At 43.5% G+C, this 62856-nt stretch overlaps 2 protein-coding genes across 4 annotated transcripts; both read right to left on the bottom strand.

Annotated features, from left to right (window-relative positions):
- Positions 1-4238: 4238 nt before the first annotated feature.
- On the bottom strand, positions 4239-14798 carry SLC66A3 (solute carrier family 66 member 3). 2 transcript variants are annotated; one of them, XM_054194207.1, is made up of 7 exons: positions 14291-14798; positions 11513-11595; positions 10980-11049; positions 10341-10398; positions 9172-9292; positions 7930-7980; positions 4239-5998 (listed from the first exon to the last, which is right to left on the bottom strand). In XM_054194207.1, exons 1-6 carry the CDS (start codon positions 14431-14433, stop codon positions 7931-7933), a joined length of 525 nt encoding a protein of 174 aa, XP_054050182.1. In that variant the 5' UTR covers positions 14434-14798; the 3' UTR covers positions 4239-5998; position 7930. The 2 variants fall into 2 exon arrangements, with proteins under 2 accessions (XP_054050182.1, XP_054050181.1); XM_054194206.1 differs by having other exon boundaries at positions 7939-7980; positions 14291-14791.
- Positions 14799-26069: 11271 nt separating this feature from the next.
- C3H2orf50 (chromosome 3 C2orf50 homolog) lies at positions 26070-38816 on the bottom strand. 2 transcript variants are annotated; one of them, XM_054196466.1, is made up of 4 exons: positions 38745-38816; positions 29151-29294; positions 27390-27429; positions 26070-26749 (listed from the first exon to the last, which is right to left on the bottom strand). In XM_054196466.1, exons 1-4 carry the CDS (start codon positions 38801-38803, stop codon positions 26558-26560), a joined length of 435 nt encoding a protein of 144 aa, XP_054052441.1. In that variant the 5' UTR covers positions 38804-38816; the 3' UTR covers positions 26070-26557. The 2 variants fall into 2 exon arrangements, with proteins under 2 accessions (XP_054052441.1, XP_054052440.1); XM_054196465.1 differs by lacking the exon at positions 38745-38816 and having other exon boundaries at positions 29151-29437.
- Positions 38817-62856: the final 24040 nt, after the last annotated feature.

The raw sequence follows: 62856 nt of genomic DNA, 5'->3' as shown, positions 1-62856 counted from the left end.
AATCTAGTTCTCCCCAGAAACTACTGCAGCGAGTGGAAAAGCTCACCATAAAACCATTGCTCCAAGAAGTGGAGACTCGGAGGAACTGTAATTTGTTAGCACAGGGATGCCAATTACCAGGCCTTGTTATGAATATCGGGGTTGTGAATCTTTGCCCCTTTGCAGGCAGGAGACATTGTTTTATGAGAAAGTCAAGTGACTCCCTGATACTTGCTATTGCAAGTGTGCAGCTAGATTTGACCACTGCTGCTTTTGCTCCAGCCATTTTACAGAAGCTCCGGGATTAAAGGGATCTTTCAAAATGAAAGTCACAGGCAAAGGTACCAAAATGACAAAGTTACAAGTGTATGTAGTCCTGCATACCTGAAAGAAGTCTGGAAGGAAAGGGCAGAGAGCGAGGCGGCTGCAAGTCCCTGCAGCCCTTTTCCGGGTTGCTTGGAGGAGCTGTGTAGAAACGTTTTCACAGCCAAGGCGGCTGCATGCGTTGCTTCACTTGTATCACCCCATTTTGAGGTCTAGGTCTTCGACATCTGTTCAGAGATGTGAGCCCCCTTGTAGGTATAGTCTTATGTCCCAGTGCAGCTCTTGGGTCATCCAGTTCTTCTTGTCACTTGTCATTACCCTTGCTAGCACTTGGGGATCTTTATTTGCCCAAGGATGCTGTTGCACCACTTGGTACACGTGGCCACCCAACAGGAAGTATGTCAGGCTTGCGGGATCATTGCCGAGCCTCCTCTTTTCCTTTGGATTCCCAACTGCTTAGACTTAAGGCACTAAATTGGCACTAATCAGGCACCGACCTTGGTGTACTGGGGGCCAACTGAGATTCAGTTGGATCTGTGTCACCGCTTGTCCGCTCTGGGGTGATGTTGAGTTTGATGAATACAATAAGGGAGCTCCCCTGTGTGCGTCCTGTACCAGTGAGAGCTACGGCGATGGGAGTTTTATTCCTGGGAAGGTGGGCATACGTGAAAGCTTAAAACAAATACCACCAATGAGAGAGGAAAATATCTTTGATGACTCCTCATGGAGGAGTCGTGCTGATGGTGCATTTCAGGAAAAAATAATTTAAAATCTTTCAAGTCACTGTCTCGGAAGTCAGCTCAGTGTAATCTGTGTATAGTCCATTGCTCAAAGGTGAAAGAATTTATTTACAGTAATTGGGTAACTTAAAGTATGCTTTACACAAACTCAATTTGTGCTTCATTAGATTCCCGACTGCCTGATTTACGTGGCTGAGGGGACAGTGAGGCATAGGAAACGTGTTCTTCCATTTACGCTTTTCGTACAGTTTGAGACCGGTCAGCGCCTTGGTACGGGCTGGCCAAAGCCCCCAAGTTCAAACGCAGAAGCCATGTACATCCCAGAGCAGGCATCCGCACAGATGACTTGTAATTACAGTAAGGTGGTAAGTAGAATTTGTTTTCATCATGGAGCCATGTTACTATTCAATTTGAATCATAATCGTTATCAGCTGGCTTCTCTTGTCACATTTTAGGCTGGCGCAGGTTCTCTCCTTTAGCTTCCAGAATCTTGACAGATAAACCAAGGCGTCTGCCCTCTTAAAGCTGCTTTCCTGTGAGTGGGTAATTCCACATAATTTACGGAAGTATTTGTTCAGGCTACTGACAATTTAAGACAGTTGTAATGAGGCGAAATAACAAAACGGGGCATGAAAAAAATTATGACAAATATTTAAGTTGTCCTTAAGGTATCCCCAATTAAATTTCATCAAGTGTATCACGTAGTGTAAAAAACCTCTTGTTTTAGCCCCAGTCCAAAGACGATTTTTTCCAAGGCAGTGACGGTGCTTGCCCCAAACCACTTCCAAGGGGGAATGGAACAATTGATACCTTTAGCTTGAAGGTGTCTTGATCTTGCCATCGGGCAGGAAACACCTGAGGTCCATCAGGACTCGGGTCTGTGAGACTGACACGGTCTTGCGGTTGGACCCATCACCAGCAATGAGCTGGCAGGTCCTTACCCTGATGTTTATTGTGGCTGCCAGACACCTATTTGACGCCAAGATCCATCCTCTCTGAGAGCTCTTAAGTATCTTGGAGAACTCTTGCTCAAAATCAAGCAAATTAAATTCAGTACACACCAAGAATTTAGTAACATCCTATTTTAAGGGTTTTTTTCAGCTTCCTCGCATTCCAAACTGGGACATCCTTCGACCTTTATTAGCGATGAAGGCAACGTTTCATGCTCTGCTTCGTACATAAATACCACTCTCAAGTATCAAAGAATCTGGAAGGGAATAGAATAAACCAGCCTGGAAAGAATTAGCAGGGAAATAATCGTTAATTCACCATCATAGCAAATACATGGCTGGGAAACTACCTCATTTGAGTTGATCTCCACATCTGTGTAGCTTTTCTTCTTGTGGGCTCTGAGATGTTATTTCTTTTTTTTTTTTCCCCCCCACCCCGCTGTATTGCGTATGTCCTTCAATGGATAATGATGGTTTGGTGGGGGAAGAGTAATTTTACCTCATTTAAAGGAGTGAACGAAGGCCTCCTACAAGTTGTAAGCTCTTTGGGACCTTTGGGCTAATTGTGAATGACTTTCTCCAAAGAGTCAAAGCGCTTTAAAACCTGGCTCTGAGCTCTAGCGGTTGAGGGAGCTTCCCCCCTGGCTCCTTGCTCCCCTGTTTCACTAGAGCGGACCAGCTGGGTTAGGGAGAAGCTTCGTGCCCAGCGGACGAGGACAGGCAGCTCTGAGCAGTCCAAGCGATAAAATCTTTTGCTGGGTTGGAGCACACGAAGGCACACGTCTGCGTAGTTGTGCTCTGCACAAAAACGAAGGGTTATGGAGACTCGTAGGGTGGGGGAGACGGTGGGTCTGCATTTGCGTACGACTTTCCTGTTCACTGGGGGCAGTTCAGAAACAGGCTTTTGGGGAAAGAAAAGTAAACTAGACGCATCTTCCACTTCCCACATCCTCACTTCCAGACCTGCCACCTGCTGTCTCTGGAATCGTGTCCCCATTGTGGGGGAGATAGCACGTCTCATGATAAATGTTGCCTCTTTCGTACTGTTAAACTGAGCTCTGGCCAGGTGCAGCTTGTAGCTTATCTGTTACCAAACGCACAGTTCATCGTCTCCCTAGCTGCAGAGGTTTGGGGTTATTCAGATCTTGTCTTTTTGCAGCCAAGAAAACTCATACTTTTTGAAAGCCCCGACAGGATCCGCGCTTTATCATCCAGGACAGGAGGGGCTGTTTTGCCCCATGAGCTTGCTGTGAGCTGGTGCAGTTAGACACTGTGTGTAATTCCGCACGTCTGGAGGATCGGTGAACAGAGGCGTGTTACTTCCAGCCCTGGGGAGAAAAGTTTTTCCCTGGTTTACGCACACGGCAACAAATCCAAGATGCAACAATTCCAAGATGCTCTCCCTGCCACCTTTGCTCCGCTGCCGTGTTCCGCCACAGACAGCTTGCTCATCTCCGTCCTAGTACGGCCGAATGACACGTTTAACAGGATTTGTCCTCCCCGACTGTCCTGTCTGAAGCCATCGCCTTTAATCCAGCTGCTGAGAAGATTATGGGTTACCTGCTGGAAAACAACAGGGTCTGCGCTTCCACAGGGCTTGCCCAGGACTTGACCACGCTTCTGCCTTACAAAAGTGAAATAAATTATTCAGGGGGGGAGGGCGAGAAAGTGTGTAAAATTATTTACTGCTAGTGATTTGTTCCCTATCTCCTGCAGCTTGAATGAGAACTCACGGTCCAGCTTTCCAAGTCCACAAAATTACTTTACCTTAAGCATAAGCTTCTGAATTGTCCAGTTTTGTTTCTTTTCCTCAGTCTTTTTTTTTTTTCCACAAGTTTCTAATATGATTTATTTTAAGTATATTAAGTAACCTGTAAAAAACTTCTTACATGCATTTTATGATGAAAAAAAAAAACTTGATCCGCAAACGGTGTCTTCATTTTACTATAGCATCGCTCAGGACTATGGAAGATGTCCATAACAGACAGGGTTTGGACTCTATACAAATCTTTATCGAGAGGAGGCTTTAATTAAAAAAACGAGATGAGAAGGGTGTTTTTTTCATTTAAGATGCTGGAGGTCTTTAGCATTTTACAGGTTAATATACAGCCTGACGCTTCAAAAATTGAGGTGAAAGCTGCCCATTAATGACCTGTAATGAGTATTTCATTTCCTCTCCATAGACGGAAACAGAATAAAAAAATGAAACGTAAGGAAAATTAGCATTAAGAATGACATTAATCAGTCATGAAGAACAGCATTTATTAAAATGACCTGAAAAATGCATCACCTGCCACCATTTAGACCACTTCAGGTACTTTACACAGCTCTAGTAACATCAGTAACAGGATGTTCACAGTTACTCTCAACCAACACAGCAACATTTACATATTTTATTGGAGCAGTAAAAATTCCTCATCTTTGGACTTGCTCTCAATAATGTGAGATACATGAAATCGTATGTCCCCAGACATACCTCTTCCCACCACCCCTCCCTGCTCTAAAATAAGTGTTTACAAAGCGGCTGTTTTCTGGTGGTCCCGCTCTGGTGGTTCCGCTCTGACCGCTGAGCGTGCGCTGGCCGCAACATCTGCTTTTGCAGAGCCCGCTCTTCCACAAGAATCCAATGATTTGGCATCTTGCAAGGAAAACCTGCCTCAAATCTAGTCCATGCGGTCTTCCCATAGTGTCCAAGGGTGTCAGGATGGAGGGTGCCTTGGTTTTGGCATGCCAATCAGCGGTAATACTGTCAGAACTCATTTGAAACAGCATTTCTTTTCATTTTGGAGAACGTGATGAGAAATGAAGGCAAGCTCTATGATGACTTCTGTAACTTTTGGTTGGAAAGGCTTCACTTCCAAAAGCAAAATCCCCTGTTAATAGTTCTCAATAATATCCTTTTCCCTTTTTTAATATACCCACTACAAATTGATTAGAATCTAAAGTAAAACTGAAGTCTTTACGTTCTTCAGCACGCTTAGCACAGACGGGCTAAACACTGACAAAGCACAGCACAGTGTCACCAGGACCCGAGACCCACCTGAGACGAGTCTGCTGTGACACAGGGTCACCCTCAGTGTGGATTCACTGGGGGCTCTGCGTATCAGTTCAGGAACTTCTGCTCCAACACAGTTTTTAACTCTGTCCGTCAAAGTTCCATTAATTTCTATACATTCTAGTCTCTGCTGTTCCCAAAGCAGTGTGTGCGGTGAATGAGAGCTCAGGTTGAAAAAGAAGAATTCATGGTTGAGGTTTTGCTCTTCTCCTGTTAAAAACCGGGTGTGCTGAAGGAAGTGACGGTGGGTACCCTGTATCAGCTGTATAAATTGTGCTACTTAAGTGTTGCATGTAAGCGCTACAATCCCAACTGGATTTGTGACTTAGTAAAACAGATCTAGAACCTTATTTTGGATTGGGCCTTGACTCAGATTTTCTTCATCCTAAAATACAGATAATTAATGGCGAACTAATTGAGTTGTTTGCAAGAAGATGACAAACATCTGTTGTAGTTTTTCAAACTTGCAGCAGATGCGGAAAGATGAGTTGATATGTTGGTGCAAAATTGCTCTTGTATGATTGAAGAAAACTGCTTATATGTAACCGGAAAGTACTGAAGTGATATGAGAATATATAAACATCTAAATACGAAATACCTTGTTCATTTAGTAAAAAAAAGCCAGAGAAAACGTGGTATCAGTGAAACTTGTCTTAAATGACCAATAAAAATATGCTGCTTAAATTAAGTATCATATCAGAATTATTTCTAAGAGAAAATAAGCAAGACCGTACTAAATATGCGTAGGGCTAAATACTAGCCTACAAGAGAGCGAGCTTCCCCAACCTTGGTTCTGGTGTTTAACCTTAATTGTATCAGGTTCTTTTGATGGTACCTATGTGGTGTGCTGACGAGCGTCTTCTAATCAGTCTTTTTAGTTTTCCTGTAGCGCAGGATTGTGGCTGTGACCCAAATATTGAGAATGAGCATGGTAATGAAACGGATGAGAACTAAAAGGGAAAAAAATAATCTTGTAAGCATAAATAAAAAAAAAAAATCAACTGCTGCCATTTTCAGAAGACACGTTGTTTTGTAAGCCTTCACTGGTGTACAAATAGGCGGGTTCCCATTCTGCAACTCTTTTCAGTCAATTAGTTTAAATGATCTTGTTCAGGAACCCAGAAATTCTCAAAGTAAATATAGCAGAGAAGAGCATTTAGCACTTGCGAGTGGTATCTGAAAATATTACACTACAGCACCTTTAACTCGTTTGTGACAAAACCAGGTGAATAGTACAAGTTTGAGTAGCCTCATACAAATTTCTATTTACACCTAAAATTAAACTTGGAGCTGCAGCTCACGTGTCCTTCATAGTTGCGTGCATTGTTTATAATTAAGGGATTATTCTCTGCTGCCATCTGTTAAGCGTAGACTTCATGGAGACAGGAAATACTTGTATCTATCAGATTTTATTGAGAGGAAATCTGACAACTGATAAAAAAGCAGTTTTCCAGTATCTTGATTAACTTTCGGGTTTTTTTTAAACCAAAATAAGTGTAGTTTCTCTACTGTGAGACCACAATTCCGACTATATCTAACATCCATTTGGTAAATGGAATATTCACAGAAACGTACACAAAACTTTGTTTCAGAAATACGTGATATTTGACAGTTTCACAAGTGTGTACGAAACCAAGATGAACGTGACAAAGCGTTAGAAGTGTGTTAGAAGTTAACTGGGAACATTTTCCATTAGAGCAGCACAGTTCCCAATGTTTGCGGCCGTCTCCTCCACGTTCCAAAGAGTGTCGTGCTCTGTTGTAAAAAGCAGCTTTAACCAGAGCCAGCTGGACTTTCAAGAGCCAGCTTTTTACTTTCATGGTGGTTCCCTCCCTTCCTCCTTCCCCTCAATGTACCTCTCTCGCTTCTAATCAGCGTAAGTGTGATGCTGTGGGTGAAGTGGACTCGACAACTGACCCAGACTAATTTCTACGTGTGCATTATGCCGGTTTTTTGGTGATGCCGTTAACTGCAAGGCCCCACAAACTCCTGCTCCAGCAAAGAGAAAGCAGCAAGCGCAGTGGTGAAAATGAGCGACTGAAAAGGGGACTGCCTTTCCCAGTGAAAGAGCCACTTGAACTGCTTGTAAAACTACAGCCTTATTGTGCTGCTTAAAAAAAAAATTCTGTTCATATGATGTTTCTGATGAAATACCAGTTTTGAACTAGAACAAGGAACCACCAAATAAAGTACAATGTGATTTTGTTCCTCTTACATCCACCAAGTCTTGCTTTACTGAAAAATCTGCGCTCGGTAGCTCTTTCAGTTTTGTGAGGATGGTAAGAAGCTGTTAAATAAATTTGCTTTATAATGAAATCAGCTGCAAATTATATATTTTAAGCCAGTTTTTTTGTGTTTCTTACCAATGTACCATTCCATTTTCAGCCTGCTACAAACTTCCTGCATGTTGTGCCTAAAACTATTCATATACTAAGCTGAACTTTAAATAGCTTTATAGAAAATTTTTTTAATGCACAAACCCCACAACGAGAAAAGGAAGCACTTAATATTTGAAAAGCTATCACTCAATTCTTATAGATTTATTAAGTTGTATTTTACTAAATTTATTTATGTAATTAAATACTAAAGGATTTAATGCTTTATTCTGCTATTTTCATAAGTTAATTTTTAGTGGTTTTGCCTTTTGAAAAAAATAATGGCTTTTGATAAACATAAGCAGGGTTGGCTGAATTTTTTCTATTTTCTTCAGGTATTTGACTGATTTGTATCCTGTGCTACTTTTTTATCAGTAACTCCTTCTCTTGCTGTGCTAAACCGCCAGGTTCATGGTTTGTTCTTCTGAGACCAGGTAGCTGCTTTTACAAAACAGCTAAAAACGGCCACGGCAGCTATTCTCTTGAAAAGACAGGCAATCCCATACCTTACTTACCTGCGCAATCATTCGTAGTCATTACAGTTGTAACTATTCTTGCTGTAAATTGAATGAATTCTGATTAGTGGAGTAGATAAAACACGTTTATACCTTCAAAAAATGATGAAATATCAGTTTTTCAATAGGGGATAATCTTGCACGAAAATATACATTGTACAGATATTCCCACTTCTAGTGCATCCGTTCTGCACTATTTTAGCTTCAGAGATGAAGCTCTCAAAGCTGAGTGACAGTGTGTTAAGGTTCTTTTTTAATGAGAAAATCACCAATATCATTAGAATTTTTATCTATTTGTCTATCTCGCTAGATTGGATGTGGTCAGAGTTTACTGCTTCTCTTTCTGTCCAGCCCCCTCCTTCAGCAGTTGATGCTGAGCTACACCCACAATCGAGTTAGCATGACTGAACCATTGACAATGTTCACACACGTGCTTTTAGGCTTCTGCAAATAGGAGGAATTCAGCTTTCCTTCCCACAACAAATCTAAACATTAATTATTTCACATTTGCAGCAGACTAGAACCATTTACAAGTTTATTGACGTTGTTCAGCAAACTCCTAATTAATTATTGACCTAAAAACATTTCTTTCATAGGGAAATAGATCCAGCATCACTATGTTTTATAGTAAGAATATTTTAAACAAGTTTTGTGAATATGACAAAGGCATTTCTGACAAATAGCTGTAGAAGAACTATTCATGCAGACCACTAGATAATTAACACATGAACCACACAAATCATCATTCTTGGTACATTCTTAAATTCTCCTCTGACGAGAAATATATTTACATGTAGTCATAGAGTTAAAGGTATTTAGCATTAAGTGTGTATTTATTTGTAGATGCCTTTTCAGAATTAGCATTGCCTGACTGTCTAACTCAAAAGTTAGCACCTTTTCATGCTGGATCACTAGCAATTTTATTAAATCCTAGAACACTGAAGTCTTCTTCGTAAAGACACTCTTGCCGTTATTTCAACTGTATCAGGTTCCCTCGACCGTGTTTGCATGTTTTCTAAGCCAAAGTGTCACTTTGACTGAGCTGGTGCCAGTGATAAAGCGTGACTTCAAGAGACTGGTATCTGAGTCTCAGAAGTCGGCACTAAGGGAAACTACATGAGGCAAGATTTTTACCTACTATGACTGAGTAAAGACCTAGTGAAAGAGGCATTAGGAGATATGGCATTAAAAGAGGAAAACTCAGTGCTTTGCACCAAGTTGCCCATAGCTTACTTGCGCAGGTATATGCAGACATACTCCAGGTCAAGGCGCTCACTTGTCCAGAATCTTTTGTCTGCCAAAGACACCGCAGCTGAGTCAGCTTACTGGCCGCACTGATGAATGTGCACAAATTCTGAAAAGCAGATAAAAAAAGAGAAAGAACTTCTACCATTGAAAGGGACCGATTTCTGAGGTACTGCCCAGAAAGAAGCTCAAAGAGCGCAACAAATGCTACTGCTGTTGGCAAATGCTTGATAGAGGCAAATACAATAAGAGGCAAAGAAATAAAAAAGCCTCTCAACCTGCTACATAAAACTGTTTATGAAAGTTAGCTAAAATGAGACTGATCTAGTCTAAACAGCAAGGTTGATTCAGACCATCTGTTACCATCATGTCTGGCAAACAAAACCATAAAAGAATGAGAAAACTGACAGGAATGTGTGGAAAATGAGTCCAATTGGTGGGAAAAAAAAATGAAGGGAACAGACTATTCACCCTGTCAACCTTTTGAAGGGGATTTTGCAAAGGCAGCGGGGAGAGGGGACCTCCACACGGGTCTCTCTGCCATGCCCAGCTTTCCCTTGCAAGTAAGGATCGATATTAGGCTTAGAAGCTTTTAGCCCCACTTGTATCATCTTTTGCATTAGCAACTCCAGTTCATCTCAATGAAATTTTAACTTTCTCTGTTCTGATGAAAAAGGCAAAGACCATCTTTAACACTCATAGGCCATTATGAGATTATATTTTTCTTGCAGAATTCTAGGACTAAAGGGAAAAAAAATCTTCTGAAATATTTAAAATTCTCTATTTATAATGGTTTGACTGATGCACTACTCTTCTCCTCTCATGTTAAAGATTTATTAATGGGGATTAAGACATTAGGACTAAAGAGGCAATCGTTTTTCAACATCTTAAACCTTTGCTAGTTTTAATTAAGGCAACACATTTAACAACCTTACCTCAGCCAATATATATTTTTTTTTCCAGAGAGTCTGTTTGCCAGTGCTGTATTTTCTGGCTACTCACAGAAGTGAATTTGAAAACTGGGGTTGTTCTGAAAGCTAACTCAAATGATTAATTCTTACAAGGACAAATATAAGGAGAGATTTCACTGATAAAGATGTCCAGAAAAAAAGATATTTCATATGTGGACCTAATTTTAAATATCAGGCGGCACTCACCATGGCCAGGTCTATTATCCACTTCTGCAGTGTAAGCACGTACCATCCCCCCCAAAATCTTACATTATGTTAAGTTTCATAGTGCTGAAAATTCTAGGGTACCAAAGCTCTCAACTGCCTGGGGAAACAGATTTTTTAAAATATTTGGAAATAATCTTACTGAAACTTTACAACAGACTATACAATCTAGATAAAACATATTAAGCACTGGTTGAAACACTAACTGCTCCTATTTTTCACACTGTCATTGGTTGAACAGTGCCTGGAGATTCTCAAGCCCAAATCCTATTTGTAAAAAAAACCCACAATATACTGCTGTGTTCATCATAGCAAGTACAATCTGCACGGGTAGGAATGAAGGAAAAAAGATTCATCGTTTCCACCCTGCACCTCTAGCAAAGATGTAAATTAAAAATTGGTCTTACTCCTTATCCGTTGTGGGCCTTCTAAAGCCCAGCTACACTTCGTGTAGAAATTTTACCGTGATCCCAGAAATCAGCATGTGAATGTGGAATGCACGTTGATGGGTGGCTGAAAATGCTTTACAACAGTAGCATGAAACAAATGATGACATAGCTGCTATGCAAAGAACTACCAAACAAGCCACATAAACCAAAATTCCCAGATTTCAAAGGATACGTGACTGCATAGAACAAAGCTCGTTTCATATTTCCACTGTAACGCAGAATAAACAAAAGAAGAATGACATCTGAAATACAGAAAAGATTGCTCGTCAGAGAAGGGAAAGAGCCTAAATGCAATTTTAGACAGAACAAAGTAGTTCTACTGGGTGCCATGTCTACGGAAACTGGTATCTTACAGGTTTGTCTCTCAAATTTGATTGATGTCCAAAACACTGTAAGCTCCAAAATGAAACTTTTCTCAGAATCAGGAGTGTTTATAAGGTTTCTCTCCCATGTGGAGTCACTGGAGAAAGGATGAGCTTACACTGCAACTCCACTTTGTGTGTATTAATAAGATCTTTCTCCTCCATCTATTTTCATAAAATGTGTAGGAATTCAATTATTTAAGATGTTCATTCCCTCTTCCCCCAGCCCCCGCTAGAATTGATCAATGGATGCATGTCATCACAGTGGAGTACTGTATCTACAAGCCTTGAAGTGCTGAATGAGCCCTGCTTTATTTCCAACACATGGCTTAAAAAAAATTACCTTGTGCAATGATGATGGGATATTCCAGGTATGTCTGCAGAGGGTAATCATAATACATCTGGTACCTCAGAAACACAAGGAAGCTGAACAGAAAGACACAAAAGAGCGTGACTGCACGAAGGGACAGGACAGCTCCTTCACAGCTTCTTTTTTACAGTTTTGGTTGTGCCAAAAGGCTCCAGATAGGCGTAGCCCCTGCTGTCAAACTGATCACACAAATATCAAGACAAAGCGCAAGCCTGATGATTCTGCAGTTTGTTTTTGTTACCCTCAAATAGAGTAAGATGTAGAAAGCTGCCCGCACTTCTTGTCAAGGTCTTTATGCCACAGTGCGAAAGGCATGATTTTATTAATTTCAACCGATGAGAAAGAAGTAAAGGCTTCCAGACCTAGAAGCTACCTTCTCTTTGCGATTGCCTTCGTACCTCTAGGATAACTCAGATTTCTTTATTTATGTTTGTAGTTCAATGTGTACATTAAGCAAGTTTTACAGCAGTAAAAAACATTCCCCAAGCTGCCTTGACTGCATTGATGGAAGATTGCCCACTGTATCTGTCTGACAGACTCAGAGCCTGTTCTTAAGTGCACCAAAGAAAGGCAATTCTCCTTCCTGCTATTCCACAATATAGTAACTAAAAGGAATTGAACTTTTATCACATTTTCTTTACTTTTTTCAACTTTCATGCAAATCCACGGGGTTAGACAGAAACTTCAAGGCTGCAGATTAAACAGAAAAGGACTCTTAGGGCAGAGTTTTATGTAAGGAAAAATTGATGGTTTTCAGCATAGAAAGATGGCACAAGGAACTGCCTCACATGTAAGAAACTGGCTTTTACAGTATTCAGAATTTAAATATCTGAACTTCCTAGAAGTCTCATTTCTTGCGGGGTCAAATTATACTCCTTGCCATCAGCACCATGCTTCTGTGTCACTCCTCTGCCAGGTCACTGCATTCTGACTCTGCAGAACCATCCCAGTTTGTACCAGTAGCCCCAAAGCTCTCTGCAACCGGACCCAAAGTCTTTAAGGTTGCAGGACAAATAGTCTACTAAACAAACAGACAGTCCCAATAAATGTTTCAAAAAAGCCTCATTGTAACTCTTCCAAAATACTTTTGCCCAGAGCAGGCGCAGAACCTGCAGCACTGTGGGTACCGTGGTTAGTGGTTATCATGCAGGTGCTGAGGAGACATTTATGGATTCTCCATGCTCATCTGAAACATTACTTATAAAGCCTTTTTAATGCACACCAATGCACATGAATGGTTTTCATAGAATCATAAGACTTGTTTGGGTGGGAAGGGACATTTAAAGGTCCTCTAGTCCAGGCCCCCTGCCATGAGGGACATATTCAACGAGATCAGGTTGCTCAAAGCCCCATTCAACCTGATTTTGAATGTTTCCGGGGATGAGGCATCTACCACCTCTCTGGGCAACCTCCTCCGGTGCTTCACCAAACCCATTGTAGAAAAATTCTTCCTTGTATTTAGTCTAAATCTGCCCTCTTTTAGTTTAAAAATTAAGATTTTAAAATGCTACCACCACTTTTTGGGGTAAGGGTTCTCTCTGCTGGAACCAGAGCTTAGCTCACTTTGAGGTGTATTAAGGGTAAACAGAAACAACAGGGGTTCAGTGCCATGGGGAAACGTGGGCAGCGAACGGCCACGGCGGAGACCAAGGGGATTCTGCACATCTGCGTGCAGAAAGGTGTCCATACACCCAAGTCTGTACAACGCCAGATCTGGGTCAACAGCTGTGTCCCCAACAGAAAGCAAGGCACAGACACTTTCAGAAACGACATCCCATTTTTGGGAGGTGATCTTTCTGGGGGAAAAAAAAAAAGAAAAGAAGAAAAAAAGGCCTTTTTTAGCTTGATGCACGGAGCTAGCAGCCGTCTGGCTGGCTGTTCTGGCCACCTCCATCCCTCAGTTCGGCAAACACAAGGGTCTTCATGGTATTTTCTCTCACATACCTGTACCCACATTTACGTGTGCATGTACAGCGTTTCCCTATTCTCCATTCCATGCAACGCTCTTCAAGGAAGATTTAATAAGGCTAGCCCATGTAGGCTTATTACAGAGTGACAAATCTTTGGAGTTTGACGTGGTTTGTAATTTTCTTAAAGAATGATTATGTTTTAATTATTTGGGTGACAGAAGCCTGTCTAACTGGTACAATTACCTGCAAAACAGGGTGCACGGACCATTTAATAACCTAAATACATGGCTTAAACCCAGCAGTAGGTGTTGTCTCCAGCTACATGGGTGGCCCGGGTTGGTTTGGGGCAAGGTAAAAAAGCCAAGTTTCCCTTTAACCAGCAGCGCGGAAACGCTTTAAAATAGGCAGTTTCTGCTCCAGAGATTTTGTACACCCGATGAAGGCAGGACGCGGCACCCGGACGTGACAGGCGAACCAAAAGTCAGCAGGCTGAGCGGAGGCCAACCCTCAGTTATAAAAAGGAGCGGTTTTAAAAGCGAAAGACAGCAAGGACTGCTCGCCGCTCCCGCCTCCAACACCCACTCAAACGCATTCTCATGAATGCGAGAGAGTCAACGAGCTGTGAAGGAAGGGATTTAATTATTAATTGCGACTGCAAAGCGCCCCTCAGCGTCCCGGGCCGCTAAGGGAACCCCTCTGAGGGAACCCCTCTGAGGCGCGGCGCTGCCGCCCCACCCCAACGGCCCCTCGCGCCGCCCCCGGCGGGGAAGGAGGGGGGGGCGCCATGTTGTCCCCCTGTGTCCCGTCGCGCCTGTTTCCGTTGTCCCCCCTGCCGCCTTACCCGGCCAGCTCCAGGAGGAGGCTGCCTACGCTGACCCCCCGCGCCGAGCCGGCCGCCAGCACGGCCGCCAGCTGCGGCAGCTTGATCACGGCGCACACCGCCCAGGTGCTCCAGTGGGCCAGGGCCAGCAGCGTGGACGCCATCCCGCTGCGCTGCGCTGCGCTGCCCACCCGCGGCAGCCCGGAACGGGGAACCCGCGGTGCGGCGTGGCGAGGTGGGGCGGGCAGCCCGGCCCCGGCCCCAGCTGTCACGGAGCGCTCACGGCGCCCGCCCTGCCCGGGGCGTGGGGCGTGGAGGCCGCCCGGCCTGTGGGGAGCGGAGAGCCGGGCCCGGCAGCGGGGAACCGCCGCTCCCCATCAGCCCTGGGCCTCGCCGGGCCTGAGCGTGGTTTGGCACGCCCGGGGAGCCCGGTGCGGCGTCCTCGGGAGGGGGAGCGCTTCTTGTCAGCCGGCTGCGGGGGACCGGGCCGGGCACCCCCCAGTCCCCGGGCTGGCGTGCGGAACGCGGCGGGGGGGCACCCGCCTTTCCCGGGTCGTCCCCGTGTCGCTGGTTGGAGCCTGTCCACGGGTAACGCTGCTCGGTGTCAGGGCCGAGAAACGTTAAGCTCCAAATGGAGAGATTTAGTCCTGAAGTTACTCTCTCATCTTAAAAAAACCCCACACCAGTAATCATCAGATGCTGTGTTGGTGTAAAAGGTTACCCACGGTCTCTCTTCCCCTAGGAATAGTGTAGATCGGCTCTCTCGGTTGGAGCTGTAGGCTGGATTTCAGTTTTCTCCCCCAAAGTGGAGTCTCCAGTGCTTCAGCTCCCATTTTTCAGGTCACGCTGTCTGGATCCCTGTGGTGCCGATTCCTGCAGTAGGGATGGCACTAGTAGTTTTGACACTGGCACTTTTGGTTACACAGAAGAAAGTTCAGTAAAATTTAAAATTCCTCCATACTGGATTTGTCAGATTATCAGAGATGGAGCAGCTTCTCCGGAACATACACCTACCTACCATACGCAGTTACACGCAAAAATAGTAAAGCACAGTTTTTAAAGCTTTTGTACTTACCAGCTTGTCAGAACTAAGAGCAATTATCCAGGGAATATGCATTTGTAGTGATCACACATACAGAATCTTGGCTCTTTCATGCCTGCATATGGCTGGGACTACTCAGAGTGTCAAATGCATACCATTAATTCAGATTTTTACCTACAGCATGATTGTTTTAACATTAGGGTTATTTGCAGGCATAAAATGTCTTCTTTTTCATTTTAATGAAAGTTCCGTTTCTGTATGACTAATAGTTCTTAACACGGTTTAGTTTCAGCTCTCTCGCGTTTCTCACAAATTATTTTCTGTTGTTTTGATAGTATGATTTGGGAAACAGGTTTATTGCATTCATTCCACATACAATACATATAATACAAACAATATTACGAATGCTTAATTTGTAAATCATGTTGTCCTCTGTGTAATTCAGTCATAAAAAAAAGAAGCAGCTACACAGGAGTACATACAATCTCAAAATTCCGACTGAAAAAAATGCCACCCTGATACAGAATTTTAATTTAAAACCTGTGTTTCTGGTAATATAATTCAAATTAATCATGCTTTTCAAAGACAAACTCTAAAGAAGAAAAGAAATTTGAAGTTACCTTAAAATAATAAGTCTTCCAAGATTTTGTTGATAAACTGAGTTCTCAGCCTTGTGGGAGTATTATGTACTTGAAAAAGAGTTGAGTAACCCATCACACAAGATGAAGTTATCTCATTTAAATTAGGTCTGAGGTATAGATGTGTCTGTCATTTCAGGTAGTCTGAGAATAATGGAGAAATATTTAAGGTAGAAGTTGTGTATCTATCTATCTGCATTACTTTGTGGATGTTGATCCAACAAAATGCTGTAAAAATACCAATATCTAGTATCCTACTAGAATAATCAAGAAGCTGAACTGACTTCAAACTCTGAGGCAGGTCCACGAGCATATTTTTATTCAACTATTCTTATATTTTAAAAAGGCATGAAATGTTTACTTTTAGCCACCATTTCAGCCTTTTAAAAAATGTATCGTGCTTTGTATTGCAAGCAGTCAGTTTAGCAAAATGATTTACTGTCCTTCCCCTGTCCTGGCTGTGCAATGGTTTTGCTGTAGCTCTATTGACTGGCCACTCTGACTTAAGTAGCAGCTTAGGGAAAGAACAGACGTCACAGTGCCGGACAGCCCTGCGCAAGGTTATGACAGAAAAAAAAATTGATCTATGAAGAGCATCAGAAATTGTTCCTGTCAAACAAAACAATTGTTTAAATTATTTAGTTTTATATCAAATTTCAGACTCTTTTACTTGGTGAGGTTTTTTTTACTTGGTGAGGTTTTTTTTACTTGGTGAGCAGAAAGCAGAACCGCTTTAAATTACAGATCAGTGAATAAATTCATTACATTAGAGTTTACAGTGCAGATTGCCTGTTCCGCAGCAGATGGGCAGTGGTTTAACACTGCTGCACCTCAAATAGGAATGCGAATGTTGAGTCCTAGTAAAAAAAAAAAAATAAAGAATAACCAAAGACAAGAAGCCAAACCAGAATTTTTTTTCCAGTAATGATGTTGAGTTTTTAAGCAAAATAATGCCTTGAATTTTGTGGTTTTGCAAGGAATGCAGGGTGCTTTCCTGCTTGTTATTTCCACAGCCTACCATGCTAACAGGGAATAGTTTATTTTATAGATAGTTGGTGTTTTAAGCTCTGGGTTAAAATAAAGGAAGTTCCACAACTGGGGAACCTGTGGGGGTGGAGACAACCCCCAGGAGATGTGTGGAGGAAGGCTGGGGGTGGACCGAGTTGGCCAGGGACAGCAGGAGGCTGAAGGCTTGCTTGCCTTGAGAAGGGCGTGTGACACTGTGAGAACACACACAGCCCGGGAAAGAAACTGGAGGAATCAGACGTGTCAGCACAGTTTCAGAGCTGTGACCTCTTTGGGATCACAGGGACAGGGTGACATAGCTCATGGCAAGTACTGTGATGGAAGGATACAAGCTTTTTTAGAAAAGCAGGCAGGGAAATGATTGGAAGTTGTGTTCTACACAAACAAGCATCTCTTTGCCTGGAGCTTTCCTCTGCTTTGGAGTGAGCAACGAGCCAACTGAGATCTGAGGGGTTGGGATCGGTGGGGAGACCAGCAGGGGAACATTGTGGGGCACCTGCTATAAACTGCCTGATCATGAAAAGGAAGCAGATGAAGCCTCAAATAACTATAAAAAAGCTCACAACTGTAGGCCCAGGCTTCTTTGGGAATGTAAAATTGCTCTGACACCTGGAAGAGCCACCTGGTGGGGTAGAAGCAGTCCAGCCAATTTTTGTGGGGCATCAAGAATGCTTTTTTTTTTTGACCCAGATGCTGTATTTGTTACTCAGAAACAAGGAGGAACTAGCAGGCAATGTAGAGGTCAAGGGCAGCCTTGGCAGCAGTGACTCTAGGACCTTAGAATCATAGAATCATAGGATCTTCATGGTTGGAAGGGACCTTTGAGATCATCGAGTCCAACCATACACACACAAAAAAAACCCCTACAATCTCTGCCACTAGAGCATGCCCTTAGAGTTAAGATCCCAAGAAAAGGAAGGCAGGCAAACAGCAGAATAAAGACTCGGTGCTTCAAGAGAACAGAATTGGGCTTGTTCAGGAAACCTGCCTGTCAAGATCCCTCAGGAGATTGCTATGGGGGGCAACGGAGCCTAGAGGAGTGAGTTGATACTCAAAGGTGCCACGCTTATAGCACAAAACCAGTCTCTCCAGTGAGGTGAAACGCGAGCAGGCGTGGCAGAGGAACGGCACGGCAGCGGAACAGCTTGGCTGAATGGACCATGCTTGTCTGAACTCAAACATCCAAAAGGGAGGGTTTGGAAGGTGGATGCAGGGATGAACTACCCAGGTGACAGAAAAGGATTGCCCAGGCATGCAGGGATCAAGTTGGGAGACCAAAGCTCAGTTGGAGTTGAAATCTGCACAGGATGTGAACACCAAGAAGAATGTCCATATTTACTTTGGCAACAAAAGAAAGATGAAGAAAGATGTGGATACGCTCTTTGAGGAGCTAAGGGACCTACTTAAGCACAGCATGGAAAAAGCCGTGGTGCTCAGTGCCTTTTTTGTCTCAGTTTTGATTAGCAGGGTCTGCTCAGAGGCCTCTCAGGTTCCCTGCGCCTAGTGGCACAGTCAGGGGGAGTGAAATACTAGCCACGATGAAAGAAGACAGAGTTGGGAACTGCAGAAGCAAACTGCTCCATGGGATCAGATGGGATGCATCTGAGGGTGCTGAAGGATCTGGTTGACATTATTGCAAGGCCACTGTCTTTTGTCTTTGACAGTTTTTATCAGAGGAGATTTCCGGATGACTGGAAAAAGGCAAATGTCATGCCTTCTTGCAGGAAGGAGGATCCAGAGCATGACAGGCTGGTCAACCTAACCTTAGTTTCCAGGAAAATGACAGAGCAAAGCCTCCATAATGGCCTCCTCTGGCTTTTTCCAGGTGTGTGAAAGACAAGGTGGTGATTGGGAGCAGCCGGTTTGGATTTACCAAGGGCAAATTTTGTGCCTCGGTCATCCTGATTGCTTTCTCTGAGAGCGCTGTTTTGGTGGATGAGGGAAGAGCAGTGGATGTCGTTTACCTTGACTTCAGCAAAGCCTTTGACATGGTCTCACTTAGTATTCCCATAGAGAAAGTGGGGAGATACAAGCTGGATAAGAAGACCGCAAGGTTGGTGGAAAACTGAGCAGACTGACATCCAGTGGGTGGCCAGATTGCGGGTGGTGTTTCTCAGGGGCTGATACTGGGGCCAACACTGTTTTCACTTTTGCGTTAACAACCTGGCTGAGGGGTGGAGTGCGTTCTCAGCAGGTCTGTGGACAATACCACGTTGCTGGCAGCCTTTAACACGCTTGGCATTTGAACTGCCACTTGGAGGGACCTTGGCAAGCTGAAAAGATGGACTGAGAGAAAACGGTTTAATAAAAATTGAAACCTGCAGCCTGTGACAGAGTAATGCCATGCATCAATAAAGGCTGGGGGCCAACGGGGCCAAAAGCTATTTTAAGGAAAAGGAAATGGGGGTCCTAAGGGACAGCAAGTTGAATATGAGTCAGCATTGTGGTCTGCTGACGAAGATGGACAACTTCATCCTGGGCTGTGTTAGCAAGGGCGTAGCCTGTAGGTTTGTGGAAGTGATCTTTCGTCTTTATTTAGCACTCGTGAGACCACACCTGGAGTGCTGCTGAACACTGGAACAGGGGCCCAGAGAGGCTCTGGAATCTCCATCTTTGGAGATTTTCACAAGTCAGCAGGACCAGATCCTGAGTAACCTGATGTAACATCAACATTGGCCTTGCTTTGAGCAGGGGATCAGGCTAGAGGCCTCCAGAGGTTCCTTCTGGCCAACATAACTGTGATTTCATGTACTTTATTCCTTATGCAAGCAGCATATTTGAGGCCCCATTCTGCCACTGGAGACATTGAGGTAAAAACAAGGTAGAAATGATCAAGATTTAAAAAAAAAAAAAGGATGACTGATTCTAGCTACTCTTCCTACTTGATTGTATTTACAAAACAATTTTATAGCGCCCAAGCACTGGGAGTTTTGCCATTGTCTTGAGCAGTAAGACTGATACAGAGTTGTCACAAAAGCTCGCTACGAGGAAGGAGGTTATCTCTGGGCTGATGGACTCCTTGGTGACAGAGTGACAGTGTTTCAACTCTGATTTGAGGAACGTCCTCTTACTAAAGAAGTATAGTGGATCCCTGAGTACTTCATGTTTGAGGTTATGTTGTACAAGCGTGCATGATAGGAGTAAAAAAAAACATAGGAGGTTGCATGTAGTTCATTGGTTTTGCGTGCAGTACGTTATATATATTTGTGGCAAACTGAAAACATGTCTGTATTTATATGAGGCTTACTTGATGTTAGGCTGAACAGAAACATCACAAATTGAAAGTACTGTAAGCAAAAAAAACCCCAAGCCCCACTGAATCAGTGTTTGCTCTGTGAAATGGCTTATTCAGTTAACCGAAGACCTGAAGGCCATTCTGGGTAATGGCATGTTGTCTAAAATAATATGGTTAGCTAAAAAGTAGTACTGAAAGAGCCTGGAATACCAAACACAGTCTTAAAAACCTAACCTAAAACCTAACAAAGCCGAAGAACTGGGAGGAAGAAAATAGAAGGAAAATCTGTTAACTGATTTGTACTGGGACTCCTTAAATTGATTTCCATATTAAATTTGTAATTGTCCCTTTTATGTAGAAAATCTACACTGAGCCCAAAGAATGGGTTGAGCTGTAGCATTTGAGTCTGGAACTGACGTTGTTCTAGGTCCATATTTACATCTGAATTACTCAAATAAGAGGCTCCAGTAAGAGTTGAGAGTGTGAGTACGTTATGGCAGCCCTTCCTAAGGTCCTGCTGCATGAGGCCTTCTGCATTCTTGCTAGAGGTCTTACTCTCCCAGAGCGTGCAAATGGATCTGCCAGTACTGAGGAGCAGCTACAGCATAATCATGCCTGTTCCAGCAAAGAAGATAGCCAGCTGACCAGAGCTGAACCACCGCCATGTGCTGGTTTCACCCTGTGGCTTCTGTGTTTCTCAGTGAAAAGCAACTGAGTAGTCCTATGGTAATATAGTGCTAGCAACATGCCAGCATTTGGTCGAGTTTTGCTATATGAGAGTTTATATCAACTTTGTGTTTTCAGTCCATTTGGTTTTTAAGAAAGATAATCTCATAACTGCTAATAAGCATTGTGATAGTCGCAGGTGGTTCTATGCTACATCGTTGGTTTGGTTTGTTTCTCTTTCGCAGCAATACCTGTAGTTGAAATGAGTCACTGCATGAATACATTTGTTAATTCACAGATTATATAAAATATATCCAGTGATGATAATTGGTCATTAGTAAATGGGGAGAATAGACACAGAGTTTGAAGTGATCAGGTCAAAGTCATAGAGTGAAACCACATCTCATCGTTTTTATACCTGTTGTGCCTACGTATTTGCAGTTTACTTCTTAATGCAATTTATCAATCAGTATATGCCAACTGAGAGTTTCCTCTTGGCATTCTCCGGGTTAAGAGACAGTTAAGAGACATTTGCGGCGGTTTTGCTCCATCATCCTGGCATAAAGGTCTTGTGCTGAAGTGAGGCTGTAACCCCAGGTACTTGGAAATTCCATATCTAAGTACTGGTGGTTTTGTGGGTACATACAGCTTCTGAGAGAGGCTTTGCGAAGGTTACAAGCTGAAGTCTGTCTATGTCATCTGTGCCCTCTGACAGAAGAGGGCTGTGGGCAGGGCTGGGATTGACAGAACTGTGCAAGCACCTCTTCAGCCTTTGGCAGAACTTTTGAATTTCTTGGAGAAACATCTGTGTTTCAAGGAATTCATTCCAGCAAACGTGAGGTTTTCTGAAGAGGGAAAAGCATACCTGACGTGGATTCAGAGTAGCGAGTAGAGTTTTTAAGAGAGACATCCTGCTTTAGGAAAGGTTTACTGGTTTCTGTCTGGGCAGGACTTAGGAGAAGAAGCTTGAGGCCCTAACAAATTGATTTCTAAAACCAACAAACCAAAAAATACCCCACTTCAGAAAACTGTTTTCTGCTTTAAGATGAAGTTCAGTTCATAAATTTTGTTCTATAGAGTGTACTTTATAGAAAGCAAACAATGTGAATGTACGTAATACATACAAATATCTGGTGCCTGGACTGGCAGTGTTGTCCATCTAATGTTCGTACATGCTTATCCTCTCCCTTCCCTATTGCAGGAACCTTATGCAGTAATTTTCACAGCATGATGAGACCTTCTTTGTAGGAAAATATTTAGTCATTTTGTTTACTTTAGAATAATTTAAAGGTCAAGAAACAGTGTTATATACAGTTCCTAAGAAACACAATTGGATTTACAGTGATGACCGATCTTATAAATCAAAACTTTATAGTTAAAATGCCACCTGGGAACTATATACAAAGACTATTCTAGAAGTATGAGAAATACAGATTTGTGTGAACTTACATATTTTATGTTTTGTTAAAAAATATATTTTTCACACTTTTTTGTTAGAAGTGGAACTCAAAATGAGAACATACAAAATTTGGAAACATCTGTGCACCAAGTTACAATTAATATTAACAATCTTCAAAAGTCCACCAGAGAAAGCAGTGTATCCAACTGAAGAATTAAATTAATACAGCTACCCAGTTGTGCTCTTTAACTGAAAGCAATACAGAAAATGAATTGCCTAAACATGTATAATCTCCTGTTTGAGATCTGGCAGCAAAAGGGAAAAAAGCTTATAGAACTGAAGCACAAGTGATACATCATAAGAACTCCTTACAAGAAGCTTACGACAGTTTAGTATCTACACAATCTCTTTAACAAATGGGATTTCCACTGATTATTTACAGATTTCAATGCTGTTATCATTTCATCCAGTCTTTCTATGAGACTTTGCTTATGTAAACAAGGATTAGTTGGCAAAGTTAATTATGGTAAAAGAAAAATGATGGTTAAACTTGGGAAGAAAATGTCATCTAGAGAATATGTTTGCTGCGTTCTACTCGCAGATGCTAAGACAGTATTGATTAGGACCTCAGATATTCCCAAAAGGTCTTTTCTGGAGGTTGCTGTACATGGTAGAGAGATACAAACTAACTTCAGAACCATTAAGATGGGTACCAGAGGAGGGCTAATTGCAGTAGCATAAAATAATTTGCATTTCCAAGGAGGGTGTAATAAAAGAAAACAAGGTGTCCAGCTCTACACAGTGTTCCCATATCACATGGATTAGCAGATCTGTTCCACGTGGGAAACGTTTGTTCTCTAAACAGTCACTTTTCTCTTGGAGGCAGTCGTTCACATGTCATGCGCTTAAGAGTTGCTATTGATTTCAACGGGAAATAGGAATGAACTGGAGTTTTGGGGGTGAACAGAGCTACTCCTATCCAGTTCTTGCCCACTACTGTTTAGAGGCATTTCAATGGGCTTAATCAGAAAGTCAAAGTAGTAACTTAATTCCACATCAGAAGAGGCAGTACAGTTGTGGGTTGCTGTGGTCTTGCAACAAGGCAGAGAGCTACGTTTTCCAAGGTTGCACACTTCGATGATTAAGCCAAAAACCCTTGCATATTTTGACTCCATTTCAGGTTACCTACAGACTTTCCTGTTGAGATCTATTGGACTGAAGTGACTTGTGCAAAAAGTACAGCTGAGAAGGAGTGCAGGAGTGTATAAGCGTCTTACTGTGCTGTATACACGTAATCACTGCACGTACCCACTGCAGGAACCGCCTGGCATCTCAACGGGTGCTTGATCTGATTAAGAACACAATCAGGACTACACTTCATTATTAAAGGCTTCCTGAAATTGTTGAAAGAAAATTAGCTATCTCCATCCATACACATGACATAATGACATGAATGTGCTGTTTGAGATGGGTTCTTACACGGCTGTCGGGAGGGCACTAGTCAGTCACACTCTCAGATGTGCGTGATTAAAAGAGACACGTCTAGACTTCGTGAAAAACATTTTCTAGATGAGTAGTTAGAAGAATTAGAAATATATTTGCTATAAAAAAAATAGGTGATTAATCTGTATTTTAGAGATGTAATCTATCTAAGCCTGGTGTGATTGAAATGGGATTTTTTTAAATTCTTTTTGAATGTGCTTGAAAAGTCACGTTTGCAAAGTGTGTTCTGATTCCAGCAACTCTGGTGTAGATCAGAGAATTGGTGGAAAGCTTTTCAGATTATCATTAAATTTATACACTAAAAGGCAAACCCCATTAAATTTGTCATTTTTGATGGATGTGTGTGTTTAACCTTCAAAGGTGGAGATCCCTCAAGGAAACTATTCCAGTGCTGTGTTAGCCTTACCACTAACTTCCCAAAAAGTTAACAGGATTCTTCTGTGCTGGAATTTAAACCTGTTATTTTCACTCTTGCCTGCCACTCACGTGGAGTACAGATGATTCCTTTTCTCATTCCAGAGCTATATATGTATCTAAAGATTGCTATCCTCTTTGCAAACTTAATTTTCTTCTTCAGGTTAAACTTTAACAGTCTTTTTAATCTTTCCTCATAAGCAGTATCTTCCTGTACTCCAGTTACCATCGTTGCTTCTTTAGGCTCTGCTTAGTGGCCCACACCTTCAGGGTAAGACGTGGAAGGTCTTGTCCAAAACAAGACATGCACTGCTTAGACCATCCTCCTTCCCATACACTCCAGTTTGAGTTTGCTGGCACTCTTCTGGGAGAGGGATTCACTGGATTCACACACAGTAAAGTCATCAAGAACTTGGAATTATTTAACATCCCTTGAAATGAAAAAGGAATTGTGTAACACTGCCTTGCTATAACTTAGCATTGTTTTCAGTGGATTACTTGGTGTGGAGTGAGTGCCATCTGGAGGTTAGGAAACACAGAGATCTATATGCTTTCATGCCGAAAAACAAAATCCCTATGCTTTATAAATGAAATGTTCTTACATGAATAGGAGCTTGAGCCTAACAGATACTGAGCATCTGCCACTCCGTATAGTCTGTGACCCGTAGCAAGAGTTGAGGCTGCTCAGTATGTCTCTGGTAAGGCATGCTAGTGTAATGACTTTTCAGTATTACGCAATCACCAATAAATATTTAGCCTCTGAGTGGCCTCTGCAGTTTTTGGAAGCAGCTCTGGACGACACAGGGACAAGGAAAGGTTTGGTCTGCTCTCTCCTCTCCCTCTTTTAGATGTTGGAAGACAAATCAGTTCCTGGTGCAGTTTTCTGCTCAGAAGAGAGATCAGAAGGCATTTTGGCTGAACAAGAAGTTGTCTTTTTTGAAAAGTAGGTTCCCATTTGGCGTGTCTGAACGCAGTTGTCCACCAGAACTCATGTCTGCACAGAGTGGAATCAGACCTCCTCGCCTGGGCTGGTTGCAGGATGTGGTCATCCTTCTTCTCTAGGTAGCTTAGCTGTCATCTTGAAAGCCTTAATCCTCCACTTCTCACTGCGTTGAGGAAGCCAGGAGGAGAACTGCTTGGTGCCATGACTTCAGTGAGTGGGATTTGGCTCTTCTTTCCACAGTGTCTTTAGGGTTTTCCAGACACCACATGGATGTTGACAGTGATCACGCTGGTCCATACCACTCTTGTGCTTTTGAACTGCCTTCTGCTGTTGAAGTCTAATTGTAAAAATAGCCTTAGTTGCAAAGCATAAGTATACACATCTCCACCTCAGTCTGGTGAGGGATTGCAGCCTGCTGTATCAAGGCAATGCTAATGGCTTCTATGTTATCTGCACCTAGGGCTGAGCATAGCCCTACAGAAGCTACATACGGTTCAAAAGGCAGATAATGTATGTACAGTCCATCCTCTACTGCTTTTTCTCTACAGAACAGCAGGTCATAAAGTTTGCATCTATGTAATGAAGATGCACTAGTGAACAGACTTTAAGTATTGTGTTGATTTAGCTTGATGATGGTTTCCCTGGGCAACCACAGATTTTAGGAGCTATGAACCAGTTAAATTCAAGGTCAATGATCCTAAGTGTAAGAGAGGTTGTTGAGCTAATGCCCTTCAGAGCAAAATGTGAAAGCTTGCTTCCTTGTCAATGAGTTTCCATCAACTAAACCAGAAAAGAAGAGTAAGAGAGGGGAATTTGAGAGCAGTAAATCTAAAGTCAGAAAAATGGAAACTTGTGTGAAAAAAAATCAGTTCTCCCTCCCTCAGCAGGGCAGGGTGAAAAAGCACAGAACACATCTCACGTGCCTTAAATTTTATTCTTTAGAGCAAGCTTAAACATGCAGATGACAGAGGTTGATGAATCCTTGGCTAACTACATGAAATGCAATGAGGTGCTGCATTTTATTGGGCTGACTTTCAGAACTGAAAATATGTTGTTGGGACTCATCTGAGCGGGTCTCCATTAATTGTTTATTTTCAGGAGATAAAAATTCATGAAGAAATTGTCTTTTGGCTGTAATCTTTCTGATGTTAGTTGCAACCTTACTGTAGACGTGCATGGGAAGACGGATGAGATCTGTCATGCTAACTCTCTGTATATGGCCCAGTCACCCCAAATACAAAGAGGATTGTCTCCTACAGCATTGTTGGACAACATCCATCTTTGCTCTTGAAATAAAATCCATGCTAGACAGTAGCATTGGTCTCTCTGAGAAAAAGACTGAGGAATTTTTTTACACGCCGTGGAGTCTGTTGGCTAGAACCGTTCAACCTGCTTTGTTACTGTTCTATTTTTACTGAAGCACTAGGAAGGCTGGAGCTCACCCTCAAGTTTCCTCTTTCGTGTTCCACTATTGAAGAAGTAATCCATGTTTACCAGAGCCCTGCCAAGTTCAGAGTCCATTCGACTGCCAATCATTTGGTTGGTTGAGTTGGGAACTTTGCTTGAGAACACAGGCATATAGTTTGGCAGTGGCTTCTGCTCCTTTTTATTACCCTGGATGAGAAAAAGGCCATTAATAAGTTTTCAGAATTACATCCATCACTTGTTACAAAACTACAAGTTACTGAGATTTCTTATAATATCACCACTTTTGCTTTTGAAATTAGAATTTGAATGTACTTTAAAATGTCATACTGAAGGTACATGAAAGAGCTGAAGAAATAAAGTAGAACAATTGTTTTTTCCTGTCATCTTATGTGGGAATAGGATAACAGAGGGAAATGAATAATTTTCAAGTGTGTTGAATAAAGTGTCAGCTGGGACAAAAATTAGCTTGCTCTGGAATGGTCATGGTGGGAGGTTTTTTGTTTCTTTTTTAGTAAGTGGCTTGGATTTCAGCATGATGACATCTTACAAATTTTCTCGCAGGAAGTTGGTTCTTCTAGCACTTGTCTTTCTATGGAGTTGTTAATATTGAAACAGATTGAGCACACACACACGTGCTGTATTTCTTTGTGGCGTAGGTAGCAGATGAAAGGCACTTCACTTCTTTTTTATTTTTCCTAAAGATTTTAGTCTTAAAGTATTTGCCGATTATGCCTAAGTATGCTTCAATTTGAAACACTACCCTAGCTCAAATTGACGAAAACTAAAAAGAGCCTGGATTACTGTTGAATGTTTGTTCAAAACTTACCATTTGGTCATAGTCCTTTAGGAAGCTCCAGTTCTGGTACCTTGGAATAGAAGTAAAAAATGCAGTGTAAAATTTTCTCTCTTTAAATAAAATACTGATATTGGTCATATTTGAATGCCTACTTAACTTCTCAATTTGATACTTACAGCCCAGATCTTACACCTGCAAACTCTTTGTACTGAAACCTGTCTTTTCTGTGCTGAAGCCCAGGGCTTTCCTTATTCTCACATACAGCTCATGCTATATGAGCAGTGGGGTTTTTTTGCTAAAGGAAGATGAGGATAACATGTCCACAGGGTATTCCTTGTGCAAATGCAGATAGATTAGCAAAGTCCCGAGTCACTCTAGCAAACTTTTGTCCCATGCCTTGAGCAAGACACAGCTTCTTACTTTTTAAATGACCAGTATTCTGCCAGCAGAAGTCCCTGGTAGGAATTTCCAGAGCCATACTTCCTGCAGGCAAACACCCACGGGAGTATTTTATGCAGCTAGGCAGCTGTGCTAGGAGCAAATTGAGTCAGAAGACCTGAGTTTTGTTCTTCAGCTCTGTTCTATACCTGGTGTGGGGCTACAGGGCAAGTCCTTTGATTTTCTGTCCTTTGCTTTGCTCGTCTGCGCAGCACAGCCACGTACCATGTGGAGCTGGGAGCACTGGATTTCTGTGCTGCATTTTTTTATCTTGCTATGCCAGCCGCTATTTGAATGTATCAGATTTGGGTGTTATTGGATGGTGCCAATTACTGAGAAATGCTTGGGTCTCCAAGCCATGACTATGTACCCCTGGGGGCAGGCACAGAGAGTCCCTCCTGCTGCCTTAGCTAGGGAATGGGCATGGAACATGAGGGGCCCCTTTGGGAAGAGTTTGAGGACACAACATTGGCCACCACGGCCTTGGCTTTGCGTGAGTCAGAGAGTCCTGGCCGTCAGCCTTTCCCTCAGGTATAAAGGAGCCAGACAGGAGTGCAAATGTGTCTCTGGGGAAGCTGTGATTTGTGTCTCCTCCAGAAGGCCGAGGAGGACAGGGATTTTCAGATCGTTTCTTTTCCCATTCTAAAAAATCCTGAGTGATGTCCTTCTTTCTCCTCCCTTTCCTTTAGCTTGGCTAGCGCACAGTCGGAACTGGATCTGATTTTACTTTTGCCAAGGATATTCTTCTAATAGGCATGCTCATGCTGTGTACTGAAGTATGAACGTAAACACTTATTCAAGATACGTAGCAGAGACAGGGAGGATCTTAATTTCAGGTTCCTTCAGGTCACTGGCGTATACACAGTCAAAGCTTAGGTTGTATGTGTGCAGTTCAATCTGAAACACTCTGACAATGGGGCGTGTTCAGTAGATTTACAGATTGGGAATACAAAATCACGGTTTGGCAGAACACTCTGTTCAGCTTCCATTTCAGCCATTTCCAAGAATATGAGAAGAGGTGATAATATCAGTGTGTCTGCAATAAATTATAAAGGTTGGCACATTTGTATCTTCGTTGTGGAAATCTCTGTAAAGCTAAAAGATACTTAGCATGCAACTCTTTGCATCTTTTTTCAGCTTAAACCCAGCATGCCAGGAGATACTAGCATAGATGTTGTCCAGTGAAGGGAAAGAGAGAGAATATAATCTTAGAAAGGAAGGTGTTAGGGTCTGATCCAAAGTCCCTGCAGAAGATTTCCTTTGCTAGTGTAGGCTTTGGATCAAGCCCTAAGACTGTCAGGGAGCATCAGTACCGTTGTCAAGAAGAGGCATGAAATGGAACAAGTGGCTTACCAGATTTTCCTTCCTTTCTGTTCAGCCTCCACAGCCTCTCTCCAGATCCTATCCTGTTGAACCTGGTCCTGCTGCAGTGCTGCCTGCTCGGCTGCCCGGGCCCGAGTAGCCGGTTGTGCAACGACAGCTCTTCTGGGTTGGGTGCTGCCGAGAGACACAGATGGAGCTGAGGCTGGTTGCCCCACAGGTGTGGTTGCTGGTTGCCAAGACCTAACCAAGTTATTTCTCCTGAATCCAGAACGCTTTCCCCGCTTGTCCATTTCGAGACTTATTGTATCCCCAGTGTTGTTACGTATATTGATACCTGCAATTATTTGCAGTTTCAAAGCTCTTTCTCTCCTAGCATTTTCTTTTAGCTGCTGATTTGGAGTGCTTTCAGAAAAGTAACGCGCACGGTAGCACTGACAGGCAGTGCTTGGCACTGTTTTACTTCCCTCATTTAATGCTCATTTCCTACCGCTTTATGGTGCTTCGTTGCTTTAACGCTGAAGGAGTTTTCATGGTAACAGCAATTTTGTAAGAAATGACTGTTACTGAAAGCCATCGGATCTCCAGCTTTAACCAGCAAACTCTCAGTTTAGGAGGCGATTACTGCTGCTTGCAGCTGAGACCACCCTCTATTAAAAATCCTCGGAACAATAAAGTCTGGTTTAGTAGCGAAGGGTGCTGTGATGGTTGCTGCTGAGTATATCAGGAGGACTTTTGTTGTGGTTATGTGGCAGAAGCAAAGTCTCCTGAAAGCTGCTGGTTCCCCTGGTGTGTTTACTGTCTCCCTTGGAAACAAGTCTGACTTGTGAATATTCACCAGAAAGGGGGCAGCCACCCAACTGGACAGCTGCTGGGGCCTTGAACTCTATGTGGGGCAGAGCTTGTTTGTTTAAAATAAGGTATTTCAATCAATCTGTGCTTTGAAAGCTCTTTCTTTTCAGATTTTAAAAAAATAGCAGCCAGAGATCATCAAAAGTCCCTTTTAAGTACTTAGAAATTTCTGCAGAAGGTATTAAGCAACTATGAGAAGTAGTTTTTAAGTAACTTTAAAGGGTTATTAGTATACAAAGTGAGAATTTTCAAAACGGTGTCCAAAATGTCAGTGTTTGTCTTTACAGTCAGGCTGTTGGGCTTTTGTGGTATGAAGTCACTTCCACAAGTATTTGTGACCTTGCAGGAAAATGGAGTATTTTAAGTATAAATTTCCTCTGAAATTCTTGACTGACTTGTTTTTGAGTAGTGTGGATTAGCTCCAGATGAATTCTAGCCTCTTGCTTCATCTTCCTGGTAAATGAACTTTGAATCTACTTTTTTTAGGGGGTTTTTGGCAAACTTACTTGCAGTATTGGGAAATACATACTGAATTTGGCAAATAATTTATTTTAAAATAGTTATAACTATACAACAATCCAAACATTTCATGTAGACATATTTGAGCAAGAAATACTTCTATATTTGGAAAAATCATTCTGACTTTGCAGAATAACGTAACTTAAGAGGAGGTAAACACCTCAAGTCACATTGTTTGCTTTGGGTTTGAATGACATTTTAGTAGACTGTTTGTTTGTTTGCTTGTTTTTCTGAGATAATTGAAACCTAAACAGTGTTTTTCATCTCTTTCAGCCAAAAAGCAAAAAAAGTCATGTATTCACACAGCATTATCATGAGCTGAAGAAACGAACTGTTTGCCAACCTGGCTGGATAGTTGTCTCTGTTCCTCTCGTAGAATCTACTTATCCTGCTGCATTCATTCCAGGGTCCTCTCCAAGTTGGAGTGTGTGCAGCTGGTTGGAGAATGGGGTTTTATCAGCATCTGACTGCTTTAAAAGGAAGCTGAGTCACATTTGGAAGACCCAATGCTCCTGATCAGGTCAGGAAAGAATCATGATGGGAAGTCTGTTCCTGTGCATGGAACACTTTTTAATTCTTGTTTACAAAGTTCTTGTGTTATTTTAATTCTAATCTTTCCTTCAAGTCAATTTCTGCAAATTAAACATCATAATAAATTATAAATGGCCATGGAGCTGAGTGCATAGCTTCCAAATGACTCCTCGTAGCCACTGAATAAACTGGATGAAAAGATTACAAGCAGGTCTTTCGAGTCTATGCCATTGAGTGGTGTCCGCAAAGATGCAGGGCCATGAAGTACCTCTCAGAACATCTTACTGGAAGTAAGTGAAGTGATAGGTTAAAGCCAAATCTGTTGGTCTGAGACCCCACAACCTTAGACAAGAAGGAAGTCTTAAGTGTTTAGGACTTCTTTAGGCTTTAAACAAAAGTAAGCTATGACTTAATACATGCAGGTATTGGACACTTCAGTGTTCAGGCCATTTCTCTGGAAATAATAGAAGGGAGTGGGATCGTGGCTGTTTAAGTAAGTTGGGTTTTAAAAAATATTGTAATGATATGACTTTAAAATGTAGCTGCTGTTCCAAAAACAGATCACTAAGAGCTGATATTTTGAAAATGATCCCATTTTCTGTTGGGACCAGAAGTCATTAAGGGAGTGATTATGGACCGTTAAAGGACGTCAAGTGTTCTATGTGCAAGGATGAGTGCAAGGATGTTATTTTGGACGTTACTTTAGATTCCTTACCGGATATACTAGTAGCCCATTTAGGCCTTTTACTAGATTAACAGCTCAGCAGAACTGCTGCAGATACTGAACTGTTTCCCCTCATATTACCAGCTGCCAGTTTAGCATTTTATTTGTTCATTACAACTTGGGGCATTTAAGCAGGGGCGCTCATTCGAATTGGTACGACTGATTTACTGTGCACTTCTTTTCATCCTGTAGTAGAATAGATTGGTGTTTATTGTGGCTTCATGCGAGGCTTCATGCCATATGCGTCTATCTAAATTGATTATGGCGTCTTTATTTTTTCTGTTTGGGGATGTGAAACTTGAAGAAAGTTTTGAGTGTCACTGTAGGAGATGGTGCCTTTGCTTAGGATTTTGTTTTGGGATTAGTTTATCCGACAAGCATGTTGGTGCCCACCATTCTGAGGAAGAACTTGACGGAGGTTAATCTTTTGTTGTTGCCAGTCAAGTGATGATATGTACTATGAATTCATCTGTGAAAAATATGTGAGTTTCTTTCCCCTGTGAAAGGAAAAAATGTCTAGAGAGGCTTTTTATGGAGGAAAAAGTTCAGTTGTTTAGACAAACCATTTTTATTTGACCACAAGAGGGTATTGCAGTATCAGTTATGCAAGACTTGAGCTAATGTTTGACTTTATATGCACTGCCTTATTTTTAAAATACACGTTTCTGGAAATTGATTATTTATACTAAGCAGGAGTTAAGAAAATTAGGTTTTGTATGCCAGTATTTGATGTCCTGGTACAGAGGCAATTTCTGAACTGTTTTTTCTAAAAACGGTTTTGTTTTTTATAGTAACAAGCTTCTTGAAGCATGAGAAGTTCTCATTGATTTCACTGGAAGAAAGGGACTGAAGAGGCTTATTCCAAAACACTGAAAAATGTAATGGAAATTGCTTGGTTAAATGCGAGAATACAACAGTTACAGAAGGGAAATCATAACAGGAGATGAACGTGTTGCTGCTTTCGTTGGAAGTGCATGTTGGTCCAGGATGGATGCTGTCAAAGTCAGCGAGACTGATCTGATTTTCCCATGTGGTCCTACTTGCAGGAATAAGGTTGAAATTTTTTTTAGCTCGTTTGTGTTTCCCAGATTTCCCCTTTACATCCAAGTCTTCTACAGTATTTTCTAGCAGTTTTTTCCTAAGTCAATACTGTGTTGGGATACTTTGCTTCAAAAGTTATGTCTTCTAAACTTTAAGGACAGTGCTGCCAAATGTTCATGCTATGTTTTGTATAGTTCAGACCTTGGAAGAGGGAGCTAGAAGGATTTCTGGATTCTCACACTCCTAGATCTGCTGCTCAATGTAGGAGAAGACACATGGTATGCCTACCTGTCTCTCAATAAGCCCACCTGTCAAAGCAGAAGGAACGCAGTCATATCAAATTGTTTGCGAAGAAAAAATTTACAAGGGGTCTGATAGTGATTTGGTGGACAGGAAAGCAATTTTCATATGAGAAAGTTTGTGTTTGTAAGATATTGCAGGGATTTAAGGCACACACACATTTAAAAACACAGGTGCAGTGTCTATGTCATGTTTGAATAAGAGGCAGGAGGAAGGTCATCAGCTGGAGGAGAAGGAAGCTCTAGACACCAGCTTTTCAGAGCAGATGACCATTTGGAATATCTCTGCCATTTCACGTATGGGATGGAGACCCCCATGTAAATCTTCCGGTATGAGCAGTGTCGCCTGCCTCTGAGTAGTGACATTTGTGTTGTCATCATCACCTGCCTCAAATGAAACAAGATCAGTCAAGTCAGTCAAGACTGCAGGTTGGAATTGGTCACGGTGGCGGTTAGCAGAGCAGAGTGTGAGATGATCGGTGAGAGGACACTGAGCACCCAGCGGAGAAGTAACGGATGGCAGAGCATTGCTGCGGTGCTTTCTCACCGGCCCTGGATGCTAACCGGCAAGGGTCCTAGAAAGCCTGGAAGCGACAGATCCTGCCAATCTGTGACTTGATCTGGCAGGAGCAGGGGGCCTTGAGTCACTGCATGCAGCCAAAATGGGACTGAATCCTGCAAACCGCCAGTTTGGAGTAAAACCCCTTCTAAACAAAGAAAACGTAGCGAGTTCATTAAGGGCCTCATTTTTTAAGTTTTGCTGTATCTTTGATACAAAAATATAAACTTCTTTCTTGTCATAATGGAGTTCTGCCGAGAGAGCCTGGCAAGTTGAGCGTCTGTTGCGTCGGCAGCGCACAAATATCACTGAAGGGAATGTCTGCTTCCAGTGACACAGAGTCTGACACTTCAAAATAAAATCAAAGCTGTAACGCAGACTGTAAGAAATCTGTTGTGATTTTTTTTGTCCCCTTCTTTTAATACAAATTCCAGTGTTCCAAAATATGTTAGCTACTGATATGCAGTTTGCTTTATTTGAAACAAAAATTATTTCTTTGAAAAAAAAATAAATTATTGAATATTAAACAGCAGCTATTCCATATAATATGCAGGCCTGTTGTGTTAGAGTCTTCTGCTTAAACCTGCCGCCTGAGCAAGACGATGGGATTTCGGGGAGGGACCACTGCAGGGCTGGTGTGTGAGTAGGGATGTTTGGAAGTATCTGGTTTGAGGAGAAAGAACTATAAGAAGTGTTCCTCACTGTCTGAGTCTTACGAATGTTTTCAGTTGGTATTTCACATAATTTCGGTCTTAGGGGAGGCTAGATCCTCTCGAGAAGTGCAATATTGCGTGGACAACCGAAGTTGTGTTTGTTCATCGGAGTTGTTCAAGTCACATCCTCACCACGGCAGGGAGCTCTGGTGACTGCATAGTGGAGCCTGGCTTTATTGTCTTCATCCTCGCTGTTTTCTTGCACAGTTCATTAACAGGTCTGAGAGAATTTCAGTGTATAAAGTGATTAAGTACTTCTGAAAAGGTTGTGCTTCGTACTGCTTAAGTACCTAAGGCAGCAGTTTGCCCTCTGAAGTCTGGCATAGCCCTGCTTTTCTGCGCTCCCGTAGTGTGCAGCTGTTAATAGTATCAGCTTACAGGTCAGCGTAGAACAGCTGAGGAGAAGCTGCTTCACAAATACTAGAGATGCAGTTTTCTCCCTCTGCTGCCTGGGGCACTGTAATACTTACAGAAGCATTTTGTCCCGTGAATTACAATATTCCAGGTGTATATCACTATATATTTCAATGCTCAAGACGCTGTTATTTTTTGGATTATTCTTTGTTTCTTAGCTATTTCGTCCAGCAGCTAAGAGTCTATTTGTTGATCTGCACTTTAATACACTAAATGTTTCATCTACCATCTACCGAATACCGTCATCACCGTATTCAGAAAGGACAGGAACTTTCTGTTTTGATGTGAGATACCAAACATTTTCTGCTGCAGGTTAGGCAAAGTTTTCAAATTAGGGTGCCGGATATTGGTTTTAAATTGTGTCTCTGGCTATTAAATGAAAGGGACCTGTTTTTTCAAACTTTCTTGACCTTTGCAAGTCCTGTTGGCTGAGAATTGAGCTACTTCCTTTTCATTTTTTTCAAGGTAAGTGTCAGAGTCTAAAATTGGGAAGCCTTGTCTGAACATGTCAATCACAAGCTTTATCTGTTTTTCAGCAAAGCTTTTAGCATCTTCATTGCAGCTTTCCATTAGTAGGTTTCCTTCTTAAATGTAGAAGCTGGTGTTAAATCACACTTCAGGCTGGTGTTTGGCCAACTCTGACTGTTGGGGATTAGAAGGAAGTTCTTCCTAAAGGCAGGATGCTCCCATAACTGGATGTAGGGTGTTTTATGCATAGCCTTTTCTTTGATACACTACAACCTGGTGGCAAGTTACCTGAGATCACAGGAGAATTCGGGTTTGAAGGGACCTCAGGAGGTCTCCAGCCTGACCTGCTCCTCAGAGAAGAGTCAGCTCTGACACCAGACCAGCCGCTCAAGGCTTTGTGCCATCGGTCTTGAAAGCCACCAAGGATGGAGACTGAACAACCTTTTTGGGCAACGAATGTCACTGTTTGGCTAGCCTCCTGATGAAGAAGTTTTGCCTTATATACAGTCAGAACCTCTCTTGTTTGAACTTGTGCCAATTTTATTTCATCCTCCCACTGGGTACCGCTGTAAGCAGCCTGGCTGTGTCTTTCCAATAGTCCAAAGTCTCTCCTTGCAGGTACTGGGAGACTTCTCCGGGGTCTCCCCACAGCCTTCCCTGCTCCAGGCTGAGCAGGATTTGATCACTGGTCGCATTACCTGTGCTACGCAGATTTGTCAGATGTTTACCTAACTCACTCCGTTCTCCGTCCCTGCCCGATTTGACCACATAACACTCATGCTCGATGAGACAGATGCCCCATGAGACCTAGAAAAGAAAGTAACAGAGTGTACTGGGAGAGCACAGTCCGTTTTGCCGTTCTTTTCTTGGATCACCTGCACTGCTCCCTGGTTCAGCTCAGCCTTATTCCTTCTACGGTTGTAGAGAGCTGCTTTGTTTTGCTATGGAGCTGGAAACTTTTGCTCCCTGAAGAAATGGACAGCCAGAACAATGTGAAATCCTCCTGCATGTATTTGGAGCTTTGTATTTTTAGCTCAATTGTGCAACAGTTTACATGTGAATACTCAAACAGTAAGGCAAAAATGAAAGGAAAACAGCTGCGTCCCGAGACCTTGTGGCCAGAGCAGCCAAACAGACTTTGAACAGCTTTCAGACCGGACTTTTATTATACCAGATGCTTCATTAAAGATCCTGCTGTGGTTTAATGAAGAGAATGAGAGCCTGGCTCTCGGGATAGGCTATGTTACAGTTTTCAGGACAGGTCCCAGTTTTTAGGAAAGCTTTTCCTTAGGTTACTGCTTAAGTTTAGAAAGCTTTCAAAGGAGCAGACAGCTATGCAATTAAAGATACAGTTGCAGAATTAGGATAAAATCCTAATTCCTTACAACTGACCACTTAGTGAAAAAAGGGCAAGACTTTGTCCTACTTTTTGTGTGAATTATGCACATAATCTGCACACATGCAGTATGATGATTATGTATCTCTTTAAAAATCCATCTTTGATCACAACGCTGACAGAAGTGCACCTGCCAGCCGCTGCCATTTACACATCATAAAAAACTTCAGTTTTCAGATTGCGGAAAATTGTTCACCTGTTCAACCTGAAATATTCATTTTGAAATACAGTGAGATCAGTGAATCTTTGATGAATGAGAAGCAGGGTTTCCAAAATGCTTCCAGGATTTGGAGTCCCAGGACAGAGAGCAGAGTAAAACCAGCAGCCTAACAGCATGGAGAACCCTGTGTCAGGTGAGGTCTCCTACAGCTTTCAGCATTCCTGCTGCTGAAGAGCAGGAATCTCAAAGCTCTGCGATACTGGGCTACCCGCATCCTTGGTTTCTGGTCAGACCATTCAAGGCTTCCATATGTTTTTTAAAAGAGTGGAAAAGACAGCAACCAAGATAGGGATATTCAGATGTGCTTTTTCATTCTCGATGATCTGCTGCAGCATTCCAGGTCATTGGTAGTTTAAATCATGAAGAGAGCATGCTGCAAGTCTTGGTTCTTGTCTGCTGGGCATGCTAAGGATCCTTTAAATGTATTCTAAATTGTTTAAGATTGACTAACCTGTGCAAAATTAGTTGGATCAGTTGAGTTAGTCACAGACAGAGGCATCTACTGCCATGTAGAAAGTCCTAGGATACTTGAGAAATCCATGCAGGGCCAGCAGATCCATAGCAAATCTGCAGGAGACCCATGTCTTTCTACGACAGCAGGAGGGAAAGGCAGGAACATCTGTCTGTCAGATTGCACTGGGTGACTATGGGTGCCTCAATCTTCACCTCTGACATACGGTTAAGTGTGTTTTTCAAGCAAGTCTCCCAGTCATCTCTACGTACTGTATTTTGGGTTGTGCCACAGGGTGGTCTTGGGACACGCAGGCTGTGGGGACTGCTGGGTTGCTGCTGGGGAGGCTGAGCTGCCCCCGCTCTCCAGCTGCTCGTGGGCTTTAGTGCTGAGGACCAGGAAAGAGCAGGCAGCCCCTGGCCCGCAGGGTGGATTAAACGTCCCTGTGAGTCCTTAACAACAGTCGGCTTCACTCCACGGCCCCACACTGCCTGCTGTTGTAGGTATGTTCCCTACACCTCCATTACCTGTAAGGATGGTGGAGATACCCCCGTAGTGTCTTACATGCAGGTGTTGAAAATGAGATTTCTTAATAGGAGAGAAAGGTATAACTACACCTATGCTAAGAAAATAGTGCCTGGCCCCGCTCTCTGGGTGGGAATTGGAAGCATTCCCCACCTTAGTGGAAGAACTTTATTATTAAGTGATTGCATTATATTGCATGATATTTTCTGTTACTGATCTGCTGTTTAAAAAGGGACTTACCCAGGAGTAAAGGGAGAAGCTGGGTGGGGGACTTTGTAGGAAAATAACTTGAATTTCCAGTCTTGTGCTAGAGGAGAGTATGTGTTTTTTCTCTATTTGAGATGGTTTTTATTCCTAATTCCAGCCATTTTTCTTTCATAAGAGTTTTGTTTATATACTCGAACCTGACAATTGGAGGATTAAGGATGTGTTTGGACTGATTTTTGCAAGTCTGATTATGCAAACCACCTATGCCGTTAGCATAAAACAAAAAGCAGAAACTTTCTTATGCTTGTAGTTCCAGCGGGAGAGCAGTTCACAGGAGCTAGAAGTTTTGCTGGTGAATGAGAATGTCCATTTTGGAAATAGCCTGCACTAGCTCCCTAGTTATAATGGTGCCACGCCCTTGCAAAAGGCTAATTTAGGGATTTTGCAAGAAGCCTCTCTTGTGCTGTATCTGTTTGCCCTTTGCCTGTTCCCATTCCTCCAGGGCCTCATTAACTTGCCGTAATGTGACTGTTCACCTGGGCGGCATACCTTAACTTGCACAAACCTACCGTTTTGCAAGAGGACTAGAAAACAGCAACAGTGAAAGCAGACTTTTCAAACTGCTGCTTCTTTTTAAAGCTTTCCTCACAAAATACAGATTAAAATACCATTTTTAACTTAAAAAGAACATCTTGCTTTTCTGCCTACCTTTGTTTATGGTGAGCGTTCCAATTCATTTCCTTCGAATAAGGACTCCTCAGTGCCATGATGTGTGACGGCTGCTTTACTTCATATGTTCTGTTTTATGGACTCCACTATTGGTACGGTTGTTAGCTGGGAGAAGTAAATAGACTTTGAGCAAAAGATCACACCATAGCAACCCTCCGCTTCTGTTTACAGTTCAAATAAACGTCTGTGCCCTGCAAATTTATGGCCTGAGGAATTTTCTAAACCAGTACGCTAATTGGTTTAATAACAAAAGGATTAATGCAGATAAGTTGAAGACAAATTTGCGCGCAATATTTAAATGGTGAATAATTTTATTTTTTTACAAGCTGCCAGTAAGTAATGTATCACAGCCACTCAGCAGGGAGAGGGTATTTTTTGACTTATTTATCATATGAGAAAGTGCATGACAGTTCTGAGGGAGAGATTCATGAACGCACTCAGCAGAACAAGTTCTCCCATTAAAATCAATATTAAAACTTCCTTTGTTTATGGGAGCAATTCTTTGTATGTTTTGAAAAACTGTGGGTTTATCACTTCCTTACTTTTTGGTTAAAGAAGTAACTTTTACGCAAGCAAAACTTCTGTTGACTGGGCTGAACGTTTTGCTCAAAAATGCTGGTGGAATAAGATATGTGCCGCTGAAAATCCTGGCTGCAGGGGGATTTTAGGCCTTTAAAGGATATGCCAGGAAAGGACATTTTTTCCTTTCTGCAACTGATACTAAGACACTGTTGCTAGCGGTGCTTTGGGTTGGTTTTTTTTTAATATGCAAATTGGCAAGATTTTGTTCCAAAGGGTAATAATTCCTTAGAGATGTCACCCATACGTGTTGGTCCTTCAGCCTTTATACTTGGCCAGTGGTGCAGAAAACGTGGTCAGGGGAAGGGTGCGTCTGGGGTGGAGTCACCATTTTGGAGGGTGGTGTATCTGGTGAGGCCCCCCTGGGTTTTGGCATGGAGAATGGCTGGAGAAGCTGATTTGGAGGCAGGGCAGGGTTACGTATGCGATGATGTTCTTCTGATTTGGTTCCTGCTCATGTCTGTGTGTGCTACGGGATATCTACGTTTTAATTTAAATACAAATGTGGTATCTGGCCAGCTGGTGGCATAGCTTCTCATGATATCACTGGACAAACGAAGCACGCGTAATCCCAACCAAAACTGGGCCAACCAGCGGGTCCAGTGGTTGTGAGCTGGGTTCACTGTTCAAAAAATGGTTGCTTTAGCGCAAGAAGCTGTGTTGCAGTTCTGTTTGGTGCTCTTAAGCACCGTGCTAAAGGCAGCAATGTGCCATTGCACAGTCAGAATTTAAAAATATCATCTAAGTAGCAAATCTACCATTTATGATCCTCAAATGAACCAGATGAATTGTACCTTGTAGAATATTATTTTATCTCTTCTGTATTGGGGTGAAGAACTGAGGGTCAGGAACAACCCTGGAATTCATTCTGGACAGCGTATACAGTGAAGGAACTACGTACATAAGAACCAGCGGTCACCAGGTATAGGATACCCTATATCTGCACACCCGAATGAGCTCAGCAGAGCGGGGTCACTTTTTAGGCTGAGGATGCTGGGCGCAGTGTATCTCTGTGCGGACTGGGGATACTGGCTGATACTGGAGAGGTGGGGAGACTGTGGGGCAGAGCATGGGGCAGTCCTTAGAGAGCCCTGGGGGAGCCATGGGGTGAGGTAGGACGTAGGTGGTGGGAGGCAGGTGTGGGGCTGTTGGGGTAGTATTGCAGCAGGGGTGGTACTGGTGAATATTTTTTTTTTATTATAGAATCACAGAATCTTCATGGTTGGAAAGGACCTTTGAGATCATTGGGTTCAACCATACACACCAAAAACCCCCTACGGTCTCTGCCACTAGAGCATGCCCTGAAGTGCCACATCTAGACGTTTCTTAAATACCTCTAGGGATGGTGACTCGACCACCTCCCTGGGCAGGCTGTTCCAGTGCCTGACCACTCTTTCAGTAAAGGAATTCTTCCTAATATCTAACCTAAACCTCCCCTGCCGCAACTTCAGACCATTTCCTCTGGTCCTGTCATTATTCACCTGGGAGAAGAGGCCAACACCCACCTCTCTCCAACCTCCTTTCAGGTAGTTGTAGAGGGCAATGAGGTCTCCCCTCAGCCTCCTCTTCTCCAAGCTAAACATGCCCAGCTCCCTCAGCTTCTCCTCATATGACCTGGTCTCCAGACCCCTCACCAGCCTGGTAGCTCTCCTCTGGACACGCTCCAGCACTTCAATGTCCCTCTTGTACAGAGGGGCCCAGAACTGAACACAGCACTCGAGGTGAGGCCTCACCAGTGCTGAGTACAGAGGCACCATCACTTCCCTGCTCCTGCTGGCCACGCTATTCCTGATACAAGCCAGAATGCTGTTGGCCTTCTTGGCCACCTGGGCACACTGCTGGCTCATGTAGTGCTGGCCGTCCACCAGCACCCCCAGGTCCTTTTCTGCTGGGCAGCTTTCCAGCCACTCTTCCCCAAGCCTGTAGCGTTGCTTGGGGTTGTTGTGACCGAAATGCAGGACCCGGCACTTGGCCTTATTAAACCTCATACAGTTGGCCTTGGCCCATCGATCCAGCCTGTCCAGGTCCCTCTGTAGAGTCTTCCTACCCTCAAGCAGATCAACACTCCCACCTGGTTTGGTGTCATCTGCAAACTTACTGAGGGTGCACTCAATCCCCTCATCCAGATCCTTGATAAAGATATTAAACAAAACTGGCCCCAAAACTGAGCCCTGAGGGACACCACTGGTGACCGGCCGCCAAAAGGATTTCACCCCATTAATCACAACTCTCTGGGCACGGCCATCCAGCCAGTTTTTAACCCAGCGAAGAGTACACTTGTCTATGCCATGATTCACCAGCTTCTCCAGGAGAATGCTGTGGGGGACGGTGTCAAAGGCCTTACCAAAGTCCAGACAGACAATGTCCACAGCCTTCCCCGCATCCAGAAGGCGGGGGATGTGGTGTGGGGCACCCATGGGGGTGCTGTGCCTGCGGGCATGAGCACTGGGAACAGCCCCCATCAGCACAGGGAGCCGAGAAGTAGAGGTCGTTTCAACAAGAAGTGTCTGGGAAACAGGGAAATCCTCTATGAGAGAGGGTGCCGCTTCCCTGATAGAAATTATCAGACAAATACAATAGCTACAGAACATCAGTGGAAAATGAGTCTTGAAATCCAAGTACAGCTGATCCCCACAGAGCCTCCAGTGCCGTGCTTGCTCGGAGCCTGCCTCAATATGCACAGACGCAGGTTTGTGCCTCCTCTCTCCCAACTTCCTTACATCACGTAAAGATTACCTAGATGAGGGAAAAGTCAAGCTTTTTATATAGCACTCGCTGCTATAGAAACCACTAGCTCCGTACCAACGTGCCCTGCTATGGAGGCACAGCCGGCAGCAGCTCCGGACTAGGGGATGCTGTAACCTGTGCTGTCAGTCTCCCAGGTTTTCAACCAAAGCCCAGCTGCCTTCTGAACCACTGCTTTTGTGACATGCAGCTTTTTAACATTGGAAATAAAGATGCCAAACCTCACAAGCTGTTTATGCTAAAACCCAAACCCATACCTTTGTAAATAAAGGTTTATCTGCTATTTTAAGTCTGTTGCAGTGTGTGGATGACATTAAGCCTCTGCTGGTTTGAATTATGGCTGTAACTTTCCCCAGGAAGTCGCTATCGGCCATCTCTCTGTCCCTCCCACAGGAAAGAAAAGACAGCATTAAAGGAGGTGATATATGGAAAGCATTGTGTCTGCTAAGCCACTCATGATAGTGTTAAGGTAAAAAGTCTGTAAAGTGACTGAAACTCTGATGAATATTTCTGAAGTCAGAGGAGGATGGAGCTGTCAGCTGTGAGGGGAAAAAAGCAATCTAGTATTGATCCTCAGTCAATAGAGCAATCCGGCCAATGCTTGTAATTCTGATTTCTGTCATGAGAAAACAAACAGGACAAGAAGAGAGGAAACAAACGTAGAACATCCCAAAGACATCTGAAGACATCTCTGCTAAAGGTAAAAGGAGATTGGATTCATGAATTGTATTAAAGCAGTAGATGTGATTGCTTCTTTAGAGGTTGCGAGATCTCTAGATGAAGAAAAAGGGAGCTGCTTTATTAAAATCCAAATTCTGGATGTTATAGCTGAGGCAGTATCTCAAAAGCGTTTACCGGAGAAATGAATCTGCAAATAAATACTCTGATGAGAACAACAAACAATGGGAAAGATACAGTAGAAAATAAAGCTCTCTCATCAGTGACCAGGGTTGGCTTGTCTTAAGCACAGTCATGTGCTGTGTGTCCAGCACTTCCTCCCTGAAAACAGATGTCCAGAGAACTTTGCTTTCTGCAAAGGAGAAGATGATGAAGACAGGCAACAGAGATAGGGATTAAAAAGATTTGGTTGCTTCCATCAGCAGTACTGCCTCCCATTCGTGCTTTAGCCTCCCATCCTGCAAAGTGGACAAAGCAAGGCTGAGGCCAACCCTTTTGTTTTTCCTTTAAGTAATTTTTCCAGTGGTTGCATTATGTTTAACACAGGGAAAACAGCATCCCAGAGCACGGGCAGGGAACCTGTTGGCAGGCAGTGTCAGCAAAATACTTTATGGACAGGCGGAGCGGGTGCCACCTGTGTTTGGCTTGTCAGAGCCTCCTCCTGTGATCCAGCCGCTGCATTAACCCAGCCAGGGCCCGGCTCCAGCTGGCCTGAGGGCTTCTCCCAGGAGACGGCCTTGCCCCAAACTTGTGTCTGGGTCCTACGCAGAAACGCACACAGAAGCTTGTTGCGGAGCACCAGGGTTTGCTTGGCTCTCTGTGTTAAGTAATTATTGAACATCTTTTGGCATTGGCAGAAAAAAAGCCCAAAAGGTTTTTAGAAATATTTGCTAGTATCCAAAGCTGTTAGTTGCTCCTCTTCCCATCATTTCCCATTGCATAGAGATGTGCTCACCTCCAGAGGATCTTTACCTTCTATAGAGGTAACGTTCCACTTACAGCAAGTTTATCTTCATTTTCCTCTTATCTACTTATTTCTTCCTCAGATGTCCTAAACTAACACCCAGACGTAGGTGGCTAAAGTTCAGCTCTTGTTGCTGTGCCATTGGCCTCAGCAAGAATTTGCAGTTGACTTCTATAGCCCCGAGCAACGGCAGTTTCATTGGGCTTGACATGTTCTTCGGTTCACACGGAGTCCTGTAAAGAGTTTAATAAATTAGGCTGCTTATTTTTCCAGAGACTTGTTTGCAGGTTTAGGACCTGAATTTATTTTGTATTCCAAAACAGTCATCTTGAAGGAGACCTGGTATCCCACTGGCAGAGTACTGGGTGGGACAGGGGCAAGGCAGGGACTGTGTATGGGGGCTGGGGAGCTGCAGTGGAGGGGAAGGGCGAGAGCTTCGAATCCCGATCTCTACTTGGGCAAGTTAGAAGCTAATCCTGCGAGCTTTTGAACTGTTTTATTCAACTCCTCTCCTTTCAAGCACTAGGACAGGCTTTATACCTGCAGCCTTCCCTTTGGGAAGCAGGGAAGAGCTGCTGAAGACAGGGAAAGAATTATCACAGCAAAGTGTTGGTGCTTCTCCAGGTACCCTTGAGTACCTTCCACAAGCCCAGCATGTTCTTGAATTGTGAGACCAGTGCAACTCAAAACACAGGCAAGGCAGACGCATGGGGTTGACACACTGTTGTACACAAACTATTGGAAAGTGCCTTCTGAGAGCAAGATGCTGGCCCACCACCTCTTCTTTGAAATCAGTAGCCTACAGCCAGTGTTTTCAGAAGTAAAGATGCTCTAGAAATATTGAAGTTCATCCTCGAGGAGCATGAGGACTCTGGCAAACTGCAAAACAAAGTCTCTAGAAAGACTGCATGATTTACACACCCACTTCTTCTTAGTTTTGAATAATCTAGGATTATTGCTGCCAGACAAACTAAATTAGTCCTGTCATAAGCTCTCAAAGCCAGGCAATAGCAAAACCAACTCGAGGGGTTTTGTTTTCTTCTTTAATTTTTCAGGGCTTTGCAAGCTGTGGAAATGATGAAATATCTAAGTGCGAGAAAAAAGATTGTATAGGATTATACTAAGTAAGCTTTCTGGTGGGAAGCATGCAATTATATATTATGTACTGTCAGCACATGGAGCGTGATGGGACTATAATTTTACCTATATTATTTCCCCTGGTTGCCAGAGAAACCATAATAAGAAAAGTCAAAGTGCTCCTGTCCTTATTGATCTTTTTAACAAACTCTCACAAAGAGCATCAGATGTTATAATTATTTTCTCTTCACTGAGTTGATGTCTGATGTCACACATACCACTGTCAAAATCAGCTGGTTTACCGGTGCAGAAATCTAGATATAAAACTACTATGTTAAAAAAGCTACACTGAAGGAAATAGAACAAGCACATCAATGCCTTCTTTGCCAAAGTCTTTAATAGTAAGACCCATGCCCATGTACAGGACAACCAGGCGATCAGGCCCAGTCATCGTGGGTTTATGAAAGGCAGGTCCTGCTTGACTAACCTGATCTCCTTCTGTGACAAAGTGACTCACTTAGTGGATGAGGGAAAGGCTGTGGATGTTGTTTACCTAGACTTTAGTAAGGCCTTTGATATGGTTTCCCACAGCATTCTCCTGGAGATGCTGGCTGCTCGTGGCTTAGACGGGCGTACTCTTCGCTGGGTGAAAAACTGGCTGGATGGCTGCACCCAAAGAGCTGTGGTGAATGGAGTTAAATCCGGTTGGTGGCCGGTCACAACTGGTGTTCTCCAGGGCTCAGTACTGGGGACGGTTCTGTTTAATATCTTTGTCAATGATCTGGACGAGGGGATCGAGTGCACCCTCAATAAGTTTGCACATGACTCCAAGTTGGGCGGGAATGTTGATCTGCTTGAGGGTAGGAAGGCTCTACAGAGGGACCTGGACAGGCTGGATCGATGGGCCAAGGCCAGTGGTATGAGGTTCAACAAGGCCAAGTACCAGGTCCTGCATTTCGGTCACAACAACCCGATGCAGCGCTACAGGCCTGGGGAAGAGTGGGTGGAAAGCTGCCCAGTAGAAAAGGACGTGGGGGTGTTGGTTGACAGCTGTCTGAGTGTGATCAAACAGTGTGCCCAGGTGGCCAAGAAGGCCAACAGCATCCTGGCTTGTATCAGAAGTCATGTGTCCAGCAGGAGTAGGGAAGTGATTGTCCCCCTGTATTTGGCACTGGTGAAGCCCCACCTCAAATACTGTGTCCAGTTTTGGGCTCCTCACTACAGCAAAGGTGCTGGAACATGTCCAGAGAAGGGCAACGAAGCTGGTGAGGGATCTGGAGAACAAGTCTTATGAGGAGCGGCTGAGGGAGCTGGGGTTGTTCAGCCTGGAGAAGAGGGGGCTGAGGGGAGACCTTCTCGCTCTCTACAACTCCCTGAAAGGAGGCTGTAGAGAGGTGGGGGTCGGTCTCTTCTCCCAAGTAACAGGTGATAGGACAAGAAGAAACGGCCTCAAGTTGCACCAGGGGAGGTTTAGACTGGATATTAGGAAAAATTTCTTCACAGAAAGGGTTATTAAGCATTGGAAGAGGCTGCCCAGGGCAGTGGTTGAGTCGCCATCCCTGGAGGTATTTAAAAGACGGATAGACGTAGTGCTTAGAGATATGGTTTAGTGATGGATTTGGCAGTGTTAGGTTAACAGTTGGACTCAATGATCTTAAAGGTCTTTTCAAATGTAAACAATTTTATGATTCTGTGAAATAAAAATAGTCATACATACAAATGCTTTCCTTTGCCTTTTATTTAAAAGCCTTATTGATGCAGATAGAAATGAAAAAAAAGGGCTGGCAAGTCCAGGAAGATTAGTTCTGTCAATTTTAAGGCGAGATGGTCACGAATGTCTTGCTGGTGGCTGGTGGCATGCACGCTGCAAGAAGCTGTGTTCAGGGCAGGAGCTCTTTGGAGACCTTTGTTTCTAATCACAGTCTGGAGCAGGCTTGCTTGGCAGCCTTGGGAAATAAGATGGAGGTCTCTCTTGGATCGACTTTAGGAGACATAGGACAGGAAGGACAGTGGCAGGGACCTGCTGGAGGACAAAGAGGTCTGAGGCAGCAGTAGCAGGAGGGGAGAGGGAAGCCAGAAGGACTCTTCATCCACTCTCCCTGTGAAACCAGTGGCTGAGCAGGTGGCTGAAGGCTTCCTCCTCCTTCTCTTCCTCCTCCTCTTACTCCTTCTTCCTGTCAGAGCCTCACAGGGAGTGGGATCTCTTGGGCTCTGTGGAGGAGCAGGGTAATGGGGGAAAGCTGTCCATCTGGCAGATGCTGGAGTTAGAATTTTAATATGATTTCTTTTTTTCCCCTGTTCCTTTTCTGTCCTTTGAGAAGGGGTGCTCTGGGCCTGAAGCAGCAGTATTTTCATGATCAATGAAATTATATTTTTTCATCCAGAAAACTGAGGGTACAGATAAACAGGGAGTGACGGCTAAAATGAACCTAGAATGGCTGCAAACATGTCCTATGCTATTTCTGCAGCCTCTCATAGCAGCGTCCTGTGGCCCCACACCTAAGAACCTCTGCTGAGTTGTAGATACAGAGAAAAGGTGCTTCTTTTTGAGTCTCATTATTATTGTATAAATAAAAGCACAGGAAGACCAGAGAGAAGGGGTTTATTTTTTAGGGGAAACTGAGCAAAATATCATATTTGGGCTTTAGTTGTGGGACTAGAGAGCTTTTTGGTCTTTCGGAGAATGCAACCCATGGTTATTCCTTCCTTCACGTACTCATGTTCGAACATGAAGTCTCTGTGTCCCTGTTGTCCTCAGATGATGGGCAATCATGGGCTCCCTGGGGAAACAGGTCTGTCATGGGAGGCTGGGACTGGGAAGGCAGGCCTCTCCGGTCAGGAGAACTGGCCTGTGCGTGGTGTTGACAAGCATATCATACCCCTGGCTGGTCTGCAGCTTCTGTTGGGAGTTGCAAGACAAAAATGCCACTTCTAATTTATTGAGGAAGGCAAGTTCAGGCACTTGGGAGCCTCTAGTGAAAGCTGTGAGGTGGACACGCAAACAGAAATGTTAAAGTTGGGTTTGCGTGCATATGTTTGTCTACCTTTTCCTAAAGCTAATGGAACAGACAGGGGTTTTTTCCCTTATTTTTTGGAGAATTTTCTCAAGTAAGTTTAATACTATGTGAAGAAGGAACGACAACACCTCCCTGCCTGATTGGCGGCCCGCAGCTAACTTGTAACGAGTTTTTCTTAATAGCGTTTCAATTATTCTCCTTCCTACTGAGGGCGAGTGCAAGATATAACTTAAGGAAAATTATTACAGCCCTATTTTTAAATGTCCCTGTGCAGAGTAACAGTTGGGGTGTCGAGTGGCTGGGGTGTTTGGAAATTATGTCTGACAGCCCCAGGAAAGTGTGAGAGAGAGCTATCCTCTCGAAGCCTGTGAATAGCCATCCCAGTAACAGGTATATCAACAGCCCAGGTTTGTATCCAGGAGAGCCTGTGGGTCTCTTGTGTTGATTGGGATTTGATGAAAGTGAAAAGAATCCATTTTTAAGTGGGTGTTTGGAAGAACGGAAAACATTTTTCTTACTGTATCATATAATTAGCAGAAGAAATGAGGTGGTCCCCGCTGGCCAACCTCCCTGCTGTAAATCCTCTCCGAATAAAATTTCATCAGACCTTCAGAAACACCTTGAGAAATCTTTCACTGATGAAGGGAAGTCCCTAAAGGTAGCCAAATGGTTTTCACATTACCACAGTGGCTGCTAGTCCTGAGAGATGCTTAGGGTGGTGCGAGAGGTTTTCAAATTATTTCAGCCTCTCCTTGTCCCGTGCTGCTTTAAGTCCCTTCGCAGGGCATTGGTACCCACTGCTGGGCATGCAAGGGAGGGTGGAATTTGGCCCTTGTGGTCAAAAAGGCCAATGCATCCTGGGGTGCACCAAGAAGAGTGTGGCAAGCAGATGGAGGGAGGTCATCCTCCCCCTCTACTGGTGAGGCTGCACCTGGAGTACTGTGTCCAGTTCTGGGCTCCCCGGTTCAAGAAGGACAGGGAACTGCTGGAGAGGGTGCAGCAAAGGGCTACGAAGATGATTAGGGGACTGGAACACCTCTCTTATGAAGAAAGGCTGTGAGACCTGGGTCTTCTTAGTCTGGAAAAAAGACGGCTGAGGGGGGACCTTATCAACACTTATAAATACTTAAAGGGTGGGTGTCAAGAGGATGGGGCCAGGCTCTTCTCAGTGGTGCCCAGCGACAGGACAACATGTAATAGGCACAAACTTGAGCCTAGGAAGTTCCACCTAAACATGAGGAGGAACTTCTTTCCTTTGAGGGTGGCAGAGCCCTGGCACAGGCTGCCCAGAGAGGTGATGGAGTCTCCGTCTCTGGAGACATTCAAAACCCGCCTGGACGCGTTCCTGTGCAACCTGCTCTGGGTGACCCTCCTCTGGCAGGGGGGTTGGACTAGATGATCTCCAGAGGTCCCTTCCAACCCCTACCATTCTGTGATTCTGTGAATTACACCCTTACTGCAAACGGACTTTTGCATCACATAACGCATCGAGCAAATCATGAGGCTGTGGTCAGTGGCTGGTTGAAATTGGATCTGAAATTATTGCAAGAGGTATCATTAGGTGCAGTTGTTACGGTATATAGAATATTCTCCACAAATACCATTTTCCCATTATTTTCTGTTTGCTGTGCAAAGTGTCTCTTCGTTGAAACATACCATCTAATCAAGCAACAGCGCCGTTTGTTATGGCCATACTGTGTATTTTGCCTGGAATTGGTAACAAGGACATAATTGTGTGACTGACACAGCAAGCCCAGTGGCCAGCCCTTTATCATTGCATTTCTGTCTGCTTTTATGTTGGTGCTCAATTTGTAGCTTAGTTATGAATTTACATAAACCTGATCATTTTAATGAAAACTTGATTCAAACAGCCACCCCAGCATTTTGTACTATTTTTGTTTTCTTTCCTTGTTTCCTTGTACATAATGTTGGCCTTATTTTATGTTCAGGCAAGTCGTGAAATTAAAGTTCTTTACAATTTCAACATAATAAATCTCTCTCTGCTTGACAAAACATTAGGGATTTTTTTTAAATGTCATTTACTCAGTAAGTGTAATTGAACATGTTCTATGAATACATCTGGACACATGCATTATGCATGAATGCTTCCATATTACACAAAAAAAGTATGTTGAAACAAGCCAGGTTTTGACCAAAATCTAAGGAGATTCCAGGATCAAAGCAGCCTTTATTCTCATTCCCCTTTGGGTATATGAGCAGCCCTGAGTTTTTTGCCTGCCTACTGTTTCTGTTGTAGGTTTGGGCTCCCATTGCGAAGATGCTCCCTGAGCATCACGGGTACCCTGCAGGCAGACCCCACCGGCTAGTTCAGGTGCAAGAAGAAGAAGATCACAGGTGTGTTCCTGGGCTGCAAAGCTCTGCCAAAGGGGCAGTGTCTTGTCCCCCATGTTGAAAACTGCTCTGAGGAACCCTCTTCCTTGTAGGTGGGACAGCTCTTCGGCTATTCCTGTTCTGCAAGGTGATGAGTTACGCTGGGCAGACACGCTCGTAGCTCAGGACTGCATGTATGTGCCTCTGGAAGACACCCTTTTCCCCGGTGTTTAAAAATTTTAAGAATCTAGTATTCAGGGCATATATTCTAATACAAATACAAATAATAGTAATCATGTGAATACTGGTAAGCAGCTTCCTTTCTCGGCATTGAGCCAGGTAAATGAGACGTCTTTAATTTTGTGGTATCAGAACTGACTCAAACCAGACCTCCTGTACTTAGGAAGAAATGCCCTGCATACACAGAGGCGTTGAAGCACTTTCCTTATTAGAAAGTCGTGCCCTGTTCTCTTGAAGTCAGTAGCAGAATTCCCATGATCAGAAAAAAAAAATACCAAATCCCTAATCAGATAATGGAAAAGAAAAGCATGCTTGAGTTGTGGATACACTCAAGCCTTAAATGTGCCACGCTGTTTTCGAGATGCAATCTGAGAGCGATCCTAGGCTCCTTATCCGTGGAGCGCCCACTGAAGGCACATGGAGCTTGGCTGGGTGGGAGGGTTGGTGCCACGTGTCTCCCAGCGGGTCCGTTGGGTTGCTGTCATCAGTAGGAAAGTGTTACTAGCTCATTTCGGGCAGTGTTTTGACAAGATGCTGGATGTGCAATCTCACCAAAGGGCTAAAAACAGCAGTGTGCTCTCAGCACAGACAGGCTCCTCACAGAGGTTTGCTGCCAAGCTCCCAAGTCTCTCGCTGCTCAGGGGCGGAGAGGCATTTTTTGATTCTAAGTTTTGTAACTTGGCGACGTACTTTCTAGCTGCTGGTATAAAGCGGTCCCTGAACACACACTGCCAAATTTCAAGTTTCTGTTGGAAAATGTTGTAAAAACAACAAACCGAAGAGCAAATAATACGAAGGAGAAAAATATTATGCTCTTCCCTAAATAGATTTTCAGAAATTGCTGAGCTGTTTTGGAAGAAAGATAAAAAGATTCGGTCTGAGGTAGAGATCTGACAGGGAAATTTCAGGCATAATCACAGAATCACAGAATCTTCAGAGTTGGAAGGGACCTCTAGAGATCATCTAGTCCAACTCCCCTGCTAGAGCAGGGTTGCCTAAAGCACATCCCTCAGGGCTGCATCCAGGCGGGTCTTGAAAATCTCCAGAGAAGGGGACTCCACAACCTCCCTGGGCAGCCTGTTCCAGTGCTCTGTCACCCTCACCATAAAGAAGTTTTTCCGTGTATTTGAATGGAACTTCCTATGTTCTAGCTCGTTAAAGTTTATAATCACAGAATTTATAATCACAGAAATTTATAATCACAATATTTATAATCACAGAAAACCTGGTGTTTACAACAGGAAGGTCTAGACATCCTGACCCCAGGCAGTACAGCCAGTCCCTCTGCAAGGAGTTATCAGCCTCTGCCTAAAGAATTTGTGAAAATTGCTTTCAGGTGCGCTTGCCCTTGCACAGAGCTATGCAAGTGCTGATCACCTGCCTGGAAAAACCATCATTTCATGATTATTAGCAGTTTGTGCCCTTGCTATTTTTCAGTTGGTGGCTAACGGCCCCTGGGGAGGTCTGGCCGTGGCTTGGTGCTGTGTCCGGGTACCAGCAGCCAGCAGAGGGGAGCCGACGGCCGCACATCCATCTCCACCCGGTGCAAGAAAGCACAAGGTGCAGAGGAATGAATGAATGAGCGAATGTCTGCCTTCGCATTTCCAGCTGCTCCGATTTTCAGTTTCCTACTGTGTTGTGGAGGTGCTGGAAGTGGGCTTTCTAGTGAATTAGGAAATTTAAAAGTGATGTCTTGATGACATAAATATATATGAATTCCCAAAATACTGAACAGTACAGGTTCCTGCCCTGAACATTTTATACTAGAAAACACATGACACGAAATTGTCTCAGAGCGTCTAATTGAGTCTTTAATAAAAGAGCAGGTTAATGAACCAACGTTACAGACAAGATCTTCTGAGAGAGCTGTATGTCTGATAATCACATCCCTGCCAATTTTATTGTACTGGAATATTTCAAGTGTCCCTTTTCATCACAACCCATAAAGAGCCAGACATAGATGGACTGGAAAATATAATTTAGCGGGCTGTTCCTGTCCCTTGCTTATGTGATGGTTCTTGCCTCCTCTTCAGTTGGTTGAGGGAGTTTCTGATTTGTTTTGCCGGCGACGGAGCCTGCACAGAGCCTGCAGTCACTTGCTGGATTTACGGGGTAGCAGAAGGGCCCTGCTCTGCTCACAAACCACGCTCCTTTTCCCAGCGGGAGCCGAGGGCAGGGGGGCAGCAGCAGGAAAAGCTCCAGCGGTATGGGCGGGATCGAGGGAGAGAAGAACACTGATTAGGGGTGAAGAGGGTGCAGGGTCAGTGGTTGCTTTGCAGCATCAAAGGAGAAAGGGAGGATGCACTTTCCGCGGTGGCACTTTCACAAAAGCACTGAGAGAGGTGATGTGGGAGAAGGGAGTAACACTTAGAAGTATTGGTGAGAGCGGCTTTTGGAGGGAACAGCAGCTGAAGGTGGAGAATGTGGATTAGTGAGGTTAAGAGCGTGGGAGGCTGAAAAGAGGCAGATCAAAAAGTGAGAGCGAGGAGGATGAACGATGACTGTGAAAGAGGAGAAAGCACCAACCAGGGTGGGTTTCTCGTGCTGCCCGCTGCTCTTACTGTTCCTCTGCCTGACTTTTTTATAAAATGATGGTGGCTTGACTTTATGTGATCACAGGATTATTCAGGTTGGAAGGGGCCTCACAAGATCATCTGATCTTTAGCATCATCTTCGCTTTCACCTCTCTGCCTTGTCTGATTAAGGCTTTTCTGTCTCTTACATGTAGTATTACCACAATGTTTATGTGCAGATATAACTGCTATATTACAAATAATAAGAAAAAAACCTGTTACCCAGAGAGCTCAGGCTTGTAGATGCATGAGATCTTAGCACCTATGCAAGGGAAAAAGAAAGATGAAGACAAGCAAAGAGGAAATGTAACATTTCTTCTGACTTAAATGTGGTTGCATCGGTGTTTGTGTTGCCTAAATCCCCACTGTAGCAGCAAACTTCTGTGTTACCTAGTTGAAATGTACTTCCTTGTTCTGTACAAACTTCATCAGAGGTGTAATGCAAATGAGAGGTGACGTGCTAGACACGTATCTTTACGGCATGGATGAGCGTTGCATCACAGCCTCTGCGCAGACCCAGATAGATGTGGTTCCTGGAACGTAGCGCTCGCTTTACGAGAGCGAGCATGCAGCTTCCCTAAATTACCCGTCAGCTGCAGGAGGGCTGTGTTCTCTTTGTGTTTTGTTTTATTATTGTCACTATTGTCATTATTGTTTTCAGACTTGCCCTTGCTTTCTGAGATTTGATAGGATACTCCTACCAAACACCGCAATCATTGCTTTAAAACCACGCTGCCCTGCTCTAGTCAGCAGGACTGATGGGCTTTGAAGAAACCAGCTGTGCCTAGAAGGTGGAAAAACTGCTTCTCTGGGAGAAGGAGGAAAGTATTTCAGAAGGAATAGGTTGTGCTGCATCCTAAAATACCAGGGTCATCAATACCGAGAGTAAGATGAAGCAGTGATTCTCCTCTCAGCTGGGGTGGGAACGGCAGGGGTGACTGCCCAGCCTTTCCCTTTTCCCTTGCCAGCCCCATGGGGAGTTTAGCAGGACTTCTCTCCCCAGGAGCCAGAGTTTCAGATAACTTTGCTGAAGGACTAAAGCACTCCCTCGCAGGGCCGCTGGGATTGTCTCGGCACCACAGCCGCTCAGATCAAGGACGGGAGATGAAGCATCAACTCACCAGCTTCTGGTTGCCTGAATTGCTGCACGTTTTGACCTCGTCAGTGGGGGTTCATGATTGCTGTTGGAGAGGCTTTCTTGCTGCAAACAAGTGTTTCTAACTCTTCTTTTATTCAGGGGAATCGTGCTCTGGAAAGACAAAGTGTACGTGCTGAATGGGGAAGAAGAAAGTTCTTTTGCCACTTTTTATTAAATTCCCTCTTTCTTCTCAAAGTGAGCTCTGTTTAAGGGTGTCTGGGAACCAGACAGATACACACACACATATGTATATAGACATAGTGCCAGGGCTCATATACCCATCATTCCTTCTGGAAAGTAATTTTAGCTCCCCTCTCCATCCGCTGCAGATGATTTTTAAAGGGCAAATGTCATTTGCTCAAGGCAGGTTAAAAAGCCTGTCTCTGTGGGTTGACTAAGCCTTTCAAGTACTTTCTGTGGGCCACAATTAATGAAGCACAAAAGAATAATCATCTGGCTGTTTAGAGAAAATGAAATTATAGGCTGTTATGAGCCAAAGTGCTGTCGTTTTCCCAATGTCTCCTTCCACTTGATCCAACAAGAAAATTCTTAACAGAAAAAATAGCTTGCACTTGAATGTTTAGCTGCTACGAGTGGTAAAGTCTGGATGCAATATGCATACAATATTTCACATTAGAAATATACTTTCCTTTATGACTTCTTTTCCTGTGTTATCTGCAAAGTGAAGTGGGGATGAAGTCATCAGTAAGTAAAATTTTAAGTTGTGAACCCTAATCTCTGAGGATTATTAAAATTTGGAGGGATGGGTTCATCCACCCTGAACAGGAATGCCTGGCCTGAGCCAGGACACACTGGATATATTAGAAAAAAACATAATCTTAAGGCCTTCTGCGTGATTTTCAAGACCTAACTGTGAATGAGCCTCTGGATGCATTTCTAAGCCCTCTCTGGGCTGCTCTTCGTGGCTCAGAGATGTTTCTCCAAGATGCTTCATTATCCACAGGGCAGGCGGGTGGCTGAGCAGTGACTGAACAACTGTGCTACTGTAAAACAGAAAAAAAGGCAGTAAACTGGGCTTCCTGTAAAACAAAGACCCTTCAAATGTAGAAAGATGCTGTTCGTGTGAGCACTCACTCGAGTGCTCGCAGACCTCGTGTGAGAGCCAGGCTCCAACTGAGGGGCAGAGCATGCCACTGCCCAGCTATAACCTCAATTATATTGTATCAACTGGCTCACGATAACGCGAGTGAATGAGGATTTTTATTCAGTGCAGATCCGTAGCCATACAAACAAAATGTTTTTTTTTAATCTTCCATCAGCATTCCCTAAGTTTCTACCTCCACCCTTTGAATTTCATAGACATATTCCTTACAGGCAACAGAAAAGGAGCCTGGCTTTTGCTGAGAGGCAACACAGGTACCTTCTGCCTCGACCTTGAGTCTCCGGTGCGACACAGCCATCGGTTTACAGAGTTCTCTCCAGTTCTCCTTCATAGCTAACCCTGTTCTGCATCAGTATTGTTGTAAAACTATATCTCTAGAGCCAGTCTTTTCCATGAACCAGAAAAACTTTCTTTCTCATGCTCTGCACGTCTCCATGTGCGTTTTTTTTTTTTGCATTGTAGCTGCAATAAGGTCTCAGAGGAATATCCCTGGCAGTTTGGCCACATCTCTGCTGCCAGCCATCAAACAATAATCTTGGATGTTGTTCTAGCATCTGGGATGACTCATTACTGCTGGAATATTTGAAATTCTCCCAGTCCCATCACTCTGGATGAGGCTATATGGGAATGAGTTACATTTCCCAGAATATCAATATCAGGTTAAAAGACAACTGTTTATTGGTTCTGTCTTGACTTGACACTGGGAGTTCAAATATTTACAGACTTCCACCTTGTAAGACTCTTTTCATTATGGAAAGTAAGTCATGCAACTTAAAGTAAGTGCAAATTAATGAGATGAAGAGCTCAGAGTGTTTCTCCAAATTAAAGAAGCACTAAAATTTTATTAGGCACGTAGGTGCAGTTAAAGTTATCAAACCAACACAATTTTGATTCAACTTGGTATACCCTTATTATCCACCCGCAGACTACCGAGCACTCCGTTCTGCAATGGGACTAGTTCCATTTTACCCGAGTTACAATTCCTCTTGCATTTCTTTTATGGAGTCACCTCTCAAAAACCTGCAGGGGATTACACAAATTTAGTGATGCTTGATTGGAAATCCAGGGGTCTCAGCACATGGTTGCATTTTGGAGCTACCAGATGAACCAGAGATCAAATTAATGTGAATCCTTTGGCTGCGTAGGTGATTTGGTTACGTATAGAATTTTTCCTTGCATCACATCAAGCCTCATTTTTCATTTTGAATATAGTGTGTTTATGAGTCCATGAATCCTTTATCTGACTTCTACTCTGCTTCAGCGCTCGCTTTATAAGTTTCTAAAAGTTTCTAACTGCGATAGCCTCTCTCAATGGAATTGTAAGTAATTTTCTGAGCGATAGGTGAATTAAGCTAGTTTTTAACTAAGTCCCTATATGTCAAACCATAATGTATCTTTACTAATGTGTTCTACACATTGGGAAGAGTGTGGATGGACTCACTTTGCAATGATAGGACATTCCCAACCTCATGCCACTGGCCACCATCCCACATAGAAATCTCCTGAAACAGTTTTCTCTTACCATTGTGAGTTCTGCTATGTGGGAAACCCTCGAAACCTGCAGAAATAGAGGAGAGTTGTTTTGCTAAAAATGCTTGTCTTCTAAACAAACTCCCAAATGCTCCCAGTGACAACAGCAGCAGTTGGATAGAAGTCCCAAGAGCTGTTTCCTTTGTTTGTCGTGTTTCAGCCTCATACAATTTGAGATCTTGCCAAACCACCTTAATCACTTGAGTGTCCAAGGAATGGTATATCAAAATTCAGCCTTCAAATCCCCACTTTATTGCCAGTCGTGGAATAGGCAGACAAAATACAAACCCAAAAGAAAATCATGGAAGCAAATCATACCACCCCACAGCTGATGAGCAGGGATCTTCCTTCCTGAAGTTCAGCATGTGGAGAGGTGCAATACAAATTTTATTGCTTATCTTGTTTATTTTGCAGTCTTGAGAGTAATTAGAAAGGGCGATGGGACAGAAGGAAGTTTCTTTCAGAATTTTAATTTCAGCTGTCAGTTGGTGATTTGCTTTTCCATTTTCTTGTGGTTTCTCAGTTTGTTTTTCATGGATGATTCAGTGCGGGTGGAAGAGTAGCACTTCCAAACAAAACTCAGTGTGTCCTGACCAGTGTTGGTGGACAAGTGGATCAACTTACTTGGGTGTACTCATCCTCTGGTTGACAGCTTGCTCGCAGGGGCAGCTCAGCAGCAGCCTGGCTCTGATGGCTCTGTGGAGTAATGCCTCTGGTTAAACATCTCCTTGTGCAGGGGGTGCCTGTGCCCAGCGCGCAATGCGCCCTGACCACACTGGCCTTATTGCGGACATAGAATCATAGGATGGGTTGGGTTGGAAGGGACCTTTAAAGGTCATCTAGTCCAACCCCCCTGCAATAAGCAGGGACATCGTCAACTAGATCAGGTTGCTCAGAGCCTCATCAAGCCTGGCCTTGAATGTCTCCAGGGATGGGGCCTCCACCACCTCTGTGGGTAACCTGTTCCAGTGTCTCACCACCCTCATTGTAAAGAACTTCTTTCTAATGTCTAATCTAAACCTACCCTGCTCCAGTTTAAAACCATTGCCCCTCATCCTATCGCTACGTGCCCTGGCAAACAGCCCCCCCCCAGCTTTCTTATAGGCCCCATCCTGCACCTACGAGGCGACCGCGGCATTTCCGGGCACTGCTGGAATTGGTACAGCGGCGTCATTTCAGGTGCACCCTCCAGCCTTTCCTTTATCTCAGATCTTTCCCTGCATCTTTCCCTGTTAGACTAATAAGACCTTTAGCGTCTGTGACTTCTTCCCCGGGGAACTCCTTAAATACTGTAATCAAGACAGCAATCTGAGAGGAGGATCAGACTGATTGTAAGTGTTTCTCCTGTTATTTTTCTCCTGTTATCCCTTATAATGCATTGCCCAGAAAATGTATTTGGGGCAGTAACAGTTCACAGTGTACCAGAAACATGCTCCAACAGGTTTGGACACTCAGAAATATCCACAAAATATTCCTGACTCCCGTTATTTTTTTGTATTTTGTGACCCACTGAATACCAGATCTAAATGTGAAATATAACAATAACACAGAAACCTTTAAAAAAAAGGTTCTGTGTGCCCTTAACATGCAATTAACAATAATAAATGATTCCGTAAAGCGTCTGGATCATTCAGTGTGGTTTCGAACACATTTCTTTAGCACTACAGAGGCTTATATTAATATCAACATCCTCAGTGTCAGGCCAATCTAACCTCACAAATAATCTAATTTTTCTCATTTCCTAAATATCAAAAAACTCGTCTGACCTTCCAGATTCATTCCAATGTGACAAATTAACACATCTCAGTACTTTTTCTTTTGCTGAGTTCACAAGTAATGAGGTTTGGTTTTGTGGCAAAGGCAAATCACTCCTCATTCCACTGTGATAATTAACAGTGTCCTCCACCGGAACGGGCTCACAGGAGACCTGTCACTTTCTATGACTAGTACAATTATGATCAACATTAGAGAGTACATTCCTGTTTAATTTTCTTAATAATGAACACCAGTTCTTTTACTGTGACTGCTGAAGCTGAATGGATGCTTTTTAAAACAATAATTGATGTGTACAGTACTATTCATTGGCATCTTTTAAATGCTTATTCTTAAACATTGAGTAGCTGGTGATACTTTAAATTCTGCCTTGGACCTGTAGATAAAATGATACTGTCTTTAGGAAAGCCTGAAGAAGCATGTTATAAAGAAGCTGCAGAAAGTCAAATTGTAGTTGAACTATTTAATAGGTAGTTTGGGATTTCACTGGTGTAGCTTCACCGGGGTCCCATGGAATCAGGCTTGCTTTGCAGTGGCCATCATAATTTACTGGACAGAGAGAACAGTTGCAATATGGTTTATCATGTTTCAAATAATGTGGTGACTGTTGAAATCTGACACTATTGCTTTAAACCTGCAGCATATTCTGGAAGACCTCAAATCCTGGAGACCTTCCTACATGCACAGCATGGCATGTAACTGCCCGCCCGGCATGGTCTCTCTGGAAGGAAGAGCTCCAGTGGCTGCCTCCTGCTTTAGCAGCTTTGAAGTTACGGTTTTTGCCTTCCTCAGAGGGTCTGAAAGACCTTCCCATCTTTATCAGATGCAGAACAGTTAGCAGCCATGGCACAGCAAGACACAAGTTGTGTCTCTGAATGAAGTTACACATATTAGAGCAGGGATTCCTTGTGATGCTGAAACTCATCAATTTATGCTTTTCTGTGTAAGCATCTATGGACATACTAAGGTTTCTAAGCTCCAAGTTTCCAGTAAGCTCCCAGTATACTAAGGTTTCTAAGCTCCAAGTTCCCAACAAGCTCCCAGTAGAAGCTGGTATCTGGAGGCTACAGCAAGTTTTCCATTTCTGAGCTGCCCACAAGGGCTGGGGAGGCATCTTGCGTTTCTCTCTGAATGTTTCCTGAGGCAGCACTTGACTGTGGGGCTGGAGCAGTGTGCTCGTGGCATCTTCCCTAGGTCCCAGGGTGAGGCGTGGTGTGTGGGGTGGGAGAAGGGTCCTTCTCCAAGCGCAGCTGTTGACGGTGGGGAAGTGAGACACCTGAGATAACAGCGAGTATGGAAGGAAAATGCTCAGCAAAGAGTTTAGAGAAAAACAGCACAGAGACTGCTGATGGGTATGTAAGACTGGCAAAGGATTTACCAGGGTTTATAATTTCTGTACAGAAGAGTATTAGAAAAGGCTTATTTTCTGAAGCTGTGATTGGAGGGGGAATCCTCAGTGTTGGGTTGATGGTCCCTTGGGGCTGGAGTGATTTCCAGGGTTTGAAAGAGCAAAGGGGACATTACAGAGAGAGGGCCCCAGTGGAGACCTTGACAAATTGTTCAGCATGTGGTCCCTGATCCCCCGGAAAGACTGAGGACATGGAACAAGCATTGGAGGAGAAAATGATTGCAAGGGGAAAACAAGAGGAGAAAAAGCCCCACAGCTGGTTGCAGTAAGAGCCGTCATAGAAACAGAGCCACGTTCCCCGGGGCTGCACATCACTCAGTGCCCCACTCTCAGGCAGTACAAAGCTCTTCCGATACCTTATCCCGTGGCTCTGGGCTGTCTGAATAGCTGCAACACTACAATGTTAAATCTTTCTGTATCCGGCTGGAGGTTTAGAATTAGTATTTGAAACCTGTCCCCCTTCTTTTTTTTTTTTATTAGAGGAAATGATTTCATAGGGAAGAGGTTGCAAAGAGCTCACGTTTTTTTCAGGGTTATTTTTGAGAAATTTTTTGAAAAACTGTCTTGACAGCCATCCCAAATACATTTTTGGTTAAGTTTATTTCAAGTAGCAGATATGATCTAAGGTCTCTTTCAAGATCAAAACCAGCCAGAATGAGTGGCCAAGAAGATGAAGTGATAAAACATGTCTGAAGGCTTGCACGGAAATTGTGAGGATGTGATAATCCCGAGAAGGCTCTTGAGATGTACCTGTTTCTGTAGGTGGTGGTGGTGATGAGGTATATTAGCGTCCTGCCCGTATCACTGATTCCAGGTGGGTTCTTTCCAGCCTTTCTACCAGAAAAAAAAACTTGATATGGCACAACTGACTGCTTTCAGTCCCAAAATGCAACATGGCATGGTCCATGAGGGTAGCACACATGAGACCTGGACTCTCTGTTTACCTCTGCTTCCAGCTTACCATGTGTCTGGCTGAATCCCTTGTCCTGCTGTTCTGCTGTCTCTCTTCATGTATTTGGTTGGGTTTTTTTGGGGTTAGCCATAAGCTCCTTAGGATTCACAGCCTTGGGCTTGCAAGCCTTGTGTCTACGCAGCACCCAATGGGCCCTGGTCTCATCCACAGTCCTCAGGCTAATGGCAATGGCACAGTAATCCCAAAGGGATCTGGGGAGAGAAGGGCCGCTGCTGTTTTCCAAAACTGAAATCTGTACATTGGGGTCTCCTTCATCTCCTTTACTTTCAATTGAATATTTGGCTGCCTCTGAGAGACCCTGGTCTCTCTACTACGCTCAAAAATACATCAAGTAAATGGGGCAGAGAAAGATTTTAAAGCATCCCAAACATGTCACACCATGTCCTTCCCAAACCGGGCCACCCTGAGAGTACCAAACCCACAATTTATTTAGGTTCATGGCCTTCTGAAAGTGAGATTTTCAAGTCTGGGAGTGGAACCAATACTGGGTGACTTAGGTGCCTACTCACTGAATTCACATATCCGCTTCTTACGGCGAGCAACTGCTTATTCATCCACAAGGTGAAATGTAATCATTTAAAAATGCCAAAACAATTGCAAAGAGCAAACAGCAAAAGTTATGGCTAGATGATTCACAAATGGAAATAAATAAATCTACAACATAAATTATGCATTGCAGTCATTTGTTCAACTACAGTAATAATGTTTTTGTGGGCAGGGATAGTTACAAAAGAAAAAAATTGTACCCTAACAAAAACATTCCCAGGAAATTAATATTTATTCAGATTATGACATTATCCACCATTTTATGGGAACTTGGAAAACTTTTAGAAATATATTCAGTAACATATTTCTTTTAGGATTTAGTAATGCAATTTTATTGCACTCGCGTGATATGTGGGATCTCTTTAAAAGCAACCCCAACATTATGCTCCCTTCTAACCCCAGACAGGGTCTCTTTTTTGCAGGCAGTCCACTAACAATGTAAAAATGTCTCGTGTAAAACCTGCATTTCTTTTGGACCCTGGCAGCTCAATCAGATGCTATATTATTAGATATGTGTGAATTCACAGATTCTGTATTGCCTTGTTGTCGTTGTCTCATTTCACTTCATTTCACTTATAACTGTGACTCCAGGTCTCTGAAATCATCAGCAGCTTTGCTTCCTCTCATGCCCAGTTATCTCTGCCAGTGCTGTGCTGAGAAGAAAGGGTTTTAAACCCAGCAAGCCTAGGCAGGACAGGCTTCAAACAGGAAAAAATTGGAATTGGTTTAAAAAACAGAGCCTCTGAAAATGAACTGTCCTTGCAGATGCAGCTTGGCAGAGCCCTGCTGTGTAAAAATGGTGGGTGCTTTGCAAACTGCCTCCAAACTGCCTGAATCTGTTAATCCTCCCAACACCGCTGTGGCTTACGGGAGGATTTCCCTCGTTCTTGCACACCAGCTCACCTGCGCAGTACAGGAAAAGATTCCGCTTCAAAAAAACAAGATTAAACCTCATGCAATCCCGTCACAGGGCTGTGCAAGCATAGCTCTCCTGCATCCCATCCTGTCTTACTAAACCATGGTCCTTCGCTGTTGTAGCAGACAGAACATTAACACATTTTTTTTTTCTGTAGCAATGTGTTTTATTTTGTTCAGGTGTCCTGGTTTCAGCTGAGATAGGGTTAATTTTCTTTCTAGTGGTTGGTATGTTTTCAGATTTGGTGTGAAAGCAGTGTTGATAATGTATATTGTTCTAGTTGTTGCTAAGTGATGTTTATACTAGTCAAGGACCTTTTTCAGCTTCCCCTAGAATCTGAGAAGGAGCATAGACCCAACAATAGAAGGGACAATGGAATATTCCATACCATAGATATGCTCAGGATATAAATGGGGGTTGGTCGGGCCAGGGGTGGATCTGTGATCTCTGCTCGGGTCGGGGTGGGAAATCAACTCACCA

Source organism: Rissa tridactyla, chromosome 3, assembly GCF_028500815.1.
Source record: "Rissa tridactyla isolate bRisTri1 chromosome 3, bRisTri1.patW.cur.20221130, whole genome shotgun sequence".
NCBI classification, from domain to species: Eukaryota; Metazoa; Chordata; class Aves; order Charadriiformes; family Laridae; genus Rissa; species Rissa tridactyla.
The sequence above is the reverse complement of the archived record's forward strand: the minus strand, read 5'-3'. Positions and strand labels throughout refer to the sequence as shown.

What these genes read in the sequence shown, in the direction of transcription:
- SLC66A3 (XM_054194206.1), bottom strand. Translation starts at nt 14,433, where the DNA reads ATGGCGTCCACGCTGCTGGCCCTGGCCCACTGGAGCACCTGGGCGGTG. An exon ending in GTCTGCATATACCTGCGCAA is followed by an intron (nt 7,981 to 9,171) that starts GTAAGCTATGGG and finishes TTCAATTTACAG; the next exon opens with CAAGAATAGTTACAACTGTA. An exon ending in GACTACGAATGATTGCGCAG is followed by an intron (nt 5,999 to 7,938) that starts GTAAGTAAGGTA and finishes TTTCCCTTTTAG; the next exon opens with TTCTCATCCGTTTCATTACC.
- C3H2orf50 (XM_054196465.1), bottom strand. Translation starts at nt 29,410, where the DNA reads ATGGACAAGCGGGGAAAGCGTTCTGGATTCAGGAGAAATAACTTGGTT. An exon ending in CAGAAAGGAAGGAAAATCTG is followed by an intron (nt 27,430 to 29,150) that starts GTAAGCCACTTG and finishes TTCTATTCCAAG; the next exon opens with GTACCAGAACTGGAGCTTCC. An exon ending in TAAAGGACTATGACCAAATG is followed by an intron (nt 26,750 to 27,389) that starts GTAAGTTTTGAA and finishes TTTCTCATCCAG; the next exon opens with GGTAATAAAAAGGAGCAGAA.